Source organism: Solea senegalensis, unplaced genomic scaffold (assembly GCF_019176455.1).
Source record: "Solea senegalensis isolate Sse05_10M unplaced genomic scaffold, IFAPA_SoseM_1 scf7180000015351, whole genome shotgun sequence".
NCBI classification, from domain to species: domain Eukaryota; kingdom Metazoa; phylum Chordata; class Actinopteri; order Pleuronectiformes; family Soleidae; genus Solea; species Solea senegalensis.
Window position 1 is genome coordinate 1 of NW_025321304.1, and position 61,549 is coordinate 61,549.

The window sequence follows — 61,549 nt, forward strand, 5'->3', positions numbered from 1 at the left end:
GAAATAATAATGCGCGGCAGAGTTGGCGGAGGCTGAAATTTGCACATGAAAATCCTCTCCCTTTCGCGCTCCTTGCGTCTAATGTGCCGCCCCGATGACAATCCCTGCCTCTGTGCAGTTTATATGCAAATGAGGTCTTTTTTCAGAGCACAGCGAGTGAGAGAGAGGAGCTTTTTTGTTGTGTTTTGTTTGTGTTTGTGTTTAAAAGGATTTTTAAAGGATGATAATATATTTTAATTTTTTTTCCCCTGAATGATGAGATGCAGATTTCTCAGAAGAGTTTGAGCAGCCAGACTTTTTCTTCTTTTGTCTTTAATTGGAACATGAAGCTCCAACTCTGAGTAAAGTGTTTGTGTGTGACGTAAGAACTGGTCCTAGAATGATTTGTGTTTGTGTTTTGTTGATTATTCTCTCTGTGACAGAGGTCCGCCTCCGGCTCAGTCGCCTGTTGGGTTTAAAGGAGACAAAATAACATCAGCAGACGCTCCAACAGGAATCATGACGCTCTGGTGAGTCTGTGGCCTCTGAGGTTAGACAACATCCACACTGCTAGTGTTTCAGTCCACACTAACACACCTGAAAACATGTGTCACGTTAACGTTCACTCGTCATGGGTCGGTGTACCCGGGAAGTTGATTCTCCTTCTGCAGTTAAAAATCAGAGCGGAGATTTCTGTGAACGCCACGGTCTATGTTTCAGTATCCACACTTTAAACCAGCACAGGGTTTTCAAACTTGAAAAACCCGCTGTCATGTGGACATCAGAGTAAGGTCTGGCCCACGTGACGCTGAGGTTTCTCATAATAATCCTGTAACAACAAGAAAGTGTGTTTTCCCTGTGTGACAAACTCTCAGGAACCTAAACTCCAGTCTGTGTTTGTATAAATGGACAAAAAGTTAAAGATAAATGTCATCAATTCTGAACCTTTTGAAAAAAGATATATCACCTTTAACACAAATCAGTGCAACTTAAAGTGCTGGACACACGCGAACCATCCCAGCATCACGTACTGTAATATTCACAGATCATTAAACATGAAACAGAAATGTGAGATTAAAAATGGATTCATCTACATGTAAATGTGACAGATTTCAATAAAATAGACAAGTGATAGTGAAAACAATAATGATCTAATCAGGTAAAATGACAGAGATAAAAGATAATGTATATCCTCTGATGCATTTCTATAAATACCAAACAACATGACGGTGTGAAGCCTGTCGTCCTGTAGACGCCATGAACACATTTATTCTCATTCTCACCTCCTTGTTATAATAAACGGAGAGGGTGGTGGTGGTGAGCCTCATGTCAACCCGCTCCCCTCAGTCACGGACAGTTAGTTAAAGCAAACGCGCTCGGGCCCTGGAGAGAAGGCGGGGCGGTGGAGCTGCCAATCACGGCCGCGCTCTCGCCTTCACCAACTTCTGATTAATTTAATAAACATCCCACAGAGACGCGGCCGCGTGAACTCGTGTTGCCTCGCAGACGACACGGGCGCCAGCGGAGCTCACGACTGATGACGTGTTATTAAGAGCTAACACGCTAACACTGTGTGTGTGTGTGTGTGTGTGTGTGTGTGTGTGTGTGTCGAGAGAAAAGAACGATGTTAAAGAAAATCAACAATTACTCTTTTACTTGAATTACTACATGAATCACAGGGTAATAATATCACAATATACTTTTATATTACATTTCCTCTGACTCTGAAGAAGAAGAGTTGCTATTATGGTCTGTATTTATGTAGAGCTTTTCTCGTCTTGATGAACTGCTTTACACGACACTTTTCACTCATTCATTCACTCATTCGCTGCAACATGGGCTCAAGTGTGTTTGCTCAAGGACACATAAAGACTAGGAAGAGCCAGGAATTGAACCCACAGCCTCACAGTTTGAAAAACCCTACCACTGAGCCACCATGGCTCAATCGTAAATACTCACTTTTTAAAAAAAACTTTTACTTAACTTAAAACGTAAGTACATTTTATATCAGAAAATGATCTATATATTATATCTGTCATTTTTCCGCTTTTGAAACGTGAATATTTTCAAATATCTTCAAAGAAATCATTGAAACTAAATCATTTTGCTTTGTGGACAAAAACAAGTCATTTGAGAACATCATCATTTCCAGGTTTGACAAACACTGATGAACATGGATCAAACGATTAGTCGATTAATCCAGTGTTTAGTCGCAGCTCTCGTCGTCTCTAACATTTGAATTGAATGTCATTTTGATTTCAGATGCCTGTTTATTAGTTGACGAACAGTAACACACAGATTTTTCTTTGCTCTATAATATTATAGTAGAGGAGAATAAATATTGAACGCTGACACTGAAAGTTTCAAACTTCTCCATAAATTTATTTCACAGAAACTTGTTTCCACACAAGTTTCTCCAGCAAATGTACAGAAACCAGAGGAACCTATATATAAAGAATGGACGCGGTCCTGTGGGTTCTTTCTGAAGCAAAATGTAGGAAAATGCACCACCAGGGGGCGACTCCACTGAAGTCAGTGGGAAAATGATCTTTTGAGGAGTTAATCACTCATGTGAGCTCTTCTTTGACAGAACATTATGTTTTGTTATTATATAACATTAATTATCATTTCATTTGATCAATTTTACAACCCATGTTTACCCTCTTTTATTATTGCACTATTTTTTTTCCCACTGTTGCACATTTTATGTTTATAATATTTGTTTGTATTGCTGCTGTGTTAAAACAATTTCCCCTTGGGGATGAATGAAGTATTTCTATTCTGTTCTATTCTATGTGAGTGTGTGATTGACAGCTGGTATCGTCCAATCGGAGCGTGGCTTTAGGTGATGACGGTTGCAGAATGTCGGGATGTTTTCTAATGATCAAATTCTTAAAGTGATTTTTCAGCTTCTTTGCGCCACAAAACAAATAAAATCATTAAAACGGTTGTGAACTAAACAACTTATCGATCAGTGGTTCTTTAAAATAATCATTAGGTGCCGCTGTTGTTTGATCTGTAGAAGAAGAAGAAGAAGATTTTATTTCCTGTGTGTCGTTCATCTCTGAGTAGTGGTGATTGTGATTCTGGAGGCCGCGCCGCGCCGTGCCTGAGAGACAGAAACATTATGAAAATCATAATAATAATGATCTCACTTACAGGTTCCATCTTTAACTGCGTCGTTAGAGAGGAGGTCGACTGGTGAGGGAGGAGTGAGAGGATCAGGAGGAGGAGGAAGAGGAGGAGGACATACACCATCATCATCATCGTCATCATCATCGTATACCTGCTGCTCTGCTCCTGTCAAACAGCAGCAGCTCCAAACTGGTGTGTAAATACGTGTGTGTGTGTGTGTGTGTGTGTGTGTGTGTGTGTGTGTGTGTGTGTGTGTGTGTGTTTCATGACAGGGACGTAAATAATGTCAATGATTGCATTTTAGTGTGAACATGTGTCGTGTGGTTAGGCTAAGAGTTAGTACTATATGGTTAAGGTTAGTTTAAATAAGTCAATGTAATGTCCTCTCAAGTCATGGAAACCAGTGTGTGTGTGTGTGTCTGTCTCACCTCAGTCTTCAGCTTTGACTCTCCCTCCATCCCTCCCTCCCTCCCTCCCTGGCTCAGCGTATCACTCCATATATTCATGAATTTCCTGTTTATCATGAAAACATATGCATGGAAATAGAGGGTGGGAAGAGAAAAAAAAACAACAACAACAGCACAAAAAAAAGAAAGAAAAAACAAGCGGTGAATGTTGATCGGGGGTGGGGGGTTGTCTCTCTGTCTGGCAGCTGCACTGATCCTCACGGGACCTGCCTGTGGATATTACTCTCACTCTCTCTCTCTCTCTATATATATATATGTATATATATATATATAGGTGTATATATATATATATATATATATATATATACATACGTGTGTGTGTGTGTGTATTATACTGTCTCTGTTGTCGGCCTGTAGCAAAATGATGGTTTTACGTCTCAGATTCTGTGACCTTTGACATTTCCAGTGAAATTATACGAGTGACAGTTGGTCATTATATAATATCAAGCTTCCAATAAAAAGGCTTTGTCTGATATTTTAATTACCAGCTCAACCTTTGATACGTTGAACCGTGTTCTAAATAAACCTGGACAAACACAGATTTTACCAATAATCTCAGTCATGGTTCCATTCCATGACACTTTAAAGAGAACAGAACTTCTGCTTTTCCCAAACACTGGGTCAGGGCCCACAGATGAGTCACGGGAGATTATTTTTGGCTTCCTGCCCTCTTAGTTCATATTTATGTGAATATGTTTTAAATAACTTGCATAACTAACAAATAACTAACATTATTGAAAAGGATTAAGATATGGCTGTAAATAAGAAATTTTCATTTAATTTCATTATTTTCATAGAAATGATGATTATTTTCCTGTTCAATTTGGTTGTTTTGTCACTAAAATATGAGAAAATGTTGCTCAGACCTGGAAATGATGATGAACAAACCTAAATGATTGAGTTTGTTGTTATATGGAGCAAAGAAAGTAGACAAAATTCACATTTAAGAAGCTGAAAAATGACAGAAAGTCGAAAATATTCACATTTAAGAAGCTAATAAACGACAGAAAGTAGAAAATATTCACATTCAAGAAGCTGAAAAATGACAGAAAGTGAAAAAATTCAGAAGCTAGACAGAAAGTAGAAAATATTCACATTTAAGAAGCTGAAAACCAGAAGTGAAAATATTCACATTTAAGAAGCTGAAAAATAAGAAAAATATTCAGGCTGAAAAATAACGAAAGTAGAAAATATTCACATTTAGAAGCTGAAAAATGACAGAAAGTAAAAAATATTCATTTAAGAAGCTGAAAAATGACAGAAAGTAGAAAATATTCACATTTAAGAAGCTGAAAAATGACAGAAAGTAGAAAATATTCACATTTAAGAAGCTGAAAAATGACAGAAAGTAGAAAATATTCACATTTAAGAAGCTGAAAAATGACAGAAAGTAGAAAATATTCACATTTAAGAAGCTGAAAAATCACAGAAACAGGTTTTTAATTATTAACAAAAACGCGCAATTAATTGATTGGGCACTAAAATAATCATCTATGGGGTCATTGTATTGGCCTCAGACTTCAGCACAGCACTGTAAGTGTAAGAAGACCCTTATTCCACCTTTCCATTTCCTTTCTTTCTGCCTTTCTTCTGTCTATCCATCGTCACCCCTCCTCCTCCTCCTCCTCCTCTCCACTGCCTCTTCTCTTCAGCGTCTCCTCTTCACGGTGTCAAAGCCAGTTACAGGCAGAGGAGCTTCTCCTCCTTCTTAAATAATTCACAAGTTGATTAATAGACTCACAAGGGTATAATTAGGCAGCAGAGAGACAGTGGCTAGTGTAACCAGTACAGTGCTTAGGGGAATTAGAGAGCGGGGGTTACTGAGAGAGAGAGAGAGATGGAGAGAGAGAGAGAGCACAAGAAAAGAGAAGAAGAAGGAGAAGAAAAAAGACGACTGGTTTGCTGCTGCTGCTGCTGCTGCTGCTGCTGCTGCTGCTGGTGGACATGAGTTGAAGAGTGGATGAAATGAAGAGGTGGAGGTGTGGAGGGTGGGAGGGGGGTGAGGAGGAGGAGGAGGTGGGGGAGCACCTTTTTCATAGTGCAGTGTTGGATATGAGGCAGCCTCTCCAGGAGCACAGAGCCCGGGGTTTGTTTGATGTGGAAATTGGACAGTTTGAATCCGTCTCCTTTAATTTTTCACAACTTACACCCCTCCCCCCCATCCTCACCCCCTCCCTCCTCCTGGGTGCCTCACATTCCTCTTATAGGATATAAATTAGATTTTTTTTGAACCCTTTACCCAGGTACTCTCCCTGTCAGTTATTTATTTATTTTCCAGGCTGAATGGAGTTGTACTTTCACCCGCGATGTTTGTCAAACAGTCAGTCATCAGCATAAAACTTCACTTACGTTGCCTCTAAGGCATCTTTTGTATTCTGAAAGGGAGGCGTGCGCTTCTTCTTCTTTTTTCCTTTTTCCTCCCGCGCTGCCAGACTGGTCTTCAAAAACAAACACACACACGCAGCAGCAGCAACAACAACAACAACAACGGCGGCGGCGGCGGCGGCGGCTCTTTCTCTGTCTTTTCTTCACAGTTCAGACGTGGTGTATTTCTGCTGTGGTGATCTCTGTCTGCCTCGCTTTGCCTGTTAAAATAAAATGAAAAGAACGCAACGGAAATACATCCAGACAGGTACAACACTCTGAGTGTGTGTTGTTCTTGTTTTTTTTCTGTCATATTTCAATTTCAATTTGAACGTCCTTTCATTGCTTTTACAGCTCATAATGGTCGTGCACGTCATATTTCTAGATGTGTTTGTCTATGTGGACTCACGAGGATACGTTTGTGAATAATTTACCACCATAACTGTTAATATCACTTCTGCTATCGGAAGGAAGAAAACATCCACGCCGAGGCCAAATGTCAGCCGATAACAACATTTCTGTACGACAGATTTACTGTGAAATGACTAAATCTGAGTTTCTACTACAAATAAAACACAGCATTTTATGAGTAAGCAAATCATTTCATTAGGTCTGGTCAGTATTTGAATATTATATATATATATATATATATATATATATATATATATATATATATATACACATATATATAGAGTGTATGTGACATGAGACGATCTGGTCTTTGATGTTCATCATAGACCTTTCCTGCTTTTAAAGGCTGTTGCATTGATCATTTATGATGTATTATATTGAATAAATGTCTGTAATACACAATATTGTATATATATATATATAAAAATATGTACATTGATTAAAAATACATGGAATCAACAAAATTATATATAAAATGATTAGTGTTATAGCTGAATTTGACTGCATTTATGGTCAATAACACGTAAATACCTTCATTTAAATAAATAAAGCAGGTTTTATCTGGTAATAATAAGGTAATAATAATAAGTGTGTATTTTAAGATCATGTGATACAGACCATAAACAGTACATCATATATAATTTATAATACTATATACATATACATACAGTGTATGAGTGCAGAGAAACGACCTGTGTGCATCTTAATATCCACATGTATCAGGACATAAACTCAACATATAATACACAGATTATTTATGAAGACATAGATGCATACATTTACTACTTAGTTTCAAGGTTGGGAGAAAAATTCTTGCTCATTTGTTTGTGGACCCACAAACATCTCCCATGACCACCTGTGGGGTCACGACCTAGGCTTTGAGAACTGTAGATCCTCCTAGAATCAGAATACTTTTTTTTTATTATCCCAAAGGAAATTGTTTAGAATCCTCTGGTTGTGGTCTTTTAACCGTCCCCGCAGTAAAAAGAAGACTTAGATAGATTGATTGATTGATTGATTGATTGATTGACAGATATTGGCTACATGCTGTGCTGCTGCTGCTTGTGTTTATTTCATTGTTGATATCTCAGATTGCTTTTGTGTGTGTGTGTGTGTGTTGTTGACTGACGTGTCCATCCTGTGTGTGATGTTCCCCGCGTGTCGACGTGTCAGCTTTAATTCAAACCCCCGTGTTCTCCTCTCATCCGTCTGCTCCGGTGTCAGGAGGAATCTCTGCTTCTTTAGTGAAAGGCAACACATTTTTTTCTGTTTGTAGAAACTGATGGAAACACTTTGAAATTCAATCCAGCGCGAGAGGAGGAGACGAGCCGGCGCCAGTCAGCGCTGACTCTGCTGCTCATTTCATTTCTTCTGCTTGTTCTCTGCTCTACAATCATGTGGAAAATGACCAATGATCTCAGTGTTTTAATCAATCAATCAATCAATCAACCAACCAACCACACTATAGATAAGATAAGTTATCCCTTCATTAGTCCATTAGTACAGGGAAAATTACAATATATAGCAACCTTTCATAAAACACAGTGCAACTAGGAATAAACTCCTCCCACCCTCCAATGCCCCGCCCATCAACTCAAACACCAAAATAAAAGACAAATACATTCAAATAAAGACGTGGAGAAACGCCGTCATAGAGCTCAGTAATCGTCCTCGAGCTGTTCTCATAATCCGTTCATCTGTCCATTATTTTCTCCATTAATCGAGTCATCGTTCGTTCATAAAATGTCAGAAAACGTTAAAAAACATTGATCAGAGTTTGTCAAACCTGGAAATGACCATAACCCACAAACTTAAAAATGATTTCTTTGTTTTATGGAGCAAAGAAAAGTAGAAAATATTCCACATGGAAGAAGCTGAAACATTCAGAAATCTTGTTTTCATCAAAAAGCTTCACACTGATTTATTTTAGATTTAATTTAGTCATCGATTCAATCGAGTAATTGTTTCGGCTCGAGGGAAAAACAATAATTATCTTTTAGGGATCGTGAAAAAGAGCGCACAGATGAGGTTAAACTGGACTTCAATACATAGAAAGTTCAAATACATAAAGAAATACACTTCTATATACATATATCAGTGATTGATGCGGCAGTGTACGATATTATCGCTCATCGTGATAAAATCATTTGCCATAAATGAATTGTGTTGAACAGTGCCTGGAGAAAAACCTTAATACTTCACGTGAAACGCGCCAACATGCAGTACTGGTCATTTATTTTTTACACGTTCCACAAGGGGGAGCTATTTTAAACAAAAAAAATAAACGGGTCGACTCTGCGACGTTTGTGAGCTCTGTCGGTGCAGACACCATCGAAAACATGTTTTCTCATTGCAATAATATCGTGAATCGCAATTATTTTGATCGAGATAATCGTGGTGGGGAATTTTTTAAATTGTCCCATTTCTAATATTAATGCGATTCATCGCAAGTTAACTGTGACATTAATGCGATTCATCGCGAGTTAACTATAACATTAATGCGATTCATCGTGATTAAATATTGTAATGGTTTGACAGCATGTCATATGGTCTCCCGATACAGACAGAACATAATGAAGTGTTTTTCCTGCTGAAACACATTAAAAAGTCTGTGGTGAATGTTTGAGATAATTCAGGAAAATCGACGTCATGAGTGAAACAAACGTCACATTTTTCATATCCGACTTCCTTTGTTCACGCGCTTCATGACTTATTGATATTTCCCCGCCGCACCGCGCTGACACCCGGCCACCAGGAGGCGCTGTAAAAGGCAGGACCCCTGTGTGTGTTGATTTATTTATCCGTGTCTGGATTAAAGGCGTGTGCACCTGATGAAGGGCCCGTCAGAGCAGCAGTGACAGCCTCACAGTGCGTGTGATTCCAGTGGCTGCGTGAACAGCAACGAGCCGAGTCGACGGCGTCTTTGAAGTGCTGACAGACGAGAGCCTGTGAACATCGCCTTAATCTCTCTCTCAGAACGCGGCGCGGGCTCAGGCAGGTTGTGAGCGCGCTCCGTTTCCCCTGTTTGCCTTATTCTCTTAATGACACAAACCATTCAGCGGCCGCGCGTGATAGCATTTCATCTGCTGTAATGTGCAGTGGCTGCTCACTTCAAACGCCGCCAACACGCCGCCAACACGCCGCCATCACGCCGCGATCACACCGCGATCACACCACGCTCTTCCTGTGTTCTTGATGGGATCTGTGTGTGTGTGTGTGTGTGCGCAGCTGATTGTTTCCTGAGTAAATAACACAGACTGTGCCGTGAATCAGATCAGTGCACAGAGACATGTTTCACACCTGAACACTGATCGTGACCTTTGACCCCTGAGCTGCTCTCCCTTTACTGTCTCCTCACACACACACACACACGAACGTGACATTGTTTCCTCACAGATGAAGACGTGTGTGTGTGTGTGTGTGTGTGTGACCTCTGACCTGAAGGTGTCAGTGAGTTTGTTTCCACTCGAGCTTTAACAACACAGTGACATGAACTCATTAACTAATACGTTCATCAACTCAGCGTTGTGAGTGTTTTATGAATCTCTGTGAATTAAAAAAACAATATTCAGGAATAAACTAAAGAATATTAATAAAACAGCAGATAAAACATGACAACATGAACGACAATAAATGGAACTGAATAATACAGAATGTATGAATGTAAAGTGTGTACAGAAAAACAGTTAAAGGGACTTGAAACAGAAGCTAATTAAATGTGTATAATAATAATAGAAATAACACAGAAGTCATTCAGACTGAATTTGAGAAACACTGACATTTTATTACATTTTCTGGATCAAACAACTGATCAGTTATTCACAAAAATAATCCACAGATGAAAGTTTTTACTCTTTACTTTTCTGTAACTGTCATTGGTCGATTATTGATTATTATCACAAATTACACAATTGTGTTTCTAGAAACTTCTCAGATTGTCGATCCCTGTCATGTATTTAATATTTAGAGAATATTTATTTCTATATAACTGCAGTGCAGTGCAGACATAACAGTTTCAGTGTGTTTACTGAGGTTAAGACAGATTGTGTTCTGTACTCACTATCGCTCCAAATCTTCACTCTTCAGTGAAGAAGAAGACGTTTGAACAGTAGAGGGCAGCGTTGCACCTCTCACTGCACAGTCTGCTACAAATTAGTAGAAGAAGACGCTGACTTGTGCGCCACCTGCTGCTCACTCTGTATTATTTAGACAGATAAACGCAGGTGTTGTCTTTAAATCAGCTGACGTCAGGAACATGAATAACTTTTCCTTCATTTTCCCGCGGCGCGGAGGTCGACGACAGAGCGGCGGCGCCGGCACGCGCCGGCCGTGCGTTGGGGGTCGGACGTCGTGGTGAAGTGGAGCTGCTGGGCGTACGAGGGCGCCGGGGTTAATTACTCCATTACTGCGCGGCTCAGCCAGGAGCTGTTTAAACAGGCCTCAGTCAGCAGGGGATTAGGCCTCATTACTCCTGCTGCCTCCTGACTGCGGCATTCTGGGTAAAGATTTGACGGTGGGGAGGAAGAAGAGATTAAGACTAAGCAAAGGAAGAAGGACAGGTGAGGGGAAAAGAGCAAACTGGCGACGGCGGTGGAGCTTAACTCCAGCGGCGGATTCACCTGCATCATCACCTGAGCTCAGCCGGGGCCACAATTATCCCCCAAAATGCCCGAGCGTAGCAAGATTAGCATCTAAGGCTCAGATTACCCTCCCTCCCTCCATCTTTGAACCGAACCCCCGGCCGTCCACAGCTCCTGCCTCCTCCTCCTCCTCGTCCTCCTCGTCGCGCAGGTGTCTGATGGCACTCGGTGATAATGACGGTGTTCTCGTTTGCAGGAAGGACGAGCTTCTTTAAATTAGGTCGATGTTTGCGCTGGCTCAGTTTACCAGGTCTTTAGGGCATGAAATACTGTGGATTACAATGACAGTCAAATATCAGTCTTTAATCTGTCATTTATGACCAACATATCATTCTCCATTAAAGCAAAGGAAAGTTTTGAAAGTCAAAAAATGTAGAAGTCGAACCTTGTGTTTGTTAAACCCTGTGAAGCAGAACCATGACGGACTTTTCTTTAACAGCGTCACAGTCGTGTGACAGTGAAACGTCGTGTTGTGGTTGTGTGTGGGAGATTAGCGGCTCTCTCCGCTGCCCCCTACTGTCTGCAGGAGGCGGCCAGAATCAGAAGGTCTCATGAGAAACACGTCACGGCACTGTGACAGTGTTATTATATTCAGACGTTCATCGTGACGGAGGCGGAGAAAACTGTTGTAACTCGTGCTGTCAGTTAAACGTGTTATTAACGTGTCATTAGCGTGTCATTAACGTGTTATTAACGTGTTATTAGCGTGTTATTAACGGCGTTAACACAAACCCATTTTAACAGTGTCAATGTTTTTTTATCGTGAGATTAACGTCCTCGTTTGGCCGAGCAAACTTTGTGTTTTTTTTCACATGCTGTTACAACAACTAGTGACGTTAGAAAACTACAACAACACACCAGATACACCTAGACCACAAACACAACAACACTTGTTTGGGCTAACAAACAAGTAGTTAGTAGCTAACGTTGTGTTTGCCTGGATCATTTCCACCAAAGACCGCTAGCTCCTTTAGCTCGGATTAGCTCGTTATTAAACCGTGGCACTTTATTCACACACTGTCTTATTATTGTGCGGCTCTCACAATAAGAGCAATAAGTCCTGCTGAGTGTGTGTGGTGGACAAATTGAAAACATACAGGATCTTTGACGACTTCATCGTAGTTAAGTTAAGTTATATGAAGACAATTTAGTCTAATTTGAATAAAGTTAATTCATAAGTAACATTTGATTTGTTTTTATTGACTTGGTTCTTAAGTGTTTTGATGTAAATGCACCTTCAGTCGTCTCTGAGGCTTTCCTGTCACGCTGCTGTATTTTTCCTCACAATAACTAAACACCTTAAAGGATAAAGTATTAGGGATTTCAGAAAACTTTCCATTGGATCAAACGGGGAAAAAAAAGTGGACGTGTTCCAATTAGAGGAGTCAAGTGAGGGCTTTTCAGAATCACATTTGTGAGAGCTGGAGTTGTGGTTTTGCTGAAGTGCACACCGTGTTTTTTTTGTCTTTGGTTCAATCACCTGAAACACACGAAGAAGGAAAGAAACTACACAAACAGAGTCGCACAAATCTCTCAGTGAAGCTGTCGATAAAAATCCCATTTCATTTGAGTCCAAATGCTTTTTTTTCTTGATTTATGGGACACGGCCGCTCGTCAAACTGTGCGCTTTAAGCTCAAGTCCAGAACAGAGCTCTTATTATATAATTGAGGACCAAAAAAAAAAAATCAATAGGAGCAGCTGGACGCGGCCGCGCTCGGCAAACACTCGCATCCATATTGAGAGCGAGCGTCTTCGATCGGTGTCTGGACTCACACACGGAGCGGGTCGATCGCTCGTCTTCGCCAGTGGCGCTCTCTGATGGCACATGTTAACACGAGCAGGAGACAAACGCTGCACCTGAGATCCTCGGCCATTCACAGCCTCCCCAAAAAAAACAGGAATTATTTTAAACATAGCCCGAGGTGAGAGCCAGATTCTCCGCTCCGGTAACCACAGCGAGCGGAGGAGCTGGAGGAAAACACCATATTTATCCTATTGATTTTCTAAAGTTGAAACAAGGAGATTTAGGGGAGCTTGACTCTTAAAATTCCCAAGGAGCCTCTCAGCGCTCACACACACACACACACACACACGTGGACACAGGAGTGTGTTTCACTGAGCGAGGTTTAGAGGCCTTGAGTTGCAAAGCTGTGCTGTGCAGTGGAATGATGTGCCCCAATGTGTGTCAGAGGAATCATTAGAGTGAGTGCTGGTGCTCAAACCTGCCCATGCTCTCCACCACTACACCACCGCGCGCCTCTCTCTCTGTGTGTGTGTGTGTGTGTGTGTGGAGCGTGAGCAGACAACAGATGGAGAAAAAGGCCTCACTGTTGCCAAGACGCGGCGGAAACCTGCAGAACGTCCACAAACACATGCTGCTGCCGAGGACGGGAAACGCGGGGGGATGTGACTCAGCGGCGCACACGCCGTCTCCAGGAGGAGGAGGAGGAGGAGGAAGAAAGAAGAAGAAGGAGGAGGAGGAGGAGGAGAAAAAAGATTCAGGATGGAAAAAGTAACAGCGCAGGCGAAACCAGAGGCGAAAGTTTTCCTGTTTCTATTTTCAGAATATTAGGTTTACAGTGGTAAGTTTTACTGGAGAATAATGATCTTGTTAGGTTTGAGTTTTTTCCTCAGTGTTGTGAGAAAAGTTCACTTCATCTTAAAGCGGTCTTCCTTTTTTCTCCCGAGTTATTTCCAGGAGGAAAAAGTTCTGTTTCTGCTTCACGTTAACGATGTTCACTGAGTGACAGATGGAAAACACGGACGCAGGAAGTCTCACTCGCGCTCTCACTCGCGCTCACTCATCAACGCACCACATCAATCATCACGTCTACTTCATCACACTTTCTGTTGGAGGCGGGGCCTACATGTGGTCCTGCGGTCAGAGCAGCGTGGGCGTCAGTGTCTGGAGAGACGCACACCTCTGTTATATGAGGAATCCACCGCTCCACCGCGTGGCCCAGAAACGACCCGAACATCAAGTACAATAAAAATATAGTTAAATAAGTGAAAATAAACGTGAAACAAATCAGATACAGAAATCACAAACTCATAAAATATTGATCAGTGTTTGTCAAACTCTGGAAATGACCATGTCCTCCAAGGTTTTTGTCCACTAACACAAAATGATTGAGTTTGAATGATTTGTTTGTTTCATGGAGCAAAAGAAAACCAGGAAATATTCACATTTAAGAAGCTGAAAACAGATTCACTTAAAACCAGGGCTCCCACAGCCTGGTTGATGTCAAATTCAAGGACTTTCCAGGACCAATTCCTCCCTCAAATTCAAGGACTGAATGTGCTGACACAGCTAAAGATGGGACACCTTGTAAGAGCTCGTCTTCGTCCATGATGGCGTCCACCTTTAGTGATTGTCCTCAAGATGAAGTCAGTGTTTGTCTTTTGTGAGACGATGAGGACGAGATGTTGGAATTCACGTCGTCATTTTCTCTCTTTCTTAACTTTACTCGCTCACTGTTCTGCACGGAGTCAGTGGACAGTGTCCACGACACCTGTCCTCGTGATGATGTCTCCACGTTTGTCCTGTGTCGGCCTCGTCTACAGTAGGTGGCGCCGTCACAAACAAAGGAGACATTTATCTAAGTATCAACCTTTAAAAGACCTTGGATTTTTTTCCAATTCACGACAAACTTTTAAGGATTTCCAGGACCCAAGGAAAGTGACAGGAGACGTTAACTCAAATATCAACTGCTTTCCTGCACAAACTTCCAAGCACTTTCAATGACCTGTGACTGTTTAGGGCGATTTTCACAAACTTTCAAGTGCCTTGGAAATATTTTTTCAATTTCACAAAATTCTAAGGATTTCAAGGACCTGTTGGAGCGTCCTCGCGTTGAGCGTCCTCGTGTTGTTCTCCCGCTAACCCTCACAGGTCAATCTGACCTCAGTCCTCAGCCACACCCGCCCGTGTGTGCGTGAGCCGCTGATCTCATAGTTGGGTACAGGAGGCGTCGCCGTGGTAATTGTCCTCCGTGGCGTCCTCGATTATGCCATTAACAGCCTCACAGTGATGAGGCTAATGGCCAGAGACCTTGTTTGCATAGCATTAAGTTAATTGAGCCCGAGGCCTGGCATGAAAACACGGCTGAGATGATGTTACTGATGGATGGTGGCGCCGCTGAGACACTAACCATTTACGCCACAGCTATATTAATTAACGGCTATCCAGTTACACGGGCTTTAGCGGGGATGAATAAGTGAACGCGGCGACAGTGACGCAGCAGTGACAGCCTCTAATGTGTGTGTGTGTGTGTGTGCTTAAGGCCTGGCATCAGATCTTATTACCCATTTCCTAAAGGAGGAAACCGAGCCAGCGTTAGTAGCAGCCTTTAAATAAATCACCACACAAAGCCGGCGCTAATACTTTTAATCGTGAATTAATTACACAGTCGTTGCAGCGAGAAGACGCACGAATGTTCCAATATGTTCACGTCGCAAAACCTTTAACACTCTGCAAAACCACAAAAAACACAAAAAACACAATAAACCACAAAAAAACACAATAAACCACAAAAACAAAAACACATAAACCACAAAAACAATAAACCACAAAACACAATAAACCACAACAAACCCACAAAAAACACAATAAACCACAAAAACACAATAAACCACAAAAAACACAAAACACAGTAAACCACAATAAACCACAAAAAAAATAAACCACAAAAAACGCTAAAAACACAATGAACAAAAAAAAACACAACAAACACAAAACCACAATAAACCAAAAACACAATAAACCACAAAAAAAACAAAACCACAAAAACAAAAAACACAATAAACCACAAAAAAACACAAAAAAACTCAAAAAAACGCTCACACATGGGCGTGTTTTTAGAAAAGTATGGTCAAATAATGACATCATTAACACGGGAATAAAAGAATAAACATTTTAAAAGTAGATTGATTTGTGACATTCTGGAGGTCAGTGAGATTTGAATTGACTTTAATTTTGAAAACTCGTGGATCATCAGACGTTTGATTGATCTTCTTCTTCCTTCACGAGTGACAATTCACTGTGAAATCTAACATAATCTACTAATACACACTAACTATTGTTATTATTACCTTTCATTTCATATAAAACCTGCTTTATTGACTATGAATACGGTCAAATACACAAACTTTTTTTAAATCTAATTCTGTCAATTCTGTCATGTATTTTTAAAAATCAATATATATATATATATATATATATATATATATATATATATATATATATATATAATAATGTGTGATTTGAATTCATTTTGTAAAGTGTCCTTTGATTGAGTTTGAATGATTTCTTTGTTTTATGGAGCTGAAAAATCCCTTAAGCTGATTCATCCATTATAAAATGAGTTGCCGATTCATTTAATACTCGAATAATCTCAGCGGCTATTTTCATTATCACTTCACTCATTTGTTGTTTGGTCCATAGAATGTTGATCTTCTCATTGAGTCTTATTATTATTGTGGATCTCCCTGAGTCCAGGACCAGGACCAGGACCAGGACTCACACCCTGCAGTGCAGTGTGTGGGTCAGGCTGTTGGTCCGCGGCTCTTTTGTTATGTAAAGACGTGTCATGTGATCCTGGAGAATAAAAGAGGAGAGAAAAAGAAACCGTTCAGATAAGCTGCTCACGCTCATCACATAATGAAGGAAGCCTTTGCTCCAGTTTCTCCTCCTTAACATGAGCCACTGATCAACTTTCACACAGCTCATCAGTCACTGCTCCTGCCCCTGCTCCTGCTCCTGCTCCTGCTGCCCTGCCCCTGCCCCTACCCCTGCTCCTGCCCCTGCCCCTGCCCCTGCTCCTGCTCCTGCTCCTGCTCCTGCTCCTGCCCCTGCCCCTGCCCCTGCCTGCCTGCCCCCTGCCCCTGCCCTGCTCCTGCTCCTGCCCCTGCTCCTGTCCCTGCTCCTGCCCCTGCTCCTGCTCCTGCCCCTGCTTCTGCTCCTGCCCCTGCTCCTGCCCCTGCCCCTGCCCCTGCTCCTGCTCCTGCTCCTGCTCCTGCCCCTGCCCCTGCCCCTGCTCCCTGCTCCTGCTCCTGCTCCTGCTCCTGTCCCTGCTCCTGCCCCTGCTCCTTTTTTTTAAAAACAAAAAAAAACCTTGAATATTAATCCTTTATCTCCAGGGTTCTCAAACTGTGGTACGTGCACTGTAGTAGTGTGTAGAAAATGAAATGAGTAATAATTAGTCCCTTTTTCTGTTTATTAAACAGAAAATAAAGTCAAATTAAATGTAGAATGTTATGAAATAATAAATCTAAAGCCACACACAAAATCAAAGATAATCCAGGATAATCCCACCAGAAACTTCTTCAGATTACACAAATAAAGACAGAATTCTGTTCATGTGTGTCTGATTCATGACTTCATCCACTCATCACTTCAGCAGTAATTCACTCTGTCAGAAATCCTTAGTTTGGAGCCGTTAATCCTCCAGATTAATAATCATATTGTTATTCTGACTTTTCTAGTTTTTTTTGCGTCCGTTTGACGTGAAGTTTGTTTATTGTTATCATTTTTTAAAAGTTCCTAACTCGTTAGCGCTCTCATGCAAATGAGCAAACAGAATGATGAGATAATCTCTGGGCTCAGTGCTGAGGAGGGGGAGGGGTCATGGAGGTCACATGTTGCTACAGGCGACAATAAGTGAAATTAATGAGTGTTTATGCTGCCTCCTAATTGCGGCCCATCGAGCGCTGACTCTCTTCCATTTTTCCACCTGCGCAGCCTTTTTGCTTTTTGCTCCTCGTCAAAACTCTTCCTCCACCTGTCACACTGTCCCCTCCTCCTCACCCCTCCTCCTCACCCCTCCTCTCTCTCCCTCCCTGCTGCCAGTTTTTAACTACACTCCACTCTGGCCTCTGCTCGACTTGTTACAGCCCCAACACGAGTGCAAACAATCAAAGTCTTTGGGAACGTTAAAATATGCATGGCTATCCGTGACAGACAGATAAAGCAGGGCAATTAGCCACGTAATCCTAGAGCATGGTGCGGAATGGTCGGCCTCAGCTGTCCTCCCCCCTCCTCACCCGCCGCCTCCCTCCCTTTACTCTCTTGGTCTCCATTAGTTAAATTTACTCTGTGTGTCGGCTCCCCATCAAATCAAGTAACACTTCCCCTAATTGGCTGATAAATAATACAGCAGGCGCGGCATTATCATTTCATCAGTGGTAAACATTGCAGAGGCCGTTGGTAAAGAAACCGTCCCTCATTCATTTCTTCATTTGCTTAGATGGAACGGAGAGGAAGTGAGGGAAGGAGAGGTGGAGAGGAGAGGAGAGGAGATCGAATGAACGCGAGGACGCGACTCACATCACCTCAGGCAGAGAGGGGGAGAGAGAGAGGGGAGAGAGGGGAATAAAGAAGAAGAAGCTGCTTTTGTTAAGAGATGTCAGATATGTTTGTTGTTGTTTGTGCTGTAGGTGATGAGGGCCACACACACACACACACACACACACACACACACACACTCGCTCGCTCTTCTTCTCCCCAGCCTCGTTCATCCGTCTTTTTTTACACCCACTTAATGAATATTTCATAACAAGCGACATAAATATTCATTCTAATGGTTTTGTGCACACAGTTATTACCGGTATTTCCTTCTTCTACATAGAAGTAAATAAATAAAGAAATGGACAAATTCTGCATAAACAGGTCCTGAAATAATCATTTCTCTGACTCTCAGGCACAAACTAAATCATCTAGATTCACCAAACTTCTCACCAGGGAACGCCCACTTTTCCTCTCTGTTTAAACAGTGACGAGAGCCATTGCTGTGAAATCACAGGAATATACAGTTAATGATGCATTAAACAGGAATTTACTGCTAAAACACAGTAATACAAGCCTCAGTATTGTTACTGCGAAATCACAACAACATCAGACTCAGAAATGACACTTAAATACTGAATTATACAGAAAGTACCTGCTTAAATACAGTAATACACAGCTGTAAAATGACACTTAAATACTGCAGTATATAAAGTTATAGTAGGATACAGTAACACGAGGCACAACTGCAGTAAAAAGACACACATACTGCAGTACACAGGACATCACAAATGACTGTAATCACAGTCGTATGAGGCACAAATACTTTACAGTTACATATTGAATTCTGAATAAATCTCAGTAAAGTTAGTTTGATGCCATATTTCTACATTTCTACAGTAACGTAAACAAAACAGCTTAAATCACAGTATCAGTGTTTCATTTACAGTAATGATAATAAAAGAATGCAGTGAAAGCACTGATGTGCAGTGACTGTGAATAGTCAGTCAGATAGCTCACATTTGAATGTTTATTAGTCTTTAGAACTCCATTCTTTTTTCTTATACAGTACATATATGTATATATATATACACAGTGTGTATATATATATACATATATATATATATAGAGAGAGAGAGAGTATAAAGGTGTTAGCTCGGCGTCGTCACCTCTCAGCCGCTGATTATTAAACACATTTGTCTGCAGAAATGGCAGAAAAAGTTCACGTCTAATTTTAGTCCTCGTCTGCGATCACTGAAGACAAACCAGAGGAAGTGGAAATGATGAAATCCTTTTTGTAAAAGGCAATCGGTGTGTAAGCAGCGTCTCTGCAGCGTCTCTGCAGCGTCTCTGCAGCGTCTCTGCCCCTCGGCACAGACGTGTCACTGAAAACCTGTGATTATATTGCATAATGCACCTTTAAAGGAAACGTTCCGCCGCCTGTGATCGATGAGGTGTGAGGATTTGACACGCTGTGATCTTTGAAAGACACATATTAAGGAAAAGTGGAATAATCCTCCTCCTCCTCCTCCTCCTCCACCTCCTCCACCTCCTCGTGGAATATAAAAGACACAGTGAGTCCTTCAGCCTTCAGAAGAACATTTTTTATTATTTTAAAAAACAGAGCCACCTGAAGGCATCTGTCTCTGTCACTGGAGCCTGAACGTGTCACCGTCACAGAGCTGTCACTGCTTCACTGCTGCAGACACACGTCCATCACTGTCTGTCTGTCTGTCTGTCTGTCTGTGTGAGTGTGTGTGTGTGTGAGTGTGAGCTGACAAACCTGCAGCTCAGCCTGAGACAACACTGATTACTGTCTTCATCACTGACAACTTACACAGAGAAGAACACACAAACACTCAGTCCTGAACATTTACAGTGTCCGTCAGTCACACACACACACACACACACACACACACACACACACAGATGTCATTAAACTGAGGGAAATTCTTAAATAAAGATGTACAATTTCAGCTGTCACTGACGTTTATAAGCCAACGGAAGAGACTAACTCTGGTTACCCTCGTCCACTCATTGCACGTCGTGTCTGTGTCTGCGTTGTGTCTGCGTTGTGTCTGCGTTGTGTCTGGTTGTGTCTGCGTTGTGTCTGTGTTGTGTCTGCGTTTGTCTTTTGTGTCTGCGTTGTGTCTATGTTGTGTCTGCTTGTGTCTGCGTTGTCTACATTGTGTCTGCATTGTTTCTCACGTTGTGTCACGTTGTGTCGCTTTGTCTAGTTGCTCGTTGTGTCTGCGTTGTGTCTGCGTTGTGTCCGTAGTGTCGCGTTGTCTGTCCCACGTTGTGTCCGTTGTGTCTGTGTTGTCTGTGTTGTGTCCCAGGCGTTGTGTCTGTTGTCACGTTGTGTCTTGTGTCTATGTTGTGTCTATGTTGTGTCTCGTTGTGTCTATGTTGTGTCTGTGTAGTGTGTTGTGTATGTTGTGTCTGTTGTGTGTGTCTCGTTGTGTCTGTTTGTTTCTTGTGTCTACGTTTTGTCTACGTTGTGTCTCGTTGTGTCTCGTAGTGTCTATGTTGTGTCTGCGTTGTGTCTGCGTTGTGTCACGTTGTGTCTGCGTTGTGTCTATGTTGTTGTCTGCGCTTGTGTCTGCGTTGTGTCTCGTTTTGTGTGCGTTGTTTCTACGTTGTGTCTACGTTGTGTCTGCGGTCGTGCCAGTTGTGTCGGTTATTGCTGCCGTTGTTTGTTGTGTCTTGTGTCTGCGTTGTTGTTCTCGTTGTGTCTGCGTAGTGTCGCGTTGTGTCTGTGTCTTGTGTCTCGTTGTCTCATGTCTGTGTCTGCGTTGTGTCTCACTGTTGTGTCTGCGTTGTGTCTATGTTGTGTCTGTTGTTGTGTCTGTGTTGTGTCTACGTTGTGTCGCGTTGTGTCTCTGCGTTGTGTCGTTGTGTCTGCGTTGTGTCTGTGTTGTGTCTGTGTTGTGTCTGTAGGTCTTGTTTCACTGTTGTGTCTACGTTGTGTGCGTTGTGTCTGCGTTGTGTCTATGTTGTGTCTGTGTAGTGTCTGCGCGTTGTGTCTGCTCTGCGTTGTGTCTCGTTGGTCTTGTGTTTTGTGTCTCGTTGTGTCCTCGTTGTGTCTGCGTAGTGTCTATGTTTGTGTCTCGTTGTCTGCTTGTGTCGTTGTGCGTTGTATGTTGTGTCACGCGCTTGTGTCTGCGTTGTGTCGTTTTGTCTGCGTTGTTTCACGTTGTGTCTCACGTTGTGTCTGGTTGTCTGATGCGTTGTCTCTTGTGTCGTTGTGTCTCACGTTATTGTCGTTGCTCGTTGTGTCTTGCACGTTCATTGTCTTGTGTCTGCGTTGTGTCTTTGTGTCTGTTGTGTCTGCGTTGTTGTGTCTATGCGTTGTGTCTGCTTGTGTCTATGTGTTGTGTGTGTGTGTGTTGTGTCTGTGTTGTGTGTTTGTGTGTGTGTGTCTGCGTTGTGTCTGGTGTTCTGTGTTGTGTCTGTGTTGTGTCTGTGTGTGTGTGTCTGTGTAGTGTTGTGTCTGTGTAGTGTCTGCGTACCCTAACCCACATATAAGTCGCGGGAGATTGTTTTAAGTGTTCCAGAAAAAGTTAGCTATATTTTCTCAACCCTTTATTTAAGATTTATGTTTCTTTATTCAAAAACATCCTGTACGCACCTGATGAGAGCAGTTCTGATTTTTGTCTTTAAAAAGTTTGACAAACAGTGATCCAGACTAGTTAATAATAAACAGCTGTTTCATAATCTTGTGAACAATTAAATAGAATAAAAAACAACAGTCATTAATAAATAATATTTATTTCCCTCAAACGTCAAAGAAAAAGAACAGTTCAGTGTTTTTCTACAGAGCGGAGAGTGAGGATGTCACACTAAATGTCAGAAAAGATTAAACACACACACTCACTCTCACACACACGCACACACTCACGCTCAAACACACACACACACACACACGCTTCACGCCACACACACACACACTCTCACACACACACACACACTCACACACACACACACTCACGCAAACACACACACACACTCTCACACACACACACACTCACACACACAGACACACAGTTAATTACAGCAGCAGAGGAGCAGACAGACAGCATGTTGAGAACGACTTTAATTAATGTAGCAGTAAAAAGTGTCCCTCCCTCTTCATGTCTGCTCTGCTGTTCAGTATTAGTTCCACTTCACTGCTCTCAAAGACACGGACAAATAGTGACTCTAATGATGGACATGCTCTGTCCTCCCGCCTCTGCCCCCCCCTCACCGCTCAGCTGGTCTCGGGTCACTGCCCTCCCCTCTCTCCCTCTCTCCCTCTCTCTCTGGGGAGGCGGAGTGAGGGAGTGGAGCAGTTAAGACAACCATGTTCAGGACAAGTCTGTGAACTGACTTCATTAACACTGGCACACACACACACACAGTGTTGTTGTTTCTTCATTTATGGGTTCAAATATTTAAGAAACTCCTGTTTTGAAGCCACGTGTCGAAAAAAAACACTGATCCACATTTGTGTCACCAAAAAACACCAAAATACACCAAAAAACACCAAAAAAACACCAAAAAACTCCAAAGAAAACCTAAAAAAAAGGTCATTGTTGACGTCGTTGTCACGTTCCAAATCTAAACAAAACAAAGAGAAAATCACGTGGATTTCAGGTGTGAAAAGTTTCCATGAATGTTTGATATCAAGGATATAAATATTGTATGTCAGAGGAAAATCAGCTGTTTGAAGTGAGAGCAGAGACGTTACTGCTGCACATGATTGTGTTAAAGCAGCAGAATCAACCACACACACAATCATCATCATAATAATACACCTGTGTCACCTGTGTCCAATCCAGGAGGAGGAGGAGGAGGAGCGTGTTTCCACTTAACCTCCTCACAACAACAACAACAACAACCAGGAACACACATAATCTCACAACTGTCCAACAGTCACAGAGACACAAAACTTCAAATATCAGTTCTTCTTTTGTCTTCAGTTTGGTTTAGTCTGGTTCCGTTTGGTTCAGTCTGGTTTAGTCTGGTTCAGTCTGGTTTAGTCTGGTTCAGCTTGGTTTAGTCTGGTTCAGCTTGGTTCAGCCTGGTTTAGTCTGGTTTAGTCTGGTTCAGTCTGGTTTAGTCTGGTTCAGCCTGGTTCAGCCTGGTTCAGTCTGGTTTAGTCTGGTTCAGCTTGGTTTAGTCTGGTCAGTTTGGTTCAGTTTGGTTCAGTCTGGTTCAGCCTGGTTTAGTCTGGTTCAGCCTGGTTAGTCTGGTTCAGTCTGGTTCAGTCTGGTTCAGCCTGGTTTAGTCTGGTTCAGTCTGGTTCAGCCTGGTTTAGTCTGGTTCAGTCTGGTTTAGTCTGGTTTAGTCTGGTTCAGCCTGGTTCAGCCTGGTTCAGTCTGGTTCAGTCTGGTTTCTTCAGTCTGGAGTCTGGTTCTGGTTCAGTCTGGTTTAGTCTGGTTCAGCCTGGTTTAGTCTGGTTCAGTTCAGTCTGGTTCCGGTCTGGTTCAGCCTCTGGTTCAGCCTGGTTTAGTCTGGTTCAGTCTGGTTCTAGTCTGGTTTAGTCTGGTTCAGCCTGGTTCAGTCTGGTTCAGTCTGGTTTAGTCTGGTTAGTCTGGTTCAGCCTGGTTTAGTCTGGTTCAGTCTGGTTCAGCCTGGTTCAGCCTGGTTTAGTCTGTCTGGTTCAGTCTGGTCTGGTTTGTCTGGTTTAGTCTGGTTCAGCCTGGTTTAGTCTGGTTCAGCCTGGTTCAGTCTGGTTCAGTCTGGTTCAGTCTGCTGATTGTCCTCTCAGTTAAAATGATTTCTTTTATAGAAACATGAGCAGCTGATGAGGTCACACTTTTTTTATTAAACTTCCTGAAACCCTGACAACCTGATGAGCAGTGAGGTCAAATATGAGTTTTTCTTCTTCTGCATCAGTAAATGACACCAGAGAGCTGAGCCACGCGGGGGCTCAGAGGAATAAAACAAAGAAACAACGGTCTCTCTTTCATGAGCTCTCTCTCTCTCTCTCTCTCTCTCTCGCCCCGGGGCAGACTATCATCATGTCCTGTGACACCAGAGGAAGAGAAGAAGAAACCTGGTCTCACAGGTCCACACCATACTTTGATCACAGGACGCTGACCTCCATGTCTCCACAACAAGGAGCTGAGGCCGAGAGCAGGAGCAGGAGGAAGAAGAAGAAGAGGAGCAGGAGGAGGAGGAAGAAGAAGAGGTGAAGGAGGAGAAGCCCAGCCTCTCCCTCCTCCTCCCTGAAGCTCTTGTTCTTTTCCAAATATGAAAAAAGGGTTAATTGTATTTAACAATGTGCTCTGTAACGCACACACACACACACACACACACACACACACACACACACACACTGCGCAGCGCACACACACACACACACACAGAGAGAGAGAGAGAGTCCTGATTAGAATTAGCCTCACATGTGCAGCCGCGTCCTGTCCCTCATTACGCCTGAATCTCATTACAACTCTCACGCTCTCTCTCGCTCCCGCGGGGGAGAAAGACCGCGCTGTGTTTTTAAGCACTTTTCACTTTCTTCCTCATCTGCTGCTTCTCCTCTTCTTCTTTTTCTTCTTCTGCGTTTACATGAGCGGAAGTCCTCATCTGAGAGAATGACTGAGCACCACCCTCCTCCTCCTCCTCCTCCCTGAGCTTGGAAATTGTTTTACAGAGCCAATTAAAGTAGGTATGTAGAGTTTCCCTCCAGTGTATGTTTTATTCAGAGTGTATTATTTGTTGCACTTGAAGAAGGAAAAGAGAAGTCAGTCTAAAATAGGACTAACACAGTAAAGTTTCCACTTCCCTGTAATAAAGAGGTGGAGACGCAGCAGCTTATTTATGGTGCCCTCAAGTCCTGCTGAATAATAAAAAACCTCCACGCTTTAAAACTTCACTTTCTCTGCAAACACTGGGAATTCATTTTCAGAAGAAGAAAAGTTTGAGTCCAAACTGTTTCACCTGCGTTCAATATTCACTCAGAGCCACAGCAATGCTTTGTAAACCACACAAGACTTTTATTTACAACAACACAAAATATGTGACAGAGAGAGGCGGAGCTTAAAGGTCACAGAGGTCGCTCAGATCATCGGTGAGTCACAGAACGTACACGGAGCCTGAAGAAGCTTCTTCACCCACTCTGGATCTGAAACAGACGCGGCATCAACGTCAATGTTTACTGAACAAACTCCCACGAACACTGAGGTTAAGAAATGACACTATTTAGGGGCATTTTTGTACATTAAAGAAACTAAAAATGAGAATGTTGGAAGTAGAGCTGAAACAATTACTCGAATAATCAACTATTTTAACAGGAGCTTCTTAAATGTGAATATTTCTGATTTCTTTGCTCCTTTAAACAAAGAAATCATTCAAACTCAATCATTTCAGTTTGTGGACGTTTGAGAACATCATTTCCTGCTTTGACAAACAATGATCCATAGTTTTCTATTTTTCTGACATCTTAAAAACCAAAATGACGAAAATAATGAAGAAAATAATCCTTAGTTGCAGCTCTGCTTGGAATTAAATCAAATCCATGACATAACAAGATAAAGACACAACATTTATTATAACTATTATTACTATGAAATAGTTACTGAAGTTAAGACTCTTGTTTTTATTTCAGTTATATTTTCAGCATCAGTGCTCAACATTAAAGGCCACGATAGAAACTTTAAACCTGACTTTTATTCAAAATGGTGGCAAATCGTACCGCAATCAACCGAGAACAATTAGAGTGAACGTTCTTCTTTCAAATAAACACACAAAAACTCAGCATTTCAACACAAACGTCCTGTAATTATCAATAATCTGAAATCTTTGTCAACGTTTTCAGTTCTCAGCAGACGTGCGGCCTGAAGGACGAGTCAGAGGACGCTGAAGGGGACGGGAGGAGACGACGGTGAAGGGGACGGGAGGAGACGACGGTGAAGGAGAGAGTGTGTGTGACTGTGAGAGAAAGTGAAATGACGCTTACCCTCCGGGCTTGGCAGCCTCGCAACACCATCCAGCAGGAGGCAGCGTCTGAACGTCAGCGTCTGGCACGACTGGTATGACAACACACACCTGCAGGAGAGAGAGTGAGAGAGTGAGTGTACACACACACACACACGTAAAAGTAGAGCAGAAACAGCAGAGGTGAAAAGTGACGGGCCACACGTTCTTCCCTCTCTGGCCACTGGAGGCTCCACATGCAGCTGCAGCGAGACGAGGAGTGAGTGTGTGTGTGAGTGTGTGTGTGTGTTTGACAGATAATATTTATGAGAGGATGAGAGCGCCGCATGGGTAAATATCAAGAGGTGGGAGGTTTGATTACTGCTCTGTGAAGACAAATAAAGCGTCAGTGAAGACAGTCAACGTTAACATTCACTTCATGTCCCTGCTGTCAGACTCCGCCCTCATGTCTGGACCTGCACTTCCTGTGAGGACACACCACATTCAGGGGACGTCCACACATCTTTGGAGCACGTAAACTGGTGAGGGGTTTGTACCGTCTTTTACTGCTGTGAAATAAGGATGGGTTACATTGGTGTGTGTGTGTGAAATAAATCAACTCTAATCTGGATTAATCTTCATACCTGAGCCACATGTGACCGTTGGGACACGCAGCTTGTTTGTGGTCAGTGTACGGCAGCGCTGCCTGACACAGGCTGCAGCGCTCCAAGAAGATCTGCTTATTCCTCTTCTTCTTGATGTGGCCAACGAGAACCTGAGACACGATAAAGACACATTAAAGTCGCGATATAGTCACGATAAACACACGATAAAGACGCGATAAACACACGATAAAGACACATTAAAGTCGCGATAAAGTCACAATAAACACGCGATAAAGACATGATAAAGTCACAATAAAGACGCGATAAACACACGATAAAGGCGTGATAAACGATAAAAGGCGTTAAAGACACAATAAAAGATAAAGACGTGACAGCCGATAAACACGTAAAGTCGCGATAAAGTCACGATAAACACCGATAAACACATTAAAGTAAAGTCCGCGATAAACGCGATAAAGACCGCGATAAACACATAAACACACAATAAAGTCAGACGCGATAAACACACGAGCAAAGAAACACCACGCGGATAAACACACGATAAAGATAAAGTCACGATAAACTACCACGATAAAGACTAAAGTCACGATAAACCGCAGCGATAAAGACCGCGATAAAGATAAACACAATAAAGAGCGCTGACACAATAAAGCGCACACGATAAAGACATTACTAAAGTCGCGATAAAGTCACGATAAACACACGATAAAGACACATTAAAGTCGCGAGCAAGTCACGACAAAGACACGCTGATAAAGACCTAAAGACACATGATAAACACACTGCGATAAAGACGGATAAACACCACGATAAAGACGGATAAACCATAAAGACGCTGCGAAAGACGCAATAAAGACGCCATAAATAAATTTCGATAAATCGATAAAGATTGACGATAAAGACACGATTAAAGACACAAGCAGCGATAAAGACGCGATAAACACACGATAAACAAAGACACATTAAAGTCGCGATAAACACGATAAACACACGATAAAGACACATTATAAGTCGAAAAAGTCACGCGATAAACACCACGATAAAGACAAAGACACGAGCAACACATGATAAACACACGACAAAGTCACAATAAAGACGCGGATAAACCACGAAAAGGCGATAAACACCACGATAAAAGACGCCGTAAAAGCGATAAAGGCGTGATAGAGCGATAAAACGATAAAAACACACGATAAACACATGAGCAAAGTCATTTATAGCAAAGCAAAGACATATTAAAAGTAAAAGTCACGGCAACACGCTGATAAAAGACACAATTTATAAACACATGATGATAAAGTTACAATAAAGACGATAAACACCGCTGAGCGATAAAGGCATAAAAGACGCGAGCAAATAAAAAGACGCTATAAACACGTATAAAGAAGACGCGATAAAACACACGCGATAAACACGACCACGATAAAAGGCAGCGAGAACACACAATAAACATGATACCGGAAAACACACGATAAACACGCGACGAATAAACACATCGATAAACAATACCTATAAAGACATAAAACACGCGATAAATACCACGATAAAGGCGTGATAAACGCCGATAAAGACGCGGTGACCACACATCGATAAAGGCGTGATAAACGCGATAAATACATGATAAAGACGATAAACACATCTATAAAGCGATAAACACGCTGGAGCAAAGACGCGATAAAGCGATTTAAACACGCGGATAAAGGCGTGAGCAACATTACCATAAAGACGATAAACACAATAAAAATATTAACGATAACACGACATAAAGACGCGGATAAACACACGCATAAACACACGAGCAAAAGACGGATAACACATAAACACATAAAAGGCGGATAAAGACCACATCTATAAAGACGCGGATAAACACGCCATAAACAATACAATAAACACGCGGATAAACACATCTATAAAGACGTGGATAAACACGCCGATAAACACACAATAAAGACATAAAGACATCGCGATAAACAAAGACGATAAAGATAAACATAAACGATAAAGAGCGGCGATAAAAGAACCGCGATAAAAACGATAAAGGCTAAAGCAGCGATATAAAGGCAGCGATAAACGCACAATAAAGACACACCTATAAAGACGATAAAACGTTAAAAAACGATAAAAGACACGATAAAGACGCATAAAGGCGCAATAAACACCGATAAAGATAAACACGACCGCGATAAAACGCGATAAACACATAAGGCAGCGATAAACGATAAAAGACGTGATAAACAATAATACCGCGATAAAGCGTGATGCTTGATAAAGGCGTGATAAACACCGCGATAAAGGCGTGATAAACACGCGATAAATACATGTGACAAAGGCGATAATTCACCGATAAAGACGCGTGATACACACTTTATATAAAGACGTGATAAACAAAACCGTGATAAACACCTGCGATAAAACATACCGCGATAAAGACGCGATAAACACGATAAAGCGATACGGATAAAACCGCGATAAACGATAATCGTGATAAACACCACGAAACGGATAAAACGCGATAAAGACGCGATAAACATTAATTTATAAAGACGCGCCGGAGCAATACATGATAAGACGCCATAAACACGCATAAAGACGCGGATGATAAACACACATCGAAAAGACGCGGATAAACACGCCGAGCAAACACATCGCATAAAGACGCTGACACGATAATAAAGGCGTGATAAACATTATCGAGAAACATTAATGATAAAGACGATAAACGCTAAACACACAATATAAACACATCATAAAGGCGGATAAACACGCGATAAAGACGTGATAAACACGCGATAAACACACGATAAAGACGTGATAAACACGCGATAAACACACAATAAAGACGTGATAAACACACGATAAAGACGTGATAAAGATGCACAGAGGAAGATGATGATGATGATGATATTATTATATAAACTATCTGAGCTCCTCTGCAGCACTTTTTTAATTTTTAATTTACCCTCAAATCAGAAAGAAATGATAGTTTTTTATTAGTCCCAACATGATGAACTATGTTATAAGAATAATAAGAGAATAATATTGATTGCATTCAAATGATGTACTCATTTTACTTTATTTGACCCAAACCTGCATAAAAGCATAATCCACAAAAACACATGATTCTTTGTTTAATGAAGCAAAGAAACCAGAAAATGTTCACATTTAAAAGCTGACAAGTCAATGAATCACAAGTACTAAAGCAGGGTTTTGTTTGTTGTGTTTATGAAACCAGAATTTTGTAAAATAAGAAGATTAAGATTATTCATGACATCACTGTGATCAGGTGGTTGATGTCTGATGATGAGTGACAGGTCATTTACCTCCACATCTCTGTCGTCGGTGTCTTGCTCGAGGTAGTCCACCAGCTCACAGATGGGTATGTTGATCTGGTTGCTCTTCCAGGTGTTGAGGTAGACCACGCCCAGCACCTTCTTTATGTTCTCTCTCATCAGGTGCGTCTCCACAGTACTGATCCAAGCCTGCACCTCCTCTAATCGCTCCTCGTGAGTCTCCTTCTCCTGTTTGACTCCCACAGACTCGTCTCTGTTGTCCCCCCTGTCCTCCGTGTCCCTCACAAACACCTTGCTTCCGTCCTGACTGGGTTTCCACAGGTTACTCGTGGGCGGAGTCTGCAGCGACTGGTAAAGCACGCGCACCAAAAACAGCTTGAGGCGCCACAAATATGGCACGTTCACTTCCTGGATCCTTCGATCGAGCTCCTCCTGCAGGAACTCTGGGATCTTCTTGTTTTTTAAAACGTGCCACCTCACGATGTCAAGCACGTCGGCCATTTTGTACAAGTTTTGTGAGGGAGAATTGAGCAGCAGCGACGCGGCCGTTTGTGGAGTTTTCAGCGTGACAAAGTGAACCTGGTACGTCCTGCTGAGTGGGTGGAGACTGTCCGTTATACCCTGTGTGCTGACCACCGCGATGTACGCTCCGTTGTGGCTGACGGCGATCCCGTGGATCCTTCGATTTGCGAGCTCTTCCATCTGCAGCGTGTCCTCTTGTATGAAACTCAAAGACTGGCTGCTGAACGTCGGCGTCAGCTTCTTTACGCCTCCGTCGACGGAGCACGTGTACAGCGCGGTGCCGCGCTGACTGACCGCCAGCGAGACCACGGGCAGCGAGTGAAGCCCGGCCACGTGAGAGTTGTGTACGTCGAGTCCAGCGGGAGAAATCACCAGCAGACACCAGAACACGTAACATCCGCGGGAGGCGACGATGAGGCTGCAGTTGGACTTGTGGATGGGGTGAACCATCTGAACACACCTGATGTTTTCCGCCGCGATCTCGTCGCACTCCTTCCACATGATGACCGGGTGTCGCAGGGTGAAGTAACCTTTGACCCCCGACAGACTGACCGGCATGATCTTCACAGGTCCCACCTCGCTGCCCACGATCAGGCCGCTCATCCGCCGCTCCGCGTTGTCGTACTCCCACCACGCCAAGTCCCTGGGTCGAGTCATGCCCGACTCGATGACGTCATAGAAGGCGGCGTCCGCGCCGTCCACGAACGGCAACTCAAACTTCCACAAGACGAGGTCACCGTTCTCCATGAGGACAGCCAGGAAGACCATCTCCACGTCTTTGCACAGGTTGTTGTCCTGCACCTGTTTGACCATGTAAATACTGGACCACTCCATCCTCATGGGCGTTTGCATGCGATAACGCCGCTGCAGCTCCTCAAAGTCCTGTAAGCTCGCCGGCGCCGCCTCCTTGTCTTTCTTGGCGTAGCCTCGCTCCCTCAGCCTCTCGTTGTACTTTTCTGTCAAGTTGACGAGCGTGCTCCACTCCAGACGCTTGAGGCTGTGGTGAACGGTGAGTCTGTGGTCGAGCGTGAGACACGCGAGTAAACAACGTCCGCTGGAGTCACAACCTAACGGAGACCAGCAGCTGTACTTTATTCCCTTCTGCGCTCCGAGCAACGGGTTCATCACTCTGTCGGCCATGAAAAGCTGCCTCACAGTCGGGTCCGGGTGTGAACTGAACCTCTCCATCGCTTCACTTTCCTCTGCTGCAGTTCCCACCTGAACGCCGTCACAGACAAAAGTGAAGAATTAGGATTTCATAAAGGTCTTCTGGACCCTGAGGGCGAGAATGTAAACATCTCAAAACACACACGACAAAGAGTTAAACTTTGACTCCTAAAATCTGACACCGACTGTGTCAAAAACAAAACTATTATACATCAAATGAAAAAGTGATGATCATGATCATAACACATAGACTGCTCAAACCACCAAACAACTTTTTAATGAATCCATTAACACGAGTTAGAATCATAAAGAAGTTGACATGGCAGCTCCCACTGTCACCAGATGAACAGAATGAGCCTCCTACTTAGAGGCCGTTCATCATATTTATAAAAGAACAAACTTTAGCCTTCTGCCACTGTGTCGAGTGGATTATTAAACTCCGCTCCATCCACTCGTTCTTCTGCCAAGTGGATTTTTGGAAGTGGAGCCGATAAACAGTCATTATAAGCAAACACTGGAGCAGCTGTGCCGGGACATTTACCACAACAAAACTGTTTCTCTGTCTCTATCGCTTTCATTATCTTTGTCTCTCAGTTTAGCAAATAAACGAAAATACAGGGAAACATCCATCGCTGCCAAACTAATCACACACTGGTGAATATGAGCCTGGCTGTGCTCCTAAAACCATGTTTACGCAACAACAACCAGCACACGCACACACGCACGCACACACACACACACACACACACACAGATGTGGTTTTCTTACCACCTGTGTGTTTCTGACACACACACACACACATATTACCTGTTATTTTGTTAATTAATGTTACTAAAATATAACACAGGGCCGGCCCAAGCCTTGATGGGGCCTGAAGCTGAATTTAATTTCCCACCACCACCTCAGAGTAACCGTGTTGGACTGTATAAATACAATATTTAAATCACAATATATTAAGTCACGTTACGACATTATCACAATATTTAAGTCACAATGCGATATTGTCACGATATTTAAGTCACGATACAATATTATCACGATATTTAAGTCACGATACAATATTATCACGATATTTAAGTCACGATACAATATTATCATGATACATCAGTCACAATACAATATTATCGCGATATTTAAGCCACAATGAGGCTATTATAATCATTTTCTAAATGATATATTGCGATAAACTCAAACAGCTCTAGTGAGAGTAAGCACTTGACGCCATATAGTGGATTGAAATGTCAATTGATTTTTTTATGCAAACCCACAAAAAGTTTGTTTATGAGTTAAAAAAAAAGATATGCTAAAGAACTGTGAAACCTGTTTTTTTCAAAAGCGCTATAACATCACCATGCAAAATATTGTGATAAACACTATTTAGATATTTAAGTTTAAGCAAAGAAACCAGAACATATTCACATTTAAGAAGATGGGTGTAATCCCTTTTAAAACTGCTGAATAGATTAGGATTAGTTTATTCCTGGCAGATTGAGCTAAACGAGAAAAGACCGAGTACTCACGAAGAGGGTCGACACTACATTTATCTCTTTATTCTGCAACATGACGTTTGTATGTTATTATTAATATTATATTATTATTGTTCTTTCTTTCCGTCTGTTGATGTTGTTATTCTTTGTTTTGCCACATGTATAATTGCTCCAACTGTATGTGACATAAAGTCATGTCCTAATAAAACAGAAGTTGGACATGTGTCTCTGAAGGACAGGGTGAAAACTCGGGACTCCCGGCGTGTTTTAGCTCGTGTTTGGCTGCTATGCTAACACTTCCGTGCTAAGTGTTGAGCTCGTCCAAAGCGTGTCAAACACACATTTGTCGTGTTTAAATGTGACGTTACCCTGACTCGGTAGTCGTCCGCGGGGACAGGGATGGAGGTCCGGTGCAGGATCATGTCCTGTCTGTTGCTGTTGACGTCACACTGCAGCTCCAGCAGCGTCAGGGAGCTGCTGGTGCCCACACACACACGGTGGTCCTGGGACCAGCACAGCGACTGCAGCCCGCTCACCGGCACCAGCAGCGTCACCACCGGCTCCCGCTTCACCTGCGCTCCGTCTGAGCCCGACATCAGCTCACAGTCCAGCTCCTCCGGTTCCGTCTTTATCACGACGTCACCGGCCACCGAGTCCGACACACCGACAGCCGCCATGTTTTCCGGACTGGCGGATGTGTCGTCACGGAACGCGGAAGGTGAAGAAGGAGGGACTTTTGATATTTTCTGTCCACACAGCGGTCATTTATCAGTTATTACTCATTATTTACAACGTTAGTCAAAAACAGATTTTAGCCACTTAACAAACGACTCAGCTTATTATTATGTTGACGTCTTTCTCTCACTGTGACACAGACTTTTCCAACAGGAAACTGCAGTTAGTAAAGCACTCACTCACACACACACACACACACACTGCTGCCTCCATCACTAAGTTCACATGTCTTATTTAGTCACTTTGGTATTTAAAATCCATTGTTCAGACTGACCTCAGTGACACAAAGTGACCACACGAGGCAGCAGAGGAGCAGCAGCTCCTGTGTCCCCGCAGCTAAAACCACTGATTTTCTCTGTGGGGTTTGGTGTGAGAGAGTGAGTGGTTTACAAACTTCCGTTTCCTGTTGGACAAGTCTGTCTCACAGTGAGATAAAGACGTGGACATGTGACGTAGTTATTGTAGACTTAAACTGATAGAGATTTTATCAGCTAAGTCTTTTTTTAAGTGGCTAAAATCAGTATTTTGGAGCCATGTTTTCACTGAGAGTGACCCTCAGTGTCTCAGACTGGTTCTCTGCAGCAGGGGGCGCTCACAGCATAGCATGTAGGTGAATTTACTATTGAATAGTAAATATTCACTCAAAATGTCTGATACATTCTGATCAATACACTTCATTAAACTCACATGTGGAATTTCAGTCAATCATGAAATCACCTGGATTGTGCTGACTTGACTGTAAATTAGTTGTAATTAAATTAATTTGAATCATTCTGAATTCATTCAGTCATTCATTCATTCATTGAATCTATGTTCTTAACTGCGACTGTTAATGTGAATCCTTTGAACTGTGAATCACAATAAATGACAAAAATAACCTGTATTTCCATTGACATGTATTTATAGTAAAGGTTGATTGAACTAAAGAGAATTCAATGACAACAGTAATCAAAAGACATTTATTGACGCCGTTTACTTAAACTACACTGTTTATTTGTGAAATTTTGAATTAAAACCATACTTTTAGTGATTGTGTTTTTACCGTCATGAAACTTTAAATGGTCAGATGTATAAAGAGGCTCCTTCTGTGTTTAAACTGCTTTTACTCAACACAAACTTCTTCCCCTCTCACAGGAAAACTGTCCACATCACTCATTTCATCCTCCAGCTCTCTCGTCGTTCATCATTCTCCACCGATCATCACTTAAAGATATGAGAAGTGTCCCGTCCACAGCTGACGGCTCAGAAATATATCAGGATGCTTTATGTGGTGAGTCACCGGACGCTCCTGGACAGGTCAAAGGTCAGACTGCTGCAGCGCGGCAGCGTCCTGCGGGCAGACAGTGATTAGTTACAGTGGAAAAGCTCCGCTGGCTGAGGCGACAGCGGGATTTCAACAGGCAGTCTTATTTGTCACAAAACAAATCGTTACAAATCTGCCAGACAAATATGGAATAACGCGCCCGCCACGTTTTAATCTCCCATTTTCCTGTCTTTTGTCTCGATAATGGCGATGAATAAGTGAACGCGGTATGTTCCATTGTTAATGAAGCGTGTCGTCAATGAATATTTCACACACCTGCTGTGTGTCTTTGCTGGGTTCTGACTGGGGACCCGGTCCCACTCCTGCCATGTATGAATGTTGGATTAAACATTCATCAAACGCTGTCACAAAAACTTTATCCCCTCCTGTCTCACACACACACACACACACACACACACACGTGAAGACAGAGGCCGGAGACGACGTGAAGCTCAGCCTTCACTTTGTTTACCATGTGCTGGTGGAATTATTTACCCTGCAGAGGAGTGTGTGTGTGTGTGTGTGTGTGTGTGAAGGTATACAGGTGATGTAGTGTGGGTGTATGGATATGTATGGGGTCAGCTGAGGTCAATCCGCAGCATCTCTAATCTCCTGCTGCTGTCTTGTTATTGCCTGCAGGTTCTCAGCTCTCTCTCTGTGTCTCAGTGTCAGTGGAGACATCACATGTTTCTGTGTGAGGAAGCCCGCGGGGACGTTTTGATGCATGGTTCATCGTACATGTTTTAATCATTCAGTCTCTCAGACGGCTCCCGGGAGGAGGCCGACGTCGACGCTGCAGCACATTACCCACTACACACAATTAGTGATATAATCATGACGATGATAATGAAATGTATTTAGAGCATATCAGTGTGGTTTAGCTTGTGTTGGGGGAGACGTCACTGCAGCTCTGCTGTGTTCAGGTTCCTGCGTGGCTCTTCCTTCCCCCTCAGGAGACGAGAGGAACCCGGCGGGTCGCCGCGTCAGAGATTAGCAGTCATAGCAGTCGACCTGAAACTCCTTCTGCGCCGTCAACTGCGAAAGCCTCACCTGACAGGTGTTGCTCTCAATCAGTGCTCCTCTGCTTCCTACCCCCCCTCCCTGCTGTCCTTGGGGTGAGAAGTCTCTGTTTATAGATCGTGACAGGCGTCTAACAGGCCTTTCTCTGAGATGTGTGGGGATTCAGCTTCACTACTGTGGAGCGACAGTCGGCGACAAAGTATTGATATCACATCAGTGACATCAGCAGGAGCCAGAGCACTGGCCTCAGGGAGGTTCAGTCACCTGGTGAAGGTCAAGGTCAGGATCAGAGGGAGACGTTCACAACATCAACACTGTGAACTGTCTTCACTGCAGAGCACGAGCAAAAACATCGGGGCCACTCATCAAAACAGTGTCTGCTTTTTGATTTTTTACTCTTTCTTACAATAAAATAAACACAGTATATTTAAATAAATGCTGACCTAAGTGTTGCTTGTCTCGTGTGAGGATGTGACGCATGAGTTCACTGGACTTATTCAGTATTTCAGGTAAACATTTACACAAAAACTGGGCAAACAAAATTACAATGTAAGATTCTTATCATGGTTATAATATAGAAAGATATAAACAGTTAAGAATAGAAAAATAGAACAATTGTAGCTCACATCGGTTTTTCCTCTGCGCTGTACTCCTGTCCAGCAGGTGGCGGTAATGCGCCGACAAGCGTGAGAGATGTGAGTGACACCAAGGAAAATGGCGGACTAATTTAAAGCGTCGTCGTCGTCGCCGCGCTCTCTGTTTTCGGATGTTTTTTAAATTAACTTTTCACCAACGAACTCAACTTCAAACTCTACGCGAAGCATTAACGCGTCAGTGTTTTCGTTTTCATCAGAACAAACACAGAGAAAAAAACCATCACATTAACTGACAAGGTAAGAGCTACCTGTGCTAATGTGTGTGCTAACGTATGCTAACGGCGCTAGCTGTGTTCAATTAGCTGCCAAAGTTTGTTTGGATTAATAATACAAGTGTTAATAGAAGTTGGACTTTATTTAGATTGTCTGAGTTTTCGGGGGTTTGTTTGTCTGTGTGCTGGTTTTACTACGAATGTTTTTATTTTTATATAGTATATTATATATCTATTTTTATATAACTAATCATTAAGTTCATTAGTTTGGCCATTTTCATGTTCGTATTAGTTTGACTTTGTTTTTCCATCCATTTATGGATCTACATATTTTAATTTACATAACTTGTTACACAAATTTTAACCTTTGGATTTAAACGTGGGTTAAGCTGAGTTATGTCGTGTGTGTGTGTGTGTGTGTGTGTGGTGTTAGCAGCTGAGCTGTTCTCTCTCTGTGATGTTGTTGTTGTTGTTGTTGTTGTTTGTCAGTTTATCATGTTGTTGACTGTTGGTCTGAAGCAGATAAACTGGTTTTCTGTGACACTTGAAGCTCAGAGTTTAGAATTGTCTGTCACAGTTGACCACACTTGTTGTTGTGTGTACTGTGTAGTAATAACTGGTGTGTGTGTGTGTGTGTGTGTGTGTGTGTGTGTCAGGTCCAGTTTTGTAGTAAATAATATCTCTTGCTGCTGCTAACAAACAATTTCACACGCTTTTATAGTCCTGACAGGACAGAAGTGACTGTGACTCACAGTGTTTTCATATCAGACTCTTTGTTTTATCCTTGTGTTAAATTTAGTATATTAAATATCTGCTTTTACAGCTGAACGACGATCATTAGCCTGGTTTTCTGAGTCATGACCATGACTCAGTGAAGTTCTGTTTTCTTCAGTGTGGCTTTATTTTGTAAGTTTGTCTTTCTGTCAGCCACTTCCTGTCTGAGATAAATGTGATATTCTTATGAGATATTCTTGTGATATTCTTATCTCAGACAGGAAGTGGCTGACAGAAAGACAAACTTACAAAATCATGATCGAGCGAGTATGTTCCCATTAAAGGTGTGAATATTCCCGGTGATATTTCTGTGTCTGGACTGAACACAAAGTACGAACAGTAAATGGGCCTTTTTATCAGATCCAGATTACAGATTTGATTTCCTGTCAGGAAACAGGAAATCAAGAGCGGCTCACCTGCTGTGATCATATTTCTTAATAACATTTGTCAACTCTAACTTCCTGTTGAATCAAGGGACTATTTGTATAATGTAACCAAATCCTGCCACTCACCTGCGCGCTGTGTTTACCTGAGGCCAGGCCCTAAACTCTGGGCTTATTAAGGGAAACATGGAAACTGATTGGGTGGAACTCAGGAGGAAAAAACCTGCCTCTCTATTTATTCCCGGCGATAATGGCTGAATTATTCATCCCGTGTGATGATTAATTAAAAAAGGCCCCGGGTCGTGTGGCAGGTACAGGCTGCCGAGGCTCACGCTGACATTCCCATGTGTCTCCTGCCTCCGTCTGCCCTTCTCCTACTTTCCTCTGCTCGTCTTTAGGGAAGGTGCCCTCACACACGCGCGCGCACACACACACACACACGCACACACACACTGCATGCCTGTAATTCACAAATAATCTACATGAGGTGGAGGTCTGGGTCCTGGTAAAGTCATGTTAGTTTTCATGGATCACTTCAGTGGGTTTGGGATCTTTAATAGTTCAACTACTTTGAACTCACACATGTTTAAATGATGTACGTATCACACTCCACATGTGCAGGTCTGTTAGTGAAAGGCCTGAAACTGATGCTTGTTTTCAATGTGGTTCATAAAATGTAAGAAAATATTCAACAGTGTTTGTCAAACCTGGAAATGAGGACGTTCTGAAATGTCTTTGTTTTTGTCCACAAACCAAAAATGATTCCGTTTTAATGATTTCTTTCTTTTATGGAGCAAAGAAATGAGAAAATATTCACATTTAAGAAGCTGAGAAATCACAAACTGGTTTTAATTCTTAAAAAAAACACTTTTGGATGAAGAGCAGCATTTTAATCTACCAATTAAATGATAATCAGCTGAAATCAGCAAATACATTTAGTAGTCACTGAATCTTTGCAGCCCTGTGTCGCTGGTAGAAAACACTGGTAACATACACACATACGTATTATCTGGTATATTTTTTTAATTTCTGCAAATCAAATGTCAAATTTCACTTTGTCCTGAACATGATGATTAGTGCTGCAACGAGTCATCGATTACTAAATGAATTGTCACCTAATGTTACGGTGTGATTTTTCAGCTTCTTTAATGTGAATATTTTCTGCTTCCTTTGCTCCATAAAACAAAGGAATCATTTTGTGTTTGTGGACAAAAACAAGACGTTTGAGAACATCATCATTTCAACATTTTTGAAGGGTTTCTGATGTTTTATGAACCAAACGATTAAACGATGAATCGAGAAAATAATGGACAGATAATCATTAGTTGGTTCTCGACTTTCCACATTAATGTTGATTGGCCCTGTTTTCAAGCTAGTTTTCTGCAGTGGTGTTTATACTGTGACTCAGCTCAATATCATCATCATCGTCAGCTCCCGCGTCCTCAGGAACCATCAGAGTCATTATTAGTCTTTCTGATTTCTTAGCTGTAGGAGATTTGACACATCAGGCGTTTGATGTTTGTGCTCATGCAGATGTTTTTGTACAGTTTGGATGTTTGAAATCGGCTGTAAATCGGCTGTAAATCTGCTGTAAAAGTTTGGCCCTGCAGTGCTCTCTGGTAACTGTATTAAGTCTGTTTTCAGAGATTTCTCACAGCTGCAGCTGGTTTTTATCCCTATTATTGTCCTTATTTCTGTCATTTTGTGGAGAAACTCTGCTCATTGATCTTACACTGTTCTGGACGTTATAGCACTAATTATATCTCGACTGCAGTATCTCTTTCTACCACTCTCTATCATTGTCTATCTCTCTTCTGTGTCGGTAAATCTATATATCTATCTCTATACCTATCCATCCACATGTCTTTATCTCCCTCTTTCTTCTCTCTCTTAATCTCAGATTAAGACAAACTCATTCTCTCAGTTATTTTCCAGCTGTTGTTAGATAACGATGTGTGAGCTCACTTGTGATTATGTGTGTGACTCGCGGTGGTTAGGCGGCGGCTGTTGCTTCCTCTGACCTGGTGTGGGCAGCAGCTGGCAGTGGGCAGGACTTTGCCCTGTGGCAGTGCCAGAGGACGGCCAGGAGGGCCCGGGGTCCCCGACCCGCCCGGGCCCCGCTAATGGAACGAGGCTGCGCCGCCCATATGGCACATGTGTGAGGAAGTGTTAGCTTAGGACGGTTGGCACGCAGAGTCACCGGCAGCCAGTGTCCCGTCACATATGAAACAGGACAGGGCCGGAGCTACACCAACACTCACCTTCACTGCACACTTCATTTCACTCCATATGTCCAAGTTTGGCCTCTGCAGTGTTCACTGTGAACTGAAACCACTGCAGGTTAGAGGTCAGAGCACAGATAACTGAGCTTTACCTGCAGTGTGACTAATGAACACATTCTGTGTACGTTTCTTACTGTAATGTTATAAATACATTTCATTTAAAGGAGGAACTCACATTCAGCAGAACGATGCAGGAACACATGCATTTATCTGCAAATGCAAAGCAATGCAGTTTTATTTATAGATCACCTTTCATACACAACGGCAGATTCAAGGAAGGAAAACACCTGAAAACACTGTGGAAGAAATGAGACGTTTGAATCCATAGGAAATTGTTTAAAGAAATCTATGAAATAGATGTAAAGATACATAAATCAAATGAATGACATGGTAAAAAGTAGGGGTGGGTGATGTAAAACCCGCGGGGCGCCACTGCTTCATGTCTCCTCACGGTGGCGCTGCTCCGTCCACGCTCATGACCTTTGTTGTGAAGAAACAGAGGACGTTTTGTTTTCGTCAGTTAGAAAGATGTCGTTATGTATCGTTCTATGATCGTCTTGGAATATATTGATTATCACAGAATCATCGTATCGTGAGATTGTTGGTGTCACGTCACGTGTCGTGTGTCTCACCTCTGGTGTGGATCTCGTCTTACTTTCATGGTGTATTTGGTTTTAGAGTTGTTTTTAGCTTCTTAAATGTGAATGTTTTCTTCGTTTCTTTGCTCCATAAAAACAACTAAATCATTTTGTGTTTGTGGACAAAAACAAGACGTTTGTGAGCGTCATCATCCCCAGGTTTGCTGTGCTCACGTTTTATGGACCAAACAACTAATGGAGATAATAATGGACACATTAATAATAAGTATGATAATAATGGTTAGTTGCTGCTCTGGTATTTGTATTAAGTCTATGACATATTGTGGATCATCTCCACAATCAAGCAGGAAAACGTTTTAGTGTAAAAGAGCGAAAGACGACGTGACTTTGACTCGTGTGTCCAGGTGAATGAGCCGCCGTCCTCTAAAGCTGGAGGTCAAGGAAGAGTCAGTTTGCCAGGTTGTGTGTGGAGTGGACGAGGTGAAGGCCAGATCAACAGTGTGACCTGGCATCAGCTGAGCTGTGAGGCTTCAGGAGAAAGAAAAGCACCTGAGGGGAGGACGAGGAGGACGAGGAGAACGAGGAGGACGAGGAGGACGAGGAGGAGTGTGTGTTTGAGTCTGCAGTGTTGGTGACTAATGTGTTCACACGTCACGATAGTGCTTACCCTGTAGAATCACGGTGTGCTGCTGACTGTACCACACAGGCTGATGCAAACTGAACTAAAATTACCACTTCATGTGGACACGGGCCATTTGTCGTGCAGACCTAAAAAGAGAGAAGGTAATGGTGGAGGTAATTACAGCAGCCCTCCTTTTCCTGCTAATACTCCATTAAAAAGTCAGGCCAGACTTTTGAAACAGGTCACTCCTCCTCCTCCTCCTCCTCCTCCCATCATCCACCTCTCTGGATCTGGAACAAAAGCCACCTCCGCTGCTGCCTCCACCCTCCTCCTCTTCCTCCCTCCGTCTCCCGCTTTTCCATTTTATTGGTGACAGCTGCCGCCAAAACAAACTCGCGGAGTGAGAGAAATGATGTGTCAGTGGAAGGTCCTTTAGCCCGCGCTGCTAATCTGTCACACGCCGCTTGTTGTTTACCGTTTCCTCCCGCTCGCCGACCGGCCGGGCAGTGAGCGCCGCGCAGTACTGCGACAGATGCTGACCCGCAGAAGTGTGAATCTCACCCATTTCTCCCTGCTGTCAACCTGTAAATTACAGCTATCGGGAGTAATTATACCCGATAAAACCCTTCCAAGCCTCACCTCCACCTCCTCCTCCTCCTCCTCCTCCTCCTCCTCCTGACACACACACACACAGAGCCTTGGCCTGACAGTGACCTGAGTCAGTGTCATTGTGAGACAGAAGACTGTTGTCTTTAAACTGTTATCACTTGTGTTCACACTGGAAAAACAAACTAGTGTAAAGTTCACTTCATACACACAAACATGAACTCATCCACAATGGAGCTCCGTCACATTCCTCCTTTATTTAACCACCTTTATTTAAGAGTGTCCGGCACTGACAGACAGACACACACACACACACACACACACAGACAGACAGACATACAGACACAGACACAGACAGACAGACAGACGCACAGACAGACGGACACGCACGCGATACAGACACAACTTTTCCTGCTCACAACACAGCTGGAGAGGATCTTTAGAAAGTGGCAACATTGATTTGACCGCCACCACATTCTTTTTATTTCTTCGATTATAACCTCCTCCTCCTCATCATCACAAGCTCTAATTTAAACACAGACGTGAGTTTCATCAGAAGACTGTAAAAGTGAACTGTGTTATAGTTTAAATGGTCTAAAGTGATAGTGTCACACTGATGTCAGTATCAGTAGATAACGGATAGTTGTGATATCTTTATTGTGTCGTCTGTACTGTTGGGCCGTTTCTATGGCGACGTCATTCTGTATAATGGTGCAGAAAACCTTTGTGTTGTTCACTCTTCTGTTTATATTTTTAGCGTTTCACTGAAGATTAAAGTGGCTCAGTGGTTAAGACCAGTACCCTGTGTGCGAAAGACATCATGGTCGCAAGTTCGACTCAATTCCATTGTAAGTCGCTTTGGATGAAAGAGTAATGTTATTAAAGCCGGGTCTCGTTCAGTCGATTAAAGCCGGGTCTCGTTCAGACGATTAAAGCCGGGTCTCGTTCAGACGATTAAAGCCGGGTCTCTGCTCTGGTTTCTTCTCCTGGGTCAAAGTACGACATCTTTCCCCTGAAGACTTCCTGACTTTGAACACTGTGAGATTGATGCTGGCAGCAGCTCTGAGGTTGAGGAGGTGACAAACTGCCACTCGTCCTTTCCTTCTCCTCGCTGAGGTCCCTCCAGGTCAGGTAGGGCTCGGTCGACCAGAGAAGACGGCGTCGAGGTCACTCCTTCTTGGCCTGTCGTCCGTGTTCTGCCCGCACCCAACGCAGCGGCCGCCACTGCCGAGCAGGCTCTTAAAGGCGAGGCCCGGGCCCCTCTAAGTAACTCGCTCGATACTAAAGGTCACACAGCCAGGTCTTGTCATCCTCTCCCCGACTCTCTGCCCTCCTCCTCCTCCTCCAGCCCTCGCTGCCCACTTCCTGACCACCAGAGCCAATCACTTTCCTCCCCTCGCCTCCTCGGCCGCCAGAGCCGAGCAGCAATCTGTCACCGGGCACTGGGAGATGCCACCCTGCCGGCCGCCTTCCGCACACCGCCGTAATGGCTTCTGGCAGCCGCGGAAAGATAAGTAACCGGCAAAAAGGCAGGAGAGAGGGATGAGGAGGGAGGGAGGCCAGAGAGGAGAGGACCCTCTCTCACATCCACGCTGCCCCCGTCTCGCCACCGCTCCGACCCTCCTCTCCCCCTTTCGCCTCACCCCACTCTGGCCCGGTCACTTTGCACGATACTTCAGTGAATAAATGAGTCGTTTTAATCCGACTGACAAGCTGGCACTGCCCGGCTCTGCCCTCCATCTGTACTGGCGTCCAGCGCAGCAGCAGGCCGTGAGCAGGCAGCGCCGCGTGCCAATCCAACACACAGCTTATCCTGGCTGTAGCTTCAGGGACAGAAGGGTTAGAGCTCTGTGCGGCTGCTCCCCTCTCCACCAAAAGAGCTATTTATATAAGAAAAGGATTAGCCGGCGGAGGCTTTGATGAACTGGGGAAAAAAACCCTCTCTAAATGTGCTCCAATATCACACATTTGAAGTGTTTGCCTGTTTAAATGGAAGCTGCAGTTTGTTTTGTGGTGAAATAATCACGTGTGAATGTTTTATATCCACTCACAGAGCAGATGGTTCTTCTTTTTCTGCACTGACATGAAATAACGCGTGTAACACTGACAGATAAATATTCAGTCGCCAGCGAACGCAGCGCTGTTTGTGTCTGATAATGACATCAGCGCTGACATCAGTCCAACAGTCAAAACTCCACATTATCTGATTATCAGGCCCCTTTTTTACGTAATAGCATCAGCTAATTATTATTGAATGAGCAGATTATTATGAAAACTGACAAACACTTGATAAATGCTGCTGTCACTCAAACCTGTTTATATTGTCATCCAATTCAAACCAGTTAGTGTGATTTTATTTTTTCCTCTTCAGCTTCTTTTATGTGAATATTTTCTGGTTTATTTGCTCCATAAAAACATAAAATCATTCAAACTGAATCATTTTAGATTGTGGAAAAAACAAACAAATATTTAAGAATTATTTTCCCAACAAATGATCATATTTTATCAGATGGTGGAAAAAAGTAAAATCAGCCAAACTTATTTGTAAAGAGCGACATCGTCCAGAATCAGTGGACTGTTACAGCGCTCAGCTGTTTGACTGTGGAAGCCTGTTCACTCGTTTCTGTCTGCAGTAATAAAAATAATTATAATAATGACATGGAACAGCCTAAACTTATTAAAGCTGCAATTAACCCTCAAATCAAGTGCAATATTCAAATCAGTGATAAGATGAAGATAAAAAAATCTTTGTGATTTAAATATGTTTTTAACCTGAATATGATTTAAAATTACAAAAAAATGATCAGTTGTTCCTCTTTAGAATCAATCGTATTAAAGATGACATTACGACCATTTTCACATCAGAAACCACTCATTAAAATACTGTTGCTCTGAAACACGAGTTGGATTTAGATTTTTCCTGTGATTTTTGACCAGTATTGAACTAACTTATCTTCATAATCAATCAATCAAGCTGTCCTTTATTTTCTCGGTTAATGATCAGTGTTTGTCAAACCTGCTCTTGTTTTTGTCCACAAACACAAAATGATTCAGTTTGAATGATTTCTTTGTTTTGTGGAGCAAAGAAATCAGAAAATATTCACATTTAAGAACATTATAATAGTTTTCTGTCTGAAGTGGATGAATGACGGTCGCTGGTCGTCGATACTGACTGACTGATACTGAGGATCACATCGGCTCGTGTTAATCATCGTGGACACAGTGAGAGACCAAACACACGATCGCTCACGCTGTCCACGGTCCCGACTCAAAAACCCAGAGGGAGATAAAAACACTTGGCCACAGGAGGTGCTAAACCCTCTGCTCCATTTCCTCTCTCCACACGCCTCCTCTCCGCTCCCGCACTTTGCCATGTGTTGCCTCAGAGTGGATGTTGGGGAGGTACCTGGTCACATTTGAGTGCCCAATTAAGCGCCGGGGCTCAGATCGGGCTCAGACCGCGCCCCCTCTACCCCCCCGTGCGCGCCCCCTCCTCCAGGTTCCGTTCAGGCACGTCAGCGATGAGCAGGCTGCCATCTTCTCCCTCCTCCCGCCCGCTCGTTCTTTTTCATGCTCACTTCCCCCGTCTGTTCTGCCTCTTTTCCACACAAACACTCTCCCTGTTAAAGAGCCCCCGCCGCTCTGATTGCAGCTTATCTTTGGAACAGGAGGTTACGACTGTTTGATCCACGGCCGACCGACCCGCTGCCAGTTCTGCACCGAGGCCCCGGTGCTGCTTATTAACGTTAGGGGTCCTCCCACTGCGGCGCGGCGGATCTGAGCGCCCGGTGTTTTGCTGCTTTTGGTGGAAGATTAAGCACTGTTTTCTTAAATTAGCCTGGAAAAGATGAAGCATCGACATAAAAGGGAAAATTCTTCATCTGCAAGGTCAAGCAGGCGCTCATTATCACCCAGATTGAATAATTACTGAACTTAAGAAGTGGAGAGAGGGAGAAATTAAAACAAAACAACAACTCTGAGTTGGAGCAGTTATGAGGAGGCTTTTGAAGTGTTAAAGGAACACTTATTCCCTTAACTGCAGTGATAATTTAGGTTACACGCTCGGCGGTGACAGCTGGGCAGCATTGAAAGCCAACCAAATCAACATAAATCACACAGTTTTTTTAATAATAAGTAGGTTAATATCTCAGAATGGTGTTTTAATGTTTTATTCAGCGATGGAGCTGGACCGTGCCAGTGGTTTTTAAATGCAGAGAGGACGAGGACGAGGACGAGGACGAGGCAGGGTCTGGTGTCTCTGTGCTCACCAGTGTTTGCATGAACCCAACAATCACACACTTCAGGACGTAAAACTGTTTCCTAGTCAAATACGCTGTATGTAATGTACCATCTAGTGGTTAATATGTGTAACTGCAAGGCTTTTTTGAAATGGCGGTCATTTTTCGAAACCACTGACGGTCTGTGTGAATTTTTAACCAGTGTGTTTCATCCCTCTCGTGTCACATGACTTACAGAGTCGTGCACACACCTTTTCATCGCCTTTAGGTTTGAACGACATTAGAGCTGAAACTATTCATTGATTACTAAATTAATGGACCAGTATTCTGATAATCGATAAGCTTTTTTCATGATTAAAACAACATTTCTGATTTGTTTAAGCTTCTTAAATGTTTTGGTTTGTGGACACTTGGTTTGATGAACACCGATCAACATGTAAGTATTTCTATTTTATGGACCAAACCATTCATCAAGAAAATAATCGACAAATGAATCCATAATGAAAATAATCGACAGTTGCAGCGCTAAACGACATCAGTGGAAACACACACACACACGACTGATTCATCGGTTTGTCTGTACTTAAAAGCTTTTATTGATCGCCGCCACTCAAGAAAAGAGACAGTATCACACCTGTGTTGCTCCTCCCTTCATTATCAGTTTTTAAAGTCTCTGCTCTCTGAACGTCTTGTGTTTTTAGATGAGACAGAATCCAGACTGAACCCCTGGGGCCATCAGGCCTTTCTGTAGGTGCTGCTTAACTATGGAACGAGAATAGTCAACCAGGACACTTCTGTCTATAGTTGACCATCTTCTGTTTTTTATTGATTTGATGTTCCATAGCTTATCTGTTTAACTCTGTAAAGCATGTTGTTTTTTAAATGTGCTCTAGAAACAAAGTTGACTTGACTCTCCCTGTAACTATGTATCTGTTACTTTATTAACATGTTTGATGGTTGTTAACGTGTTAACGTTGCTGCTAGCGTAGCGTTCACTACTCGGTAGATTGGGTGGAATATAAACACTGTGTGAACAGGAAATGACTGACAACAGGAGGAAGCTCTGACAGATTTGAACTACAATGTAATCGTTTGAAAGTCGCTCTTGAGCGCCCTCTGCTGGATCCTCAGTGGTACGATTTCAAATGTAGCGAAATGTGAACTTTACAGCCCACGTTAGAAATAATGTTGAATCCCTGATGAAGAGTGACAGTGTTTCAGTGAAGTTGTAAAGTGGGTCAGATGAGAGTGAACGGTGTAGGAAGGTTACAGCGGCGAGTCCTCGTCCCTCATTCTCCCTCTCTCTCTCTCTCTCTCTCCCCCTCCAGTTTAAACAAGTGCTTTGTAAAATTGTGCCGTCATTACTATTCATCACAAATAAATACTTAAACACTGAGAGCTTAGCTCCCCGCCGCTTTACACTTATCCATTATTTCTGTCACCTGCTCGTCCTTCCTCTGTCTCCTCCCTCCTCTGCGGCTCCGCTCGTGAATCCCGTGAATGTTGCCGTGCCCTTCAGCTCAGTGTGTGCCTGATGGAGCCTGATGGAGCCTGATGGAGCCTGATGGAGCTGGATGGAGCTGGTGTCTGGTGCTCGTGTGCCAAACCTCTCCCCACTCACTGTCCCACATACCCTGCCCTCAGCGGAGGCCGTGCCCCGACAGGAGAGCGCGGCCAAAGGCTTCACTCTGAAGACCACGTCCTCCCACTGTGATCAACACTTTTTCACCTCTGCACTCATTTCTTCTCTTTTTATTTATTTTTGCACCAACATAACACAAACAGCCCTCAAGTTCAAGTTCTTTTGCCCCCAAACGTGGGGGCAAAAGTCCGCTGCTCTCCGTCCTCTGCAGCCGCGGGCTTGTGTTTTTTGGAAGGTGATATGGTTGCTGTGTTTTCCCTCTGCCGCGGTGCGTAGCGGGGCTGGCTGGCTCCGGTGCAGCGCGGCGTGTGCTGGCGTGGAGCGAGCCTGGGCCGGTGTGCGCTCAGAGGCTGATGAATTGCAGGCGAGATGCGGGGCGGCAGCCGGCGAGGAGCTCCAGCGAGCGGCCGTCACGCGCCATCACCGTCTGCTCGCGTGATGAGGGAAATCAGAGAGACAGCGCTGACAACTTAATTTAACACCAGATCTGGAGGAAGCCAGAGTGCCACTGCGCTGTGGATAATTGATAACTCTGCCGTATACCTCGCTCTCACCTCTGCTCCTCCACGTCTGCCCAAATCAGCTGTGGACACTGAACTGTTCACATTTTAAAGCTTCTCCACAGCTCAATGCTTTAGCTAGGTGATGCTGACATGCTGCTCCAGCATTCTGACCTTCATTTTTCTGGCTTTTGTGGTAGAATTTAGTTTTATTTGATTGTTTCTTTCTTGAATTCTGATGCTGTGAAGAGTAGAAACGCATTTTACTTTTCCCATAATGCAACTAGTGACGAGTAGTCATTTCTTCTCCAAACAACGTCCAAATCAGCACTGCACTGAGTCTGTGTATATGTTGAGATTATATCCTGATATAGATGATATCTGTGGATATAAAGCTGTTTCTCTGGACTCATGACAAGTTTGAGAGTAACAATACACTGTCAAATAAAATATAATCAACTGTTTATGATCTGTATTACATGATCTTAAAATACACCTTTCATTTCAGATAACACCTGCTTTATTTCTTTAAGTGATGGATATTTACGTGGGTTACAAACAAAACACACATAATAACACAAATAATTAGGATTAAAATGAAACAGGCGACCTTTTTAAATATAATATTGTGGATCACATGTGGTTTTTAATCAGTACATATTATATTCAGTATAATAAATACGATGATTATCAATGCAACAGTCTTTAAAACCACATAAAGACATCACACTTTATCATGATGTGACGAGATCCAAAATCTAAGACCAGATCTTGTCTCATGTCACCATAGTGTGTGTGTGTGTGTATATATGTATACATATATAACTCGTATATACATATACATATATATGTATATGTATATATAGTTTTATATATAATTAGTTTTTCAAGTGGATGAATATACTTTGTAAAAACACCGTCGTCTTTAAAGTCTGAGAAGTGAGAATATCCAGAGAACTGTTGGATATTTAAGCAATTTATTATTTTTTCTGTGTTGTTTCCGTTGCTGTGTTTTTACTCATTTTATTTGCTGAATTTAACCGTGTTGTATTTTTATTGCTTCCTTTAAACATGTAAAGCACTTTGGGGGCAACAGGGGTTGTTTTTTGTGCTGTGTACATAAATTTGACCGTAACTTTCCAAATACAAACTTCAGCCACAGAAAATAGTGATTTTTTTTATTGAGGAAAAGATATTATATGATAAATAATGAAGCACAGGACTTGATCTTTGTTAGTTTTCAGTCTCACACCAGCACTGAAAAAGTTGTGAGGCATTAATTTCCATGTTTTTTTTGCCTTTTTAGAAATATAATGTTGTAGATTTTCCATCAGCGCTGCGATGCTGAAAGTCTCGTTTGTTAGTGGAGCGGTGGATCAGTGGTGGGGGGTTGGTGGATCTCCGTCACAGGCTGCCGGAGGCTGCTGTGCAGGAGCCCGGTTGACTGGTAATGCCTATTAATTACTAATACAAACTGCTAATTAGCAGCCCAAACACTGGCATCTGTACAGTTGGTTTTCCCTGCAGTGATGATATTGAGTTTGAACACAAAGAGGCAATAAACCTGAGCCGCCTGACGCCTGTCACAATTAAAGGAGCCTTGCTGCTCAGCAGACTCCATTTAATGCCAGGAATCCTGTTCAGCAGAGGTCGAGTTAATGACAAAACTCAGTAATAATAATCGTCATTATTCACTGCTTTTGTTTTGAGCCAGCTCTTTACGATTGCATGACACTTTTACATCAAATATAATCCAGACATCACAACATTATATCAGTGTTTAAATCACTAGACTCAGTTTTTAAACATGACAAAATATTGCAACTCAGTTCACATTGTAAATAGTGACGTTAGACTTCACTTGTTGATGTGATGGACTGTGACACAGATCAGGTCAATACTTAGTTTTTATAGTTGTCTGTCAATCTTATGTCAATGTCAGCGTTACATATTTATACAGTGTTACATAACATATTTCTGCTTCTGATTATCTTGAAAGAAAGAATATAAACACATCTGAGTAAGAAAAGTGTATAAAAGTAAGTCAGTGACGAGTCACGAGCGCGATGTCAAAGCCAACAAAGTGAGAAAGTTCACGTTCACTGGTATTTCAGTTCACTGACTGTAGGACTGAACCATTCTGTCACTTCATCTGAACTAATGATTCACTTTACACGTCACACGTTTGTGTTTGTGTCGCGGAGAAAAAACACGTCGCCACAGTTTCACGCAGATGCTGTGGTGACTCCGCCCACTCTGAGGAGGAGCTATGAAGTAATGGGAAACCAAACCAAACCAAAGCAAGTAGAGTAGAGCCGTGCTAGAAGTGTACGATGGAAAAGCGACATATGTGACTATGGTGAGTGTGTTGTAGTAACACTGACAGGCCACGCCCATCTTCTCTGAGCCAAGAGCCATCTTCTCTGAGCCCCCACACACACACACACACACACACACACACACACACACACACACACTAACAATAAATGAGTAATCAGCCACAAAGTGTCAGTCGGCCTTAATCCTCTTTTAATTTCCTTGTGGGCTTTTGGTCCGAGCTGTGGCTGCAGCGCTGACGGTTCAGCTCAGACCTGAGGGTCTTTACTCTGATCCACCACAAGAAAATACAATAACTGCACACTCAAACCACTGTTTACCTTCTACTTGAGCTGGATTTAGGTCTCTGCAGAGCCCTGTGTCTCACACACACACATTCTCACGCCGCAGTCTTACTGAGGACACTCGTACACATAACACATTCCCTAGCCCCGTACCTAAAGCTTCACCATCATGACCACAACCTTTAACCTAATCCAAACATAAACCCAATTCTAACCCTAAACCTAAAACCAGGTCCTAACTCCCGAAACCTGTTTAAATTTGTCAGGACCAGACAGAATGTCCTCAGTCCCTATGGTTTACTGGTTTTTTGGCCCTCACAAAGATACACAATCAAGAACACACACACACACAGGACTCTGCATTGACTCCTATTCATTTAAACAGACTAAACAAAGCCTTATCACTAACCTTAACCATAACCAGGTCATGACTAACACTAACCTTAACATAACCACAGTTCAAATATTAGTCCTTAATTTAGGACTAGGACCAGGTTTTGGACTGAATGAAGATTACTGGTCCTCGTGTTCATGACACACACACACACACACACACAGCTCACTCCTTCAGCTTCTTCGTCTTTTTCTTCCCTCACTTTTTAATCCAGATTATGCCGGTCAGATTTCACACAGGTGGCAAACGTCATGTGGCGTTTCACCAGTTTATTGTTTAAAACATATTTGAATGTAATGTTTCTAATTCTTTTCATAATCGATACGTAATCATTGAACTTTTGTGTGACCGTCCTGTCGAAAACTAGAAAACTACAGACTGTGACTCCGCCTCTCGCCCTTTGTCAGCTGAGGTTGATACAGCGCCCCCTGTGACCCTCATGTGGAGGATAAAGTGGTAGAAGATGGATGGATACTGGAAATGGAGAGAAATAGAGCTCTGCGCTCATATACTTGTCATGCGAGGGTTACGAGAGAATGGCGATGCATTGTAAAATAAAAGAGGGGATTTCTCCGTCCATCACACTGATGTTACAGAGTGTTTTCAGACAGACAACTCGCTCCGATCGCCGATACGTGAAACAAACAAACAGGAAGTTGGACCCTGAGTTACTTCCACATTCAAAAATAAGATTTGCTCTGAAGAATGGGATTATGTCTCTTATTTAATCCAGTCATTCTGACAAATCTCAAGTCTCCTATCACCTGGTTTTTATCTAAAACATAGTTGAGTTGTATGGATGTTGCTTCTCTCTCTGCTTACCTCATGAGGCTACACACACACACACACACACACACACACACACACACTACATGCATATATTAAGCACATGCTCTGCACTCAAGCACACCCATGGTAATTCTCCTCCAGATGAGTCTATTTATAGATTAATTTATACATGTTGGTCTCTGCGTCGGGGTCATCACCACACATCTGCCCGGTCCCAGACAATCCCACAATGCCCAGAGTATTATCTCCTTTTCAACAGCAATTTATTTTCCTTCTCCTCCTCCTCACTGTTTTTTTTTTTTTTTTTTCTAAAGTAAAGGTCCTTTCATTAAAATGTATGTGTTTTTTTTTACCAGGAATCCACAGCGGGGAAAGGGCAGGCGGGCGAACGGCGTTCACGTAATGAAAAAGGAGGCGCGAGGCTGAGGAGGAGACGACGGCGTCTTTGTAACACATTTGGCCCGAGAGGTGAGTTCAGCGGAACAAAACGCAGAGGGTTAACGTTATTCTGACATTTACTCCAACTTTACCACAAATGAAGAGGAAGATACTGAACACACGGAGTTTAGTTCAGAGATGACTGAATGAATAACTGTTAACTGCTTTGTGTGATTTTTCAGCTTCTTAAATGTGAATCTTTTCTGCTTTCAAAACAAAGAAATCATCTGAGAACATCGTCATTTCCACGTTTTCTGAACAAATACATGATTAATCGATTTTTTTACATTTTAAGTATTCAGCAGACACTTTTATCCAAAGCGATTTACAATGGAATTGAGTATATATTAGTGCTGCCAGTTAAACGTGTTATTAACGTGTTATTAACGTGTTATTAACGCGTCTACACAAACCCTTTTTAATAGCGTCTATTTTCTATCGTGAGATTAACGTTCTCTTTGGCCGAGCAAACTTTGTTGTTTTCTTCACATGCTGTAGAAAAGCTACAACACACACGGGGATCTAGTCAGACCACAAACACAACAACAGGCATGCGAGCTGGCCGCTAGCTCCCGTAGCTCGGATTAGCTCGTATATGCATGTTATAACCTCGGACAGGAAGTCACAGATGAATCAGAGTAAATGAAAAAAAATCATCACATGATCAAAAAGACTTTTCCATCACATTAAACACCTGAGATAATAAAGAGTTCACCTCACGTTAATGAGTGTTTGGAGGTTTAACAACAACAACAACAACAACAAACAAACGCACAGAAATGTTTGTTTCAAAGATCCAGTGTTTTAATTTGATTTTGCGATGTAAGTAGTTTAAAGAGTTGACTGACAGCAGGTCTGTGTCTGAATGAGATTATAGTACAAATAAATGTGAAATAAGGATAAATATAATTAGAAAATATATCATTTAGTTTTTCTTCAGTTTGTTTCAAAAGATGTAACTTTGAGAAACTGTCAGTGGATTAATCTATTGTTTTAATAATCATAATAATTCCTTTTGGATTCATTCATCAAGTAAAATCATGTTTTTTGTAGCTTCTCAAACGTGAGGATTTGCTGCTTTTCCTTCATTGTAAATTGAACATGAGCGAGTTTTAGTTTTGAAAAGATTTAAAGACGTGACCTCGGGGAGTGTGTGTGTGAGTGTGAGTGTGTGTGTGTGTGTGTGTGTGTGTGTGTGTGTGTGTGTGTGTGTGTGTGTGTGATTACCATTTGCCGATGTTTTATAGATAAAATGATTTTTCCAGTAAACTCATGAAAATAATCACACGCAGCAGCTCTTCTTCCCTGCTCTTCCATTTATATTAAAGCATGTGCTGTTTGATTATGTATAAATGGCTCTAAGTGTAGAAAGAGAATATTAAAAGTGTCTCTATTGTCTGTCTATAAGGCGTTTCTTCTCATCAGCCATTCTCACAGAGGAGAAGGTCTCGGCGAGGAGAGTTAACCTAGATTTTCAGTCCAGTCTCATTTAAGGCCAATTCCTGAGTGGGTGTGCGTGTTTGATCCCGTCGCCCATCTGAAGTAATTAAAGGGTTATTAGTGAACAGATATTCACGCTCGCTCGCTCCTGCCAACTGTCTCGTACCATCTGCCGCCGCCGGCACCGCAAATATGCTGCCGGAGTGACACGCGTGTCTGAACGCACACGGGGACTGAACCGGGCTTCGTCGAGTCTAAACACAGTCAAACAGTGTCAGTGTGTGTGTGTGTGTGTGTGAGCCAGATGCGAGTGTGTGTCAGAGAGGATAAAATATAATTATAAGGCCACTTGTGTTATTTTAAACCCGCTTGTTAATTTCAATCCCTTTTTAACTGGCTTTAGTTTTGATACTTTGACCACTCTTCTTATGTTTCATCTCCATAGCCGCCTCCTCCTCCTCCTCCCTCCTCCTCCCTCCTCCTCCCTCTCTCTCTCTCCTCCTGCCTCCCTCCCTCTCCCCCTCTCTCTCTGTCCTCCTGTCTGTTTTTATCCCTGTTTTATTTTCAGTAATATAGAAGGGATTAACCCTGCCGGCCCCTCGGTGGTTACTGTTTCATTTTATTCTTATTAAAATCTTAAGAACCTGCTTCCTGCTTTTGATATTCCTGTTTGATCTGTGTGTGTGTGCGCGCGTGTGCGTGTGCGTGCGTGTGCGTGTGTGATGCAGCCACAGACCCATAGGTGAGCTTTGTGATGGATTTGGACTGTGATAGTTTTGGTTTTAACACTACAGAACATTTTTAATCGTGTGTGTGTGTGTGACATATAAACAATATTCAGCATCTCTTTCTATATAAATACAGTATAAATGTATGTGTGTGTGTGTGTGTTTACACCTTTAAACGCTGCGTGCTGTTGTTCGTCTGGACTAATTGTCTGCTGTGTTTCCTCTGACAGACAGACAGACAGACGTGTCTGTGCCTCTTCTTTCTTTCTCCTCGTCTCCTCGTGCAGAGATGGCTATTACCGCTGATGGGCCTCTGGTGTTTGCTGTGATCTTGCCGCATTGATTTTTGTGAAAGCTGTGATAAATCTCAGACAGGAAGGAGACAGGAGTGTTGTCGCAGCAAAGCTTCCCCTGGATCTCGCTGCCACTTCTCCTCTGCAGTTTCACTGACCCGAGCAGGTTTATTTAGAGAAGCAGAGCAGAGTGACACTGTTAGTCTTTCATTACAGCTGCTGCTGCTGCTGCCGCTGCTGCTGCTGCCGCTGCCGCTGCCGCTGCTGCTGCTGCTGCTGCTGCTGCCGCCGCTGCTGCTGCTGCTGCTGCCACCGCCGCTGCTGCCACTAAATATGTTTCAATTCAACCACTGAACAACAGCGTAAAGGGATAGTTCAGGTTTTCCAGTTCAGGTGAAGTGCAGACGTTGACGAACACTCTCTCTCCCTCATGGAGGTCCGGTGTAAACCAGTGAATGTGGACGTCTACGTCACGTGTTCACGTCTTTATCTCACTGTGACACAGACTTTTACAACAGCAAACTGAAGTTTGTAAACCACTCACTCTCCCACACCAAAGTCCACAGAGAAAAGCAGTGATTTTAACATCACACACACACACACAGGAGTTGTTGATCCATTGCTGCCTCCATCACTAAGTTCAAATGTCTTATTTTGTCACTTCAGCATTTAAAAATCCTTTGTTCAGATTGACCTCAGTAACACAAAGTGACCACACGAGGCAGCAGAGGACCAGCAGCTCCTGTGTCTCCGCAGCTAAAATCACTGGTTTTCTCTCTGGGGTTTGGTGTGGGAGAGTGAGTGGTTTACAAACTTCAGTTTCCAAGGAAAAGTCTGTGTCACAGTCTGTTTATTTCCATACTTTTACTCTTCAAAAAACCTGAACTACGCCTTTAAGGATTAAAGGAGGCATTGATCAATCAGTTTAGATGTTTTTATAATCAATTTCTTACTTGACTTTTTGTTTCTTTTTATTAAATTAAATTAAATTAAATTAAATTAAATTAAAGTAAAGAAAACAAGATTATTGCTGTAAAAGGAGGAGGAAAAAAATAAGAAATGAGCCTTTAACGAGGTGCTGATGTCATTTATTTAGTTTAGTTTCTGTCCACGTCCTCGGCCTGGAGACCAGTCATGAGTGACACAGTGTTCTCAAAGGTTTGTCCACTGCAGCGCGGCCACGCCAGTCTCACGTCTTCACCTGCGTCTTTGTCCTGTGGTCTAACGTCTCATTTGTGATGCATTAAAGTCAGATGAGAGGATGAACTGGGGGACAAAGCTGATCACGCTGTGTGAGATGAATCAGAAACTGAACCAAAGTGTTTCATTAAGAGCTGTTGGCTCGCAGCTAGAAGACACGGGGGTTTAATCCCCCTCTTACTCCCCCCTCTCTCTCTCTCTCTCTCCCTCTCTCCCTCTCTGACTCACATGGTCCACAGCTCGTCACTTTATCAATACCGTGACATTATGAGACATAGATTTTTGGATCTAATGATAATATGACATGTGCGATGTCTTTTCCTGGGTTTAAAGGCAGCAGCTGTTACTGATATTACAGGCATTTAGTCACATTTATGATATTTATAGTGTTAAATTAAATATTGATTTAAAAAAAAAACAACTGTTCTTCAGTTTCAAGAAGACGTGGCACAATATCAGCTTTTTCAAGTGTGATACTGATGTCAGTCATTTTACAATCTTGTAAATTACGAAGCCTTTTAAAGAGTTTAATCTCCATCTGTGTAACAGTGACTCTTTCCCGGGATTTTCATCAGTATCAGAATCTCATTTTGAGCCTGAAGTTATTTGTGTTGCGGCAGAATTTGATCGTATATCAGTCTTTGAATGCACTGATTATTATAGATGTCTTTGCTGTGTTTAATCACATTTCTGATATTTGTAGTATATAAATTAAATAATTGTCTAAAAAAATATATAATATATGAAATATTATCAGAAATCTTTGCGTCTAAAAACTCTTCATTTTCACATGATTGTTTGAGTCATATTTATACGCAGGTGTATTCATTTATAGATGCTCTTAACTTTTACATGAACAACTTGACTTTACATTTGTACTATACAGGTGCACACAGAAAATGCAATTAGAGTCCATTAGTTTCTTTCTATAAATGTTTATTAATGTTAGTTATTTTTAGTTTTTTATTGTTTTTGTGTGGAAAGAAACTATAATTGTCTCAAACAAAAATATGTCATTCTGTAATATAATAATATAATAATATAAATAATATATAATGGTAAATGTAATAAACACGTGTATTACAGTAATTAACATAACATCAGCTCAGAGAAACGGATCAGTTTTACATCCACGTTTATCTTGTTGTAATAATCATTTCTGATATTTTTAGTATTAAATTAAATTTTGAACATTTTAAAAGAGATTATTTGTGTTACGGCTATTTTGTAGAAAGATGAAGATTTAATGTCTAAGTGTTGACATTAAATCAGCTTGATCTACAGGTGCAGATTTTGACTGTTCGTCTCCATCTTCAGTTTCTGAGGCCTGTGAGAAAGTCACCTCCCTGCAAACAAACCTAACTGAACCTCCTCCTCCTTCCTCCTCCTCCCCCCCCCCGCCTGTGCACCGGGGTCACGCCGTCAAAATGACTCTTTTTATTACAGTTCATAAACAGCGGCTCCCCCGGGCGGCCCTGGGAAATTTCACATAAACTTTGATCAAACAGACGTTAGCCTCGCTGGTCCTCAACCGCCGTGGAAATCGCTCCGCTCAATCACAGGCAGAGAAAACACCGGGAAAACAGTGCAAATAGCAGAGGCAGCCACTGATATATCCAGTCATTATTGACCAGAACACCAGGGGAATAGATCTCATATAAAAACAATAAGTTACTCTTTGCCTTTTTCTCCTCTTCCTCCTCCTCCTCCTCGTCTCCTTCAGCTGAGGCGACGCCCTCGCTGTAAACTTTGTAGCTTAAAATTAAAAGCTTGGAGCAGACGCTCAGGTGAACGATCTAAAAAGTGATGAAAGTGTCTAAAATAAAAAGCAGCAGTTGGTGTGTGTGTGTGTGTAGACGTCTTCTTCTTCACCTCCGTCATCATCGTCATCATCGTCATCATCATCTCTCTGTGGTTGTCAGGGTCTGTGATCGTGGTCCAGTCGTGGTTTAAAACCTCACTCGACGTCGTCTGAGACACTGAAGGACAAAAAAATCACAAATATGTGAAAATGCTTCAGAAACAGTGTTTTAAAGAATCCTCAGCCTCTCTGGGTCAGTCCAGTCCAGGTGTGATAGGTCTAAGTCTCGCGGGTTTTGGAACTGGACCTGGTCCAATGTGGTCTAAATGCAGAAAAAGCAGTGAAATGTGGATTCACTGAAGTTTCCCTTAACTTTCCCCTTAACTGCCTGCGAATCAGACGGCAACTTCGGCGTCGTCATCGTCTTATTTTGTCTGACGGATCCCAAGTGGACCCAAGGCTGACCTGCACTCACAGTGCCCTCTGCTGGACCCTGCTGTAATTACTTCACACACACACAGTGTGATGCACTTCTAGAATGTATACTGTGAAGTTTATTGGATTTGAATTTGAATTTTGCCCCAAAGTTTGAACGGATATTTGAATTTGGGATAATAAAAACAATGACAGGCAGTATATAAAGTATGGAAATATACACGCGGCTAGTGTCATTTTCTATTTCTCCTGCTCGTGGTGGAGGTCAGGAGCAGTGTGCACGTTGTCAGAGGAGGAGGAGGAGGAGGAGGAGGAGGAGGAGAGACGGCGGCGTCTCGGTGCCTGGAGTTGATTATGACTCAGGATGTGAGTTTGGGCAGCTCAGTGTGTGCTGACACTGTCATTGTTTTCATCTGTGTACAGCCTGTCACAGGTGTGTGTGTGTGTGTGTGTGTGTGTGTGTGTCAGGACGACATGTTTGTCTGGCTGCATGCATACACTTACTTACATACATACATACAAACACACGGCATGTTCATGAGCTCTGCCTCTGCTGCGTTTGTTTTCTTCTTCTGTTTTTATTTGTCTGTGTGGAGGATGATGATGGTGGTGGTGGTGGTGGCACCTGTGGGTCTGTAAAGATCAAGTGTCCTCTGCTGCTGCTGCTGCTGCTGCTGCCGCTGTCGCTGCTGCTGATTACTGTACTATTATTAGTGCTGTCAGTTAAACGTGTTATTAACATAAACCCATTTTAACAACGTCAATGTTTTTATCGTGAGATGAGCGTTCTTTTTGGCCGAGCAAACTTTGTTGTTTTAGTAACGTTAGAAAAACTACACCAGATCTAGCTAGACCGGAAACACAACAACGCTGCACACACTTCCCTGTGTTTTGCGTGGATGGCGAGCGCTGTGCGCTTCTCCGTCTCCAAGCGGGCTCTCTGTATCCAACGCAGCCTGGATCATTTGTCCACGCACTTCCCAATTAATCGTGATTAAATATTTGAATCGTTTGACAGCACTAGTATTTTAAAAATAGATCCATCAGTTTTTTAAATGTGAATATTTTCTGGTTTCTTCTCGGCTCCATAAAACAAAGAAATCAAACTGAATCACTTTGGTTTGTGGACAAAGACAAAGACATTAGACATGTTTCACAAACACTGATCAATTAAACCAAAAATATAATCAACAGAAAAAGAATTCTCTACTAATTTAATCATCTAATCACCATAATAGAGATGAATATACTGAATTAAATGAACTGGAAAATAAAACTGTTGCTATGAGAAATAAAAGTAAAGTAGAGCTGAAAGAATTAATTGATGAATTGATTATTAATTGATTACTAAATGAATCGACAACTATTTTGAAAATCGATGAATGGTTTGAAGCTTTATTCATGATTAAAACAAGATTTCTGATTGTTTAAGCTTCTTAAATGTGAGTATTTTCTTCATTTATTTGCTCTGAATAACAAAGAAATCATTAAAAGTGAATCATTTTGGTTTGTGGACAAAACAAGACATTTGAGAACATCATCATTTCCAGGTTTGACGAACACCGATCAACATTTTTTAAGGTTTTCTGATATTTTATGGACCAAATGATTCATCGAGAAAATAATCGACAGATTAATCGATTATGAAAATAATGGTTAGTTGCAGCTCTAAAGTAAATATAATAAACCTCAGCACAAACACAGATTATAGTCTGTCACTGATATTTAATCTGTCGTGTGCCTTTAATCCACTGATGGTGATTCTCCACACATGAGTTTGTTTTGCTGGTTTTTGTTTTTTATCTTTCACACAAACCTGCTTCAGTGTGTAAGAGTTAGTGCCCTCTAATGGTGGGAGCTCTGCCTCTGTTTTCCTCATGTCAGGTGACTACGGTGGCCTCCGCAGGTCAGAGAGGTCAGAGAGGATTTGCTTCGTCTTCATTTGCGTAGCGAGCGTCCACCTTTGCCTGGTTTGTCTGTTCTGGTTGCTATGGTAACATGGAGGCACAAGAGGGCGGCCTCTGTAGACCCTCAAATAAAGTCCATATAAAAGTCGTCTTCTTAGTTTTTAAACACAACGTAGCTTCATTAATTATGGTCTGTCTCTAATCTGCTTCTAATGGACTAGAATTGTGAAGTAAAAAATATTAAATACGCAAAACATGAACTGCACTATGACAATAAAGTTGAAATGTTTTGTGTTTGTGAACAAAGTCTGTTGATGCAGATGATTGAAAATGATAAACCTGAGTGATGACTGTGACTCCCAGTTATTTCTATGTGTGATATAGACGGTGACAGTGCAGCTTCCTGCAGTGTTGATCTCTGTGCTGGTGTCAGTGTTTACAAGTATGTTAGAGATATTTTGTTTGCCTGCTGCTGCTGTTTGTCTTTGACAGGATGTTGATATTCTGAGGAGGAAACAGTCAGGAAAAGTTGATTCCCATAAACAGGCTAACTTGAGACATCTGTCGTGTGAAGCACTTGAATCGCGGCTCCGCTCCGCGCATCACAACCTGTGCCGCTGTTGTTTGTTATTACCGTGATTTCTGTGGCGACAGGGAC

The 61,549-nt window shown here is 42.5% G+C and overlaps 1 protein-coding gene and 1 long non-coding RNA gene across 2 annotated transcripts; one reads left to right on the plus strand and one right to left on the minus strand.

Annotated features, from left to right (window-relative positions):
* Positions 1 to 25,241: 25,241 nt before the first annotated feature.
* LOC122762181 (general transcription factor 3C polypeptide 4-like) lies at positions 25,242 to 33,980 on the minus strand. The gene is made up of 5 exons (XM_044017380.1): positions 33,642 to 33,980; positions 30,128 to 31,837; positions 26,826 to 26,956; positions 26,225 to 26,313; positions 25,242 to 25,390 (listed from the first exon to the last, which is right to left on the minus strand). Exons 1-5 carry the CDS (start codon positions 33,948 to 33,950, stop codon positions 25,326 to 25,328), a joined length of 2,304 nt encoding a protein of 767 aa, XP_043873315.1. The 5' UTR covers positions 33,951 to 33,980; the 3' UTR covers positions 25,242 to 25,325.
* On the plus strand, positions 26,665 to 53,082 carry LOC122762182. The gene is made up of 3 exons (XR_006358665.1): positions 26,665 to 26,723; positions 35,143 to 35,278; positions 53,006 to 53,082. It is a non-coding gene; the product is annotated as an uncharacterized LOC122762182 (long non-coding RNA).
* Positions 53,083 to 61,549: the final 8,467 nt, after the last annotated feature.

Bases quoted from the DNA above. Each gene is read 5' to 3' on its own strand.
- LOC122762181 (XM_044017380.1), bottom strand. From the start codon at position 33,950: ATGGCGGCTGTCGGTGTGTCGGACTCGGTGGCCGGTGACGTCGTGATA. The intron at 26,957-30,127 runs GTAAATGACCTG...ATCGTGTCTCAG, and splicing joins CCGACGACAGAGATGTGGAG to GTTCTCGTTGGCCACATCAA. The intron at 26,314-26,825 runs GTATGAAGATTA...TCTCTCCTGCAG, and splicing joins AACGGTCACATGTGGCTCAG to GTGTGTGTTGTCATACCAGT.